Source organism: Neoarius graeffei, chromosome 5 (genome assembly GCF_027579695.1).
Source record: "Neoarius graeffei isolate fNeoGra1 chromosome 5, fNeoGra1.pri, whole genome shotgun sequence".
In the NCBI taxonomy this organism is placed as follows: Eukaryota; Metazoa; Chordata; class Actinopteri; order Siluriformes; family Ariidae; genus Neoarius; species Neoarius graeffei.
In genome coordinates, this window is record NC_083573.1 from 13442997 (window position 1) to 13515085 (window position 72089).

A 72089-nucleotide genomic window follows, 5' to 3' on the forward strand; every position below is an offset into this window, starting at 1 on the left:
AAACACCTCAATTTGGAAAATTACACCAAGAGCTTCTACTATTATAAATCAGTGAAAAGTCACAGAGGTGCTCTACTTTATTATTTATTTCCATCAGCAAATATCCATCCATCCATTATCCAAAACCTCTTATCCTGTGCAGGGTCACAGGCAAGCTGGAGCCTATCCCAACTGACTATGGGTGAGAGGCAGAGTACACCCTGGACAAGTCGCCAAATCATCGCAGGGCTGACACATCGAGACAAACAACCATTCACACCTACGGTCAATTTAGAGCCACCAATTAACCTAACCTGCATGTCTTTGGACTGTGGAGGAAACCGGAGCACCCAGAGAAAACCCACGCAGACACAGGGAGAACATGCAAACTCCACACAGAAAGGCCCCCATTGGCTGCTGGGCTCGAACCTAGAACCTTCTTGCTGTGAGGCGACAGTGCACATACCATGCCACCTCAACAAACATTAATTCTCTTTATTTCTTCGTTCAGTCTTGATAATCTTCGTAGTACTCCTACTTGCAATACAAAACCCCCTTGAAAAGGGATCAGTCGAAGATTCCAGAGTTCACTCATTTTGTTGTTTTAAGCAGTATAGATGCATTGCTTCATTCATGATGAATCATACTAATTTTGCTGTTTGCACTCCTCTTATGATTAGCATGGGCTTGAAGAGCACAAGGCCATCAGGATGTTCCAAATATCTCCAAGATCTTTGTGTGCCTTCTGAAAAGTAATCATGAGCTGCTGCCGGGAAGATGACTGCTAAAATTTAATGTCTGCTTTTGCTAACACAAAACAGCTGAGAGCCCTTTGACCTGATTTGTGAAACTGATGTGAAAACAGTGAATAATGCAGAAAGAAACAATGCATAAAGCACCCACATCTGTTGCAACTCAGCTGAATCATAGCCAACCAAAGAGCACAACAGAAGCTGGGGTTACAAGAGTTCATCACAGTTCCTATACATTTTTCAACATACATTGTTTTGGTTAACGATTTACTGTTGCATGTAGATGGATATATATTTTTTATGATAATTTGCACTTTCTTTCACTGTATACAGTATAGTGTATCACAAATAAACATACTGTACCATTGGGATCCTTATGGTACCAAAACCTAAGCAAATACAGTACAACTATTGTAAAACAAACAATCAACATTTGTCCCTGTGTTCCAGTTATGCTAAATCCCAAACCTTAATGTGTAAGAAATCAATTTCTTATCATACAGATTATAATAACCACACTGACATATCAATCTGGATTGAAAGGATAAAGGTTACAGGCATCTACTACTGCAATTCACCTTTGCAAGTTCAAATCTGTCATGACGACCTAATCTGTCAACTCCAATGTGTAGTTGTTGATTGCATAAACTGAAGCATCTATTGGGGTATAGCCCTCTGCTGTTTGACTGGTCAAAGAGTACTGAGTGCTCATACAGCATCTACAGTACCTGCCCTATCTCATGTAATTAACAGGATTAAACAAACCCTGTTGCCAGCTGGAGTTATATAAACAGTTTAAGTGTTTATTCGGATCATAAACTGAAATTTCATAAACTGAAACATAAATTGCCTCATGCTTTCCACAAAGTGTATAGGCTCAAAGTCACTGTCCCATAGATCTTTGAGCTTTGGGAATTTGACCCTTCAATCCCTTTGGCCTCTCTATAGGTGCCACTATATCAATTTTTGATTGCTATACTTAGATGACATTGCAGCCAACTACAGAAATCATCTACATGAGACTTCACTGAAAATGTGAGCCACCCTGTCACCCACAAGTATGGCAAACATTATTATGATTACCATGTGCAAAACACACTTTTGTTAAGGCCCAGTAAAAACAGTCATTTCCTGAGGCTTGCTAGAGCTATGAACTTTTCAGAACAGAGTTGTCAGCCTATGACTGGACTCCAAACACCATGAACTGAAACATGTCCTTGTCTCAGTGACAGGAGTCCAGACTTTGACTGGCTGGAGTGCCATAGGAACACAGGGACCATGTAGACCCCTGGAATAAGTTCAGAATACATCAATCAGCTACAATTTTGGCCAGTCCATCTAGCCATTAGTACTTCATGAGGCTGCCATGGTCTAATGCTTAAAGAAGCAGCTTTGTGACCAAATGGTTGCTGGTTTGATTCCCTGGACCAGCAGGAATGGCTAAAGTGCCCTGGAGCAAGGCACCTATCCCCCAACTGCTCCTCAGGATTGTATGCTGCTAAATGCCTGTAATGTAATGTACTTCTTACCAGTTCTGAGACATTGCCAAATATTGGTTCTTTCAGACAATGTTGTGACAGTCAGCTATATCAACCATCTGGATGACACCCCACTGAGGGAAACAATCATGACACAGTTGGATCACATGCCGTTGTGGCATTACCATGTGCTATTGTGGAAATTGCGATATTAGAAAAGAAGAGTCAATTTCTCACTTTGACAATGCAATGGCGTGTCGTTTATTGAAACACTCAAGGAAGAAAAAACAAGATGGCGCTCCCCATCAGATAAACAAACCGAGTCGGCATCCTTAAAGGGGCTGCGTCGCTAATACTCTAACAAGGCAACACATTAAACATGTCGTACGGAATGCACATCAGATCAGAGAAAAAAGTTAACTTAGCTGAGCAACGTTTATGGTCGACAAAAGCTGTAAACTGTCGCCCCTCCAGCAGTGAACGGAAGTGTCGGATGACCAGGTGGCGTGACAGCAGCTCCCGGTCAAAAGTGCTGTATTTACGTTCAGGCGGGCATAGATGGCAGCTAAAGAAAGCGAGTGACTGCCAGGCACCATCCACCCACTGCTCGTGCACTCCACCAACTGCATAGTCTGAAGCGTCCGTAGTGATGGCAATAGGTGCATCAGGCAATGGGTGCGCCAGCATCGTTGCTTTGGCCAAAGCAGCCTTTATAGCCATGAAAGCTTTTTCTCTCTCCGAGGACCAATCCACCAGGTGTTTCGGTGCTTTCCCCTTCAAGGCTTCATGCAGGGGGCACATGATTGCAGCAGCACCAGGAATAAAGCGGTGGTAAAAGTTCACCATTCCCAGGAACTCCTGCAGGGACCACACCGTGACGGGACGTAGGAAGTTTGAGATCGCGGCAACCTTAGACGGGAGTGGCACAGCCCCGTCCTTGGTGACGCGATGACCCAGGAAGTCAATCGTGGTCAAACCAAACTGGCACTTAGCTGGGTTGATGATAAGTCCGTGCTGACTGAGACGCTCAAAAAGGATCCGCAGGTGGGCCAGGTGCTTGGTTTTGGAAGTGCTGGCCAAAAGGATGTCGTCCAGGTAAATAAACAGAAAAGGCAGATCACGCAGTACGGAGTCCATGAGGCGCTGGAAGGTCTGGGCGGCGTTTTTAAGGTCGAAAAGCATCCTCAAGAACTTGAACAGTCCAAAAGGGGTGATCACTGCTGTTTTGGGCACATCAAGCGGATGGACAGGAACCTGGTGGTATCCACGGACGAGGTCCACCTTAGAAAAAATGACCTTGCCTGCCAGGCATGTTGAAAAATCCTGGATGTGAGGCACTGGATAGCGGTCTGGTGTTGTACCATCGTTAAGTCTGCGGTAATCACCACGGGGCGCCACCTGCCGGCGGGCTTGGGAACCATGTGGAGAGGCAAAGCCCATGGGCTGTTGGAGCAGAGGATGATGCCAAGGTATTCCATGCTGTCAAACTCAGCCCTGGCAATGGCCATCTTAGCTGGATCTAGCCGTCGCGCCCGGGCATAGACAGGTGGGCCAGTGGTGGTGATGTGGTGCTCCACCCCATGCTTGGCAGTAGATGATGAAAAGGTGGGCTGCGTGAGCGCTGGAAACTCTGCGAGCAGGCGATGAAACTCGTCAGCCTGTGAGAGCACACTAGACAGTCTGATGGAATCTACACCACTGAGAGTGCAGGTGTATGAAGAGAACGTGGTGGTGTCAATCAAGTGATGGTTTCTGACATCCACCAGCAGCCCGTAAGCGCATAGAAAATCCGCACCCAGGAGGGGGACAGCCACTTTGGCCGTGATAACGTCCCAGTTAAACCGCTGACTGCTGAAACACAGCTCCACATGATGTGTGCCGTAAGTGCGTATGGGGCTGCCATTAGCAGCCTCTGGGGGGGGCCAAATCCATTCGCCAGGATGTCCAGCGTCAGTGCAGGTAGAATGCTCTTCTGCGCGCCAGTGTCACACAGGAAACGTCTGTCATGGTGGAAAGACACAAGGGGCTCCCTTGTCTAAGGACAGGCTGATCTACTGGGTGTTGGACATCCTCAACATGGCTTAAAGACAGGCTTGATACCCAGCCTGTACCATGATGTGCCACTCTAAATGGGGACTCTATTAATCCTGGGTATCACTGTGCACATTCTCCAGGTGCTACCACATTAAAATTCCTTGTATGACAAAAGTATTTGTTGCAAATTCTGTGTCATATGTTGCTTCACAACTTACGCACACAAGATGATATCCAAGTACTTTTAATATGGAGTTCATAGAATGACCATGGGCAACACAGTGGTGTAGTGGTTAGCACTGTCACCTCACAGCAAGAAGGTTCTGGGTTCGAGCCCAGTGGCCAATGGGGGCCTTTCTGCATGGAGTTTGCATGTTCTCCCTGTGTCTGCTTGGGCTTCTTCTGGGTGCTCTGGTTTCCCCCACAGTCTAAAGACATGGAGGTTAGGCTAATTGGTGGCTCCAAATTGACTGTAGGTGTGAACATGAATAGTTGTTTGTCTCTATGTGTCAGCCCTGTGATGATTTGACAACTTGTCCAGGGTGTACCCTGCCTCTTGCCCATAGTCAGGTGGGATAGGCTCCAGCTTGCTCGCAACCCTGCACAGGATAAGTGGTTATGGATAATGGATGGATAGAATGACCATGGAAAATATGAATGCGTATGAAGGTATATTTGGTGGAGGAGTACAGATTTAAAATTCCATTTACACAAATTAATATTTATGTGATTGTGTGCAGCACTGTGGTTGACACTTGGTGTAAATAAAGAGCTATACAAACAATGGGGACCTGACCTGACTCATGAAACATACCAGTCAACAAAAGTTAAAAAAGAAAAAAAAAATCCTCAAGGCAAACTTGTATTACTTACAAGAATACAATTTGTCCCGATTTAATCTGAAACTAGTATCAAACTAGTGCACAGATAATATATCAAATAATCAGTTTGAAATATGTTCTTTTAGTCTCTCCACATTCACTGGACATGAGCAACCACGCACTCTGATAGGCTATCAGCTCATATACCATGAGTAGAGAAATACAAAATGGCGGAGCGTGTTGCTGAACCAACCGAGGATGAAATAAAAACTCGACTGGAAAACAAAACCCCCCAAAAATACAAAAATGCAACAAAATATGGAATAAAAGAATTTTATGGGAAGAAAGTTTTTTTTTTCAAGGATTATTATTATCACAATGCGGCACAGTGGTTAGCACTGTTGCCTCACAGCAAGAAGATTCTGGGTTTGAGCCAAGCAGCCAACGAGGACCTTTCTGTGTGGAGTTTGCATGTTCTCCCCGTGTCTGCATGGGTTTCCTCCGGGTGCTCCGGTTTCCCCCACAGTCCAAAGACATGCAGGTTAGGTTAACTGGTGGCTCTAAATTGACCATAGGTGTGAATGTGAGTGTGAATGGTTGTTTGTCTCTATGTGTCAGCCCTGCGATGACCTGGCGACTTGTCCAGGGTGTACCCTGCCTCTTGCCCATAGTCAGCTAGGATAGGCTCCAGCTTACTTGAGACCTTGTACAGGATAAGCAGCTACAGATAATGGATGGATGGATTTTTTTTTGCATTTTTCACAAATTACAACTGTCATTTGGCCGGTTTGTTTACATTCTAAGTGGAAATGATTTTGTCGGACGTTTTGTATAAAGTTTTTATTTATTGAATTTGCAAAAAAAATAAAAATGCTCTGTTTCTCAAAATCCAGTGAATGTGGATAGAATAAAACATTTATTCCACTCAATCTTGTCATACATAGCCGGCTATCAGCTCATTCACGACTCGATTTTGTGGAATAACTGTTAAATATTAAAATATTAAAAGGAACCAAATTTTTCTACATACTTTTATTGTCTAAAATTATTATAATAATTATTTATCAGAAAATAAATATAACTGAATTCCAGAAGTTAAATATGTCTCTAAATAATCTAAATTTAAATAAATTAGATGATGAATTACATTTGTTACGCTGGTATGAACTTTTTATGAATTATCTAGACTAACACATTTTTTGTGAAATTTCCATATAGATATGTGATAAGTATATACAGACCTAGTGCAATATGCACGTTTGTAACCTTGTACACCCCGAAGAAAAGCCACTGCATGTTTTTCTTTTAACAGAGATACCATGAGATGTGTTCAACTCCTCTGACTGGTCTTTGCACACTATAATGACTAATATCTTATAAAATTCCTATTTCTATTTTTTAACTGCAACTTTCTTCACATTTCAAGGAAACACGTACTTCTGTAATGGGAAGTTTCAAAGCAGGGAAAAGGGCAACATCCTTTAACCTCAGTTAGACATGACATCAACTCAGTCTTGAAATGTTTTTTGCTGACATTGATTAAAACATTGGACACAAATAATCATGCTTGTAGTTTCCTAGTTCTTTGGGCTTCCTATCTGGAGTGCATGTCAACAGAAGATAAATTATAGCAATGCGACTTGTTTAAACATGTTTTAATGCACACAGCTTTAGTTACCACTCTTCTTTACGATCTATAACCAGACATTTAATAGGTGTGCTTTTGAGCGACTCAGGGCTTATCGTGAGGGAGCAAAGATTTGCAGAAAATAGTTCATAACCAGGATTCTTGAAATGTAATTGTTCAAATCCATTTTTTGTGTATCAGTTTAAACAGTTTGATTTAAATACTATAATCCATGAAAGAAGCTAATCAGTTTGTCCCTCTGGGGGAAATATTTACATGGCGCAGGTATAAAATGTTATCAAATTAGACCTCAGCTTCCAAAGCAATGTTTTGTTCTTGGAGAAATAATAAGGCTGTCAAAGGGATAGGTTGCAGGTGGAGAAAGATACAAGCTAGGACAGGTAGCTTAGGCTGTAGGGTTTGTAGAACATTTAATCAATCTCCCAGATAGGCTATATATATTTTGTGCTCACCAATAGCATTTAAAGGTCACTGAAGAATACTTAATAAAGACTTGCATCAGAGTACTTCAGGGTGTTTTAACCAGGCCAATGCCCAGTTTCACTCATGAAACTAATAGCCTGATATTTGTTACACTGCTATCATGCATGTATATATACAGTGGAATGAATGAAAAAGAAAAACTTGGAACAGTATGTTGAAAATGAAATTAATACTGAAAACAATGATTTGTAAATAATATTTGAGCTGTATTGCATTCAAAACCATCCAACAGCGTGTTACAGTGGCATGCAGAAGTTTGGGCACCCTTACTGAAAATGTCTGTTACTGTGAATAGTTAAGTGAGCAGAAGATGAACTGATCACCAAAAGGCATAAAGGTAAAGATGACACATTTCTTTTCAGCATTTTCTGCAAGATTTGTGTATTATTTTTGTTTTGTACAATTGGAGAGTGAAAAAAGAAAAGGAACACCATATGAAAGTTTGGGCACCCCAATACATTTGAGCTCTCAGGTAACTTTTACCAAGGTTCCAGACCTTAAGTAGCTTATTGAGCTGTGGCTTGTTCAAATTCTTCATTAGGAAAGGTCAGATGATGCAGATTTCAAAGCTGTATAAATTCTCTGACTCCTCAAACTTGTCCCTAAAATCAACAGCCATGGGCTCCTCTAAGCAACTCCCTCGCATTCTGAATAATAAAATAATTGATGCTCACAAAGCAGGAGAAGGCTACAAGAACATAGCAAAGTGTTTTCAGGTAGCTGTTTCCTCAGATTGTAATGTTATTAAGAAATGGCAGTTAACAGAAACAGTGGAGATCAAGGTGAGGTCTGGAAGATGAAGAAAACTTTCTGAAAGAACTGCTATTTGGATTGCTAGAAAGGAAATATAATAAAAACCCCTGTTTGACTGCAAAAGACCTTCAGAAAGATTTAGCAGACCCTGGAGTGGTGGTGCACTGTTCTACTATGCAGCGACACCTGAACAAATATGACCTTCATGGGAGAGTAATCAGAAGAAAACCTTTCCGGCATCCTAGCCACAAAATTCAGTGTCTGAAGTTTGCAAATTAACATCTAAATAAGCCTGATGCATTTTGGAAACAAGTCCTGTGGACTGATGAAATCAAAATAGAACTTTTTGTCCACAATGTGCAAAGATATGTTTGGAGAAAAAAAGGTGCCAAATTCCAGGAAAAGAACACCTCTCCAACTCTGAAGCATGGGTGTGGATCGATCATGCTTTGGGGTTGTGTTGCAGTCAGTGGCACAGGGCACATTTCATTGGTCGAGGGAAGCATGGATTCGAATAAATACCAGCAAATTCTGGAAGCAAACATCACACCATCTGTAAAAAAGTTGAAGTTAAAAAGAGGATGGGTCCTACAATAAGACGATGATCCAAAACACACCTCAAAATCTACAATGGAATACCTCAAGAGGCCCAAGCTGAAGGTTTTGCCCTGGCCCTCACAGTCCCCTGACCTAAACATCACTGAAAATCTGTGGATAGATCTCAAAAGAGCAGTGCATGCAAGACAGCCCAAGAAACTTGTAGAACTGGAAGCCTTTTGCAAGGACGAATGTGTAAAAATGTGTGAAAAACCCAGGTAAGAACTGAAAGATTATTAACTGGCTACAAAAAGTGTTTACAAGCTGTGATACTTGCCAAAGGGGGTGTTACTAGGTACTAACCATGCAGGGTGCCCAAACTTTTGCTTCGGGCCCTTTTCCTTTTTTGTCATTTTGAAAATGTAAAAGAAGAAAATAAAAAAATTTTTTTTGCTTAAAATATACATGCTTCCACTGTGTGATGGTCCATCCCAGATGCCTCCGAGCCCAGAGAAGTTGACGACGCTTCAGGACACAGTTAACATAAGGCTTCCTTTTTGCTCAATAAAGTTTTAACTGCCATTTGTGGATGTAACTCCATATTGTGGTGCTTGACAAAGGTTTCCCAAAGTAATCCTGAGCCCATGTGGTTATATCAGCTGTAGATGAATGATTGATAGTTCTTGATTTAGTGCCGTCTCAGGGACCGTAGATCACAGGTGTTCAGCTTAGGCTTGCACCCTTGCCCTTTACACAATGAAATTCCTCCAGAGTCCTTGAATTGTTTCATGATATTGATAGGTTTTGATCAGTCTGTATGATCTAGGAATGTCGACCTCTGCCACCGAGGAGATTCTGCCTCACAGATTTGGAAGCAACAGTCACTGATGCAGACACAGCTGTTCAGAAATGCTTCTCAGTTTACTGAAAGACAAGCCTGAGTATATAATCACATTCAAGAGTGTGGTGGAGCTAAAGGATTGGAAGATGGGATTTACAAAGCCAGGTTATCTGTGTATGACAGAGTAACATCAATGGGTGATGAAGCATTACATCACTGGTCAGGATAACATTATGGAAATGGCGAGTAGATGTGCAAGCAAAGATAAGTTTCAAGGATTTAACTAGGACGAGCCAAAACAAGTGGCACGGTGGTGCAGTTGGTTAGCACTGTCGCCTCACAGCAAGAAGGTTCTGGATTTGAGCTCAGTGGCCGATGGGGGCCTTTCTGTATGTTCTCCCTGTGTTTGTGTGGGTTCCCTCCAGGTGCTCCGGTTTCTCTCATAGTCCAAAGACATACGGTTAGGTTGACTGGCTACTCTAAATTGCCCATAGGTGTGAGTGTGTGTGAATGAGAGGAGAAAACCTCTATAATAATCTAGTAGAAGGCAACGGGAAATCACTACTGTAATTCTTCCCCAGAGACTTTGATAGCTGATGCTGTCAGAGTGGCCACGTCACTGTAGTGATATGCCAGAGAGAGAGAGAGAGAGATAGCCAAAACAAAAAGCAATCAAACTAGCCTGTCCCACTTGCAAGCATGCCAAACATATATATATACAGTATATATATATATATATATATATATATATATATATATATATATATATATATATATATATATATAAAATGATCAGATATTATGCATCGTAGAGGGTGAAAGATCCAAATGTTTTGAGGAACATTGTTTTTAAACATTTCAATAATTTTCTCATGCATTTGTTGACAACTTGGAGATCCTCGGCCCATCAGCCTAGTCGTCTCCTCACTGACTAGGCCTTTCTTGGATACTGCTTTTGTACCAAATCATGATTACAGTCACCTGTTGACATCGCCTGTTTCAAATCACATCATTATTTCATTGTTTTACCTCATTACTAGCCCTAAATTGCCCTATCCCAACTTTTTTTAAATGTGTTGCAGGCCCGAAATGCAGGAATGGATGAATGGTAACAAATGAAATGAAGTTGACCAGACAAAACATGCAATATATTGTGTCTGCAAAGAAATACAAGTCAAAGTATATTAAATTATAGGTATTTAGCAGACGTTCTTATCCAGAGTGACGTACAACAGAGCAGTCTGGGGAGCAGTTGGGGGTTAGGCGCCTTGCTCAAGGGCATTTCAGCCATTACTGCTGGTCTAGGGAATTGAATCGGTAACCTTTTGGGCCTAGAGTTGCTTCTTTAACCATTAGGCCATGATGTCTATAAATACCGAATGCTATGGACCAAGAATACAATCCTAATCTTTATTTGCCAGCAAAGCATAATGACAGCAGAACAACTCACTACTCAAAGGTTAATTTATCAGCTGCGTTTACAGTCATGAACCCAGATTACAAATCCCTAATCAAATATGTTGTCAGATATATAGTATGTCAAATAGGTTGATTAGCAAAAAAAGTGAAATTTTTTTTAAGATAAGATATGCCTTTATTTATCCCAATGAGAGGAAATTCAAGTGTTGCAGCAGCTCAAGTAGGCTACAATTCAACATCATGCTCTAGTTTTAAAGTCCGACAGGAAATCTGAATAGAACACGCGCACTCGTAATTAAAACGTCCAAAAAAAAATCACTCAAATTCTAATTATAAGTACAGTATTTTCTTACAGACTGAAATCTCATGGATTCATTGAATCATGGTATGTGAGGGCCCATAATTTGTTTGAACAAAACAGAGGCAAAGAGAATGTATTCTGAAATATTTTCAGGCTTGCAGGCAGAACTTTGGAGCCTGTTCCAGGGAGCAGACAAAAGGTAAGGTGATGTTGGCATCTGATACTGTTAGTTTACCTTTCACTTGTAAACTAGGTTACACAACAGATCATTGTTTTGCCTGTGAAAGGAGCAGTTAGGTGATAAATACTGTATGCTAATGATTTAGAGAAATGCTAGCAATCAGGAACCATGGGCTCTTTTTTTTCTTCTCATCAACAGTTCAGAAGAATGAATGATCACACACTCTGAGTGATAAAAACAAAACAAAACATGGAGGTTACAAAAGGATTTTAAGCTCAGAGAAAAGAATGATGTGGGGATGAGTTATGAATGAGCACTTGTGAAATTTATGCAAAAATTGGACTTGCAACACCAATTGGTCTTGCAAAGCCAATCACTTATACAGGAAGGGACAGAGCAGGCTATACTTCCTTAGGAGGCTGCGGTCCTTTAACATCTGCAGGAAACTCCTGTGGATGTTCTATCAGTCTGTGGTCGCCAGTGTCCTGTTTTACACCGTAGTGTGCTGGGGGGCAGCACATCCAAGAAGGACACATCCAGGCTGGACAAACTGATCAGGTGGGCCGGCTCTGTGGTCGGCATGAAGCTAGACTCTCTGGTGACAGTGGCAGAGAAGAGGTCTATGGACAAACTATTGAACATCATGGATGATGCCAGTCACCCTCTGCACACCGTCATCAGCAACCAGAGGAGCCTGTTCAGTGACAGAATGCTCCTTCCCAAGTGCAGGACGAACAGACTCAAAAACTCCTTTGTCCCTCACGCCATCAGATTGTACAACTCCTCTCTGGGGGGGAGGAGGGGTAAGAGGAGGACAGAGGATGGGAAGGGAAGGAGCAGTAGCCTAGCCTAACAATAAGCAATACCGGATAATGTGCAATATAAAGTGCAATATCTTTCCTGCCTCCCCCCCCCCACACACACACACACACACTTACCCTCACCCCACTTCTCCCCCCTTTCCCCCCTTCCTCTCTTCCCCATACACTACCATTCAAAAGTTTGGGGTCACCCAGACAATTTTGTGTTTTCCATGAAAAGTCACACTTTTATTTACCACCATAAGTTGTAAAATGAATAGAAAATATAGTCAAGACATTTTTCTGGCCATTTTGAGCATTTAATCGACCCCACAAATGTGATGCTCCAGAAACTCAATCTGCTCAAAGGAAGGTCAGTTTTATAACTTCTCTAAAGAGCTAAACTGTTTTCAGCTGTGCTAACATGATTGTACAAGGGTTTTCTAATCATCCATTAGCCTTCTGAGGCAATGAGCAAACACATTGTACCATTAGAACACTGGAGTGATAGTTGCTGGAAATGGGCCTCTATATCTACACCTATGGAGATATTGCACCAAAAACCAGACATTTGCAGCTAGAATAGTCATTTACCACATTAGCAATGTATAGAGTGTATTTCTGATTAGTTTAAAGTGATCTTCGTTGAAAAGAACAGTGCTTTTCTTTCAAAAATAAGGACATTTCAAAGTGACCCCAAACTTTTGAACGGTAGTGTATTTGTATATGTAAATACTTAATTTGTTTTAATTTATCTAAAGTTTCCTCTATTTCTTTTCTCTGTTTATCTGTAATGATGCTGCTGGAATCTTAATTTCCCTGAGGGAACCCTCCCAAAGGGATCGATAAAGTTTTATCTAATCTAATCTAATCTAATCTAATCTAATCTAATCTAAAAAAGAGCACAAAAGAAAAGAAAAAGTTTAACATTAATCAATAATTGGTTGCAATATTTTTAAATGGTTGAACAGATATTGGCGGCACGGTGGTGTAGTGGTTAGCGCTGTCGGCTCACAGCAAGAAGGTCCTGGGTTCGAGCCCCGGGGCTGGCGAGGGCCTTTCTGTGTGGAGTTTGCATGTTCTCCCCGTGTCCGCGTGGGTTTCCTCCGGGTGCTCCGGTTTCCCCCACAGTCCAAAGACATGCAGGTTAAGTTAACTGGTGACTCTAAATTGACCGTAGGTGTGAATGTGAGTGTGAATGGTTGTCTGTGTCTATGTGTCAGCCCTGTGATGACCTGGCGACTTGTCCAGGGTGTACCCCGCCTTTCGCCCGTAGTCAGCTGGGATAGGCTCCAGCTTGCCTGCGACCCTGTAGAAGGATAAAGCGGCTAGAGATAATGTGATGTGATGTGAACAGATATTTAATCTGTTGCACTGAGCAATCCAACAACAACAACACCTCTCATGACGGTCTGAGAGGGAGAAAAAAAAGAAAAAGGAAGAAAATTGCGCAACATGTTTTCACCAGGGTGCGTGATGCTGATTGTAACCAGAGCCGAACAAAGGGAAGAGAAAGTCACGTGATCAGCGCTCTTCTGAGCGCAGCCCGCAGAGCGGCGTATAAAAAGCGTGCGCACCTTGACCGTTCACAACACGGAGCAAAGCGGACTTCTCAGGTGAGTGTGAAGAAGACATGGGCACCAGCGTTCAAACGAATAGCCTAGTCTTAATAATAGCACTTTTTTTCCCTTTGCATTTGTTTTGCATCAGCTCCTAGGCTCTTTTCTATGTTCTACACCATCACCAGGAATCACCTGCAGGGCTTGAGGTCACTTTTAGAGAAGAAATGAAATGGATGTGCATGTGAATGTAGACTAGACCAAACTGTTTAGCTCCTCATGTTCTCTTTGTTCTGGATTCTGCTTTGAAATTGTTTTGACTGTGATCAGTAAATGTATAAGTGTAGATATTATTATTATTATTATTATTATTATTATTATTATTACTGACAATTATTTAAAAAATGTATTGAGTGCCATTTTGAACATCTTTCCCATGACACCGAACTCACTCACTCACTCACTCACTCACTCACTCCACTGACTCATGACTCTCCTATCCCTAGGTGTTCTTGTCTATCAACATGAAGGCTGTTGCAGTGGTACTTGCTCTGGCACTTGTTGCTGGTAAGTAGAAAATCCTTTTTTTTTATCCTTGGCTTTTCTCTGCATGCAAGACACTGTATCATGCTGTAAATCTGATTATCAGTCTTGTCATCTTTGTCACTGATTTCCATGTATACATATTTCAGTGACATACATGTTGATAGGTTTCATCAAATGTCCAAGGAGTCTCATTCAATGCCTTTTGTTCCACAAGACTTCATTCATTATAGCTGTTGTGTTTAATCAGTCATGTTTTTCCGAATCCTCTTCATCTTTTAGGTTGCCATGCTCGCTCTTTGCCTGATGCTGACCAGCCTCTGGTTAGATGGGAAGAGACCGTGAATCAATTCTGGGAGTTCATCTCCGACCTTAACACTCAGAGCAGTGATGCGGTGGAAAACCTAAAGAACATCCAGCTCAACAAGGAACTTGAGTAAGTTAACACAAAGAACCATGACAATCCACATCTTATTATGGGAATTCAAGTTCCTTTTTGAACTTGAACACCTTCAAGTTCAAATGAGTTACTATTCCATTGTCTCTGATCTCCTGTATTATGGTCCGTGTCTTCCTCCCTAACTTTAGTACTCTGATAACTGAGACCGTGGCTGAGCTGAAAGTGTACAGGGAAAATGTTGAGGCCAAACTGAACCCCTATGCTACAAAAGAGACTTCAGAACAGCTGAAGCAGGAACTGGATCTGCTGACCAGCAAGCTGCAGAATGACATGCATGATGCCAAGGAGCGTGCCACCCAATACCTACAGGAGCTGAAGACCTTGATGGTGCAGAATTCAGATGATGTCAAGAACCGTATCCAGAGCTACACTCGTAAGCTCAAGAAACGCCTGGGGAAGGACATCGATGAGATCCGCAAGTGAGTGTGAATCAGGAGCTTGAAGTAGTTATTGTGGTAGCAGACAGAATTTCAATTTCATGATTTATAGTACCTACTACTTGGTGGATACCAATGCTTATTGGTTGGTGCCTTAAATCTCTAGCAAGCCATGGTACTTGGAACTTGATGGTACTTGGTTGGTGTCTTAAATCTCTAGCAAATCATGGTACTTGGATCTTGATCTTGAAGATACTACAAAACATAAATCCAGCTGCCTTCATCTAAATTGATAACTGCAAACCTTAACTCCTTGATTTTTGCCCCTTTTCCAGCACTGTGGCCACTTACCTGGGTGAGCTGGAGTCCCGTGCCAGGCAGAATGCTGAGGTTGTAAAGAGCCAATTCGAGCCCTCTGCAAAGCAGGTGCATGAGGGTGTTAGCCAGAAGTTGAGCACCATCAGTGAGCTGCTGCAGAGCCAAAGTCAGGGTGTGAGCCAGCAGCTGGAGGACCAGGCCAAAGTGTTGAAGCAGCAGCTGGAGGAGACCGCTGAAAACCTGCGTACTTCCCTTGACGGTCGCATCGAGGAGCTCACCAGCCTCCTGAATCCCTACACTGAGAAGATCCGTGAACAGCTCCAGGCTGTCCTGGATAAGATCAAAGAGGCCTCAGCTGCTCTCCCTGCCCCACTGTAAAGCCACACATTATAACACATTGTATCAAACACAAGGAAAGAAAGTGGGGGTAATATTGGTCTCATAATGTTTGTTACTGATGCTCTGACAGGGAAAGAACTGGACATGGCTTCTTACTGAAACATGGAATACTGTTTATTAATCACCATGTGGGCTTTCTCAGTATTAATCCAATAATAATACTTCTTAAAGTGCAATAGTGTAACTACCATGACTAGTTTCTCAAATCTATTAGATTGCATAAAGATGTGTGTTTTGGGATGACAGCGACAGCAGATTTACAAAGTTTCTTGATAGTAAAACCAAACCTCATGAAATATTGTCCACCATTTCAATCACAAAATCTGCAAATAAATGTCCAACTGCTTTTTTTGTACTTGTATGCAATAAAAAATGGGCAATGGATCAAACTTGTCTTGGGTGTTTTCTCCTTGTTCCAGTGCTCTGCCTGATTACTTTTGTGAACATTATGAATATCACATGGCAGCAAATGGTGAAAATCACTGGCCTATATGCAGGTCTGTATCATCCACTTCCAAGATAAACTGATTTTAATAGCTATAAATGTATAACTAGCTCCACTGTAGACAGTCCACTTGGCAGACATGTTAAACATTAAATAATTAAGAAAAAAAAAAGAATCAGAACCATGTCTCACTGAATACAAATGTCACGCAGAGTTTAATCAGATATATATATATTTTTTTTTTCTCCAAGAAAAAAAAAACAAGATACAGTACAAGCTGAAACATCTAATCTCATCATCTCTAGCTGCTTTATCCTGTTCTACAGGGTCGCAGGCAAGCTGGAGCCTATCCCAGCTGACTACGGGCAAAAGGCGGGGTACACCCTGGACAAGTCGCCAGGTCAAGCTTAAACATGTATGTCAATAAAACACAAAGGTTGGACTGTTCTGGGTCAGAAAAGTTTTCCTGTGTAATTATGTGTTCTTTTGTCTCCAATTGAGAGCAAGCAGCATAAAAGGTAGGGTAGGAGGATCTCCATCTCATATTTAAAGATTAGAATGATCAGCTTTTTTTTTTCTATCGCATTTTTTAAACACTCCCACAACCCTAAACCTGTCTTTGTCACGCCACCTTGCTGTCTTTCCAGTCTTGCATAATCAGACATGTATGGGCAGTAACCTAGTTGTTCTAACCCTCTGCACACATCTTCCCATCCTACGTAGTATCGGGGTAGGATTACGGGTCATGCTGTCTTTTATGCACCTTTGTCTGCATAAAAATATTAATCTCCCTGGCTTCCAGTTAATAATCAGTGATCAATGAGTCCAAAATATGTGACATGCATTGCTAATGTATTGTAATTACAGTCGCAAGAGTGTCAAAGTGTAGTAGGATATACCCTGTCCACACTAGGGATTTTGTACTGATACGATACTACTTTCGTACCGCTAGCAACTATACCGGTACTGTAGCGGTATAACTGTATTGGTACGAAACCCACAAATGTATGGGTTTCGTACTGGTACAGTATCGGTACTGTAGCGCTTTGCTGTAGAGTGGACAGATGAAGCGGTTCTGTATCGATACAAATATAACGCGCATGCGCAAAGTCACACACCTCAATCGATGTCTTCGCTGAATAAAATAGCGAAGAACGGAGATTAATTTGTTTCTTTCTCAACTGCTTCGCACGTTTTATACGATTCGACTGAATAAATGACCACCAGAAATACAGACTGTACATTGACAACAAAAAGCACACACACGTTGTTTCATCTGCCATATTCTCGGAAGGAAGTTACTCGGTAACCACGGAAACATTTCGTGCACGCGCATTTCAACTACCGTAAAAGAAAACCGCAAACATTTCTCGCTAGTGTGGACAGATGCACTAAACTGTACCGGTATACTTTGTATCAATACAGTTATACCACTATCGTACTGGTATAGACCCTTCCCACTGATGTCACCGGAAACCGGAAGTAAACAGACCCTGCGCCATATTGGAAGACCAACAAACTCGTGATCGGGGGAAATAACGGCAGCGCGCGGAATTTAAACCCACAAGGCACTTGATTCATCATAAACCTACAATGGTAAACTTTTGTGCTGTGTTAGGGTGTTCCAACAAAGCTGATAGGAAAGGTGAAAAGAAGTCGTTCTTCAGAATACCAGCTGTGATTGAGACACAAGGGGAGCAAACTAAGGAGCTTTCTGCCAGGAGACAGAGAATAAGTGCATTACTGAGTGTCTGTGAGCAAAGGAGAGCCTGAACGTTGCAACCTCCCTATTGGCTGTTTATTGGCTGTTTGTAAAAATGTATCAATTGTTGCCCTTCATTGCAAACTCGAGAGACGAGACCTGACGAGTTAGATCGTTGGTAGCAGAACAAAATGTCTGGACACAAATCGGGTTTTCAGAAAAGGAAAGAAAATAAACGCAGGGTCGAAAATACAAAAAAGGAGGCAGAAAATGCAAAATGAGTTTAAGGTAGGACAAATGGTTACTTTTCTGAGACAGCCCGCCGTGGCTGCAGGCTTTCAGTTCTCATCTCATCTCATCTCATCTCATCTCATCTCATCTCATCTCATCTCATCTCATTATCTCTAGCCGCTTTATCCTTCTACAGGGTTGCAGGCAAGCTGGAGCCTATCCCAGCTGACTACGGGAGAAAGGCGGGGTACACCCTGGACAAGTCGCCAGGTCATCACAGGGCTGACACAGGCTTTCAGTTGTGTCATTGAATGGTTACTTTTCTGAGGCAGCCCACCGTGGCTGCCTGCAGGCTTATTTATTATAGCCCATTTAGTTAAAATAGTTGATCTAAAATGTTTATAGTTATAGTTATGTGATGGTTGTCCTCAGTGTTCAAACTATGCCGATATTTTCGGGGGGTCCCTTTTTTTCCCTGGGGGGTGCTTGCGCTTGTCTCGGAGCGCGGATCTCCAAACACATGAGAAGCCTATCTTACGCACATATCACGCGGACTCCACACCTCCTCACACGCATCGCATCTGAAGTCATAACTCATCAGGGGAAATCATGTCCGCATTGGCATGTTCAAAAAACAACCTCGCGTCAACAATGATACCACACGCAAGAAAAAAAACAGTCAGGCTACTCAACAACCAACCTGGCAGCAGCAGTCATTGTCATATCGGTTTATTTTATCTTTGATGTAAACACAACACTTCGGATATGCAAATGCTTCCCGTTACACACGATTGCTATGTCAATAAACATCATTTTGCCAATATTTTAGAGACCCCCCAACATTTCCCAAATAATGTTTTCAAGGGATTTCATGTCTGTTTCAGGGGATCTCGGATCCCCCGAGTACCCCTGTAGTTCGAACACTGGTTGTCCTGATTTAGACTGGTGTTTTTGTTTTGTTTTTTTTTGGGGGGGGGGGGTGTTGCGCGATGTTGCACCCGGGTCCAGATTAGGGCAGAACCGGCCCTGGCTACATTTCAGGTGTAGTTTGTTTTATGCATGTATGTACTTGCATAGATGTGTACTTGGTCTTCCAATATGGCGACTACCGAAATCTCGCGGCGTGATGACGTCATGCGGGAAGGGTCTATATATGTGAACACAGCTATAGTAAGAGTGTCTTTTTGCACATTCATAGTAGATTTTCTGATCTTTATTTAGTCAATCTTTTCTTACACTCTGAATTGTTTTGGGGCGGCACGGTGGTGTAGTGGTTAGCACTGTCGCCTCACGGCAAGAAGGTTCTGGATTTGAGCACAGTGGCCGACGGGGGCCTTTCTATGTGGAGTTTGCATGTTCTCCTTGTGTCTGTGTGGATTTCCTCCGGGTGCTCCGGTTTCCCCCACAGTCCAAAGACATGCAGGTTAGGCTAATAACCCTAACCCCTCACTACATCATTGCTTGTTTACCGCAAAGCATTATGGGTGATTCCTAGGGTCAGCTCCACTATATTGTTTACTTTTGCCTTTGTTCTTCTGTCTAACCGGTTTTAACCATGCTTAAAGTGAATTGCTGTGTGCCTAACTGTGTCTCCACAACAAAGAGAATGCCTAATTTGAGCTTTTTTCAGCTGCCAGTCAAGAAGAAGAGAAGAAAGAAATGGATAAGTTTAATCCGCAATGAAAACCTTCAGGTTTAATCGAAATGGACAAGTGTTTATAGCTTACATTCCTCTGGTGGGAAAAAGACATCCTTAAACTGTGACCCAGTGATATTTCCATGGTCTGCAGAATGGCCTTCGGTTATAGAGGATTATAACAATCAACACTGTTTATCATCTGAAACTAGCGATATTTATTGAAGTAAATGCATTTATACTGAACATGACATGGCAGAATCAGCAGGTGTCCAAAGATTTTTTTGTAATGTTTCCTGATATCAAGTTTTATTTAACTAATCACTCATTTATAAATGTTTTGATAAGACATTCTGAGATTTGATGTTGTTGTTGTACAGTATGGTAGACTTGGTCAATCTCTAGGTTGTACGAATTCTTGTCACTTATGTCTTACCTTCTCACCAAGCTTGATTTGGATTCAGATTTTCCTGCTGTAAACCTTCAACATGTTATCTACCTCTTTAAATCACCAATTTTATTGTCTTCCATGACAGACCACGGCAAAATTGCTCCTCTCACATTGCTCCCACATAAAATTAATCTAACATCTGCTATATTGCACAACTACTGACACCGGCTATCCCCCGTAATGCACTGCGATAAACAAATGATGACATATTTATGCTTGGGGGCTATTGATGGCTCGAAATTGACTGTAGGTGTGAATTTAAGTGTGAATGGTTGTTTGTCTCTATGTGTCAGCCCTGTGATGATCTGGTGACTTGTCCAGGGTGTACCCTGCCTCTCGCCCATAGTCAGCTGGGATAGGCTCCAGCTTGCCCGCGACCCTGCACAGGATAAGCTGTTACAGATGATGGATGGATGAATTGTTTTGTACTTGGACACCTACAAACCCCTTGGTGAATTTTACTTTGCTAATTGATCCCAATTTTGATTCTGATCAGCCTTTCTTTATTCCATCCATGAAAATGACAAAGTTTGCTCGAAGCAAAACAGCTTAAAGAAAATTTCCATTCTCACCATCACGACAAAAGAGGACCCATTCCTGTTATCAAAATATCAAATTATGCTCCTATTCCTAAGTATTCCTTTGCTGCACAAACCTCAAAAACATCTACTTCTACATTTTCTTTTGGACTATTTATTTTCATGTGGAAGCTTACCACTGCCAGATGGCCATTAACAGGATACGTTAAAATTAGCCACAAGCCTTCAAAGAAACATTTTCTGCCATTGTTATTGCTGTCAGGGGACATGTTCAGAGCTGCTCACACATTCCAGTGGGCTGTGTGTACCTCTGCCGGGATAAAGGAACAAGCTGTCCTTTTATTTACGTGAATCAGACTTGCTTTTGTACACTATAATCCTTCAAATCACTCTCTCTCTCTCTCTCTCTCTCTCTCTCTCTCTCTCTCTCTCACACACACACACACACACACACACACATAGAATCTGCAGTGTGACTTTATACCAGTAGATGCCTCACTTTCCTTCACCGGATCTTTGAATTAATTTAATAAAAACAAAACAAAACAAACAAACAAAAAACAAGAAGTTATATGACAACAAACTCCTGACAGATAAAAAGATGGTTTCCGATGCTAGTTTTTAATTCCAAAAATACAAAGTTTGCTGGAAGAGGAAAGAATGCAAGCATATAATAGAGCACATTTATTAAAAGGATCAAGAGACAATAAACAGTTTCTCAGATGGGATTAAGAACAAGAGGAGATGCTGTACATGTACATGCTGTGAACTCTGTTCCTATAATCCTTTGTGCTAATTAATGCCAGCATCTCAAAAAAAAAAAATCCTTTTTAGTGAGGATCTGCAGGGGTTTGACAATTTCCTGGAGGGATAAACAGGAACCAGTTCTCTTCTGAAAAACCGTGTGTTCATCTAAACTCCTTTGCGTTCCAGCACACAGGAGTTGGCGAGGAATGAGGAATGAACTCCAGTAACCTGATCTGATGGACCTGATGAAATGCCGGAATGTCCCCACCATTTTCCCTCTCCAAGAAGATAAAGCAATTATCACTTCAAGCTGTATTTATTTTACATCCATTGCTATGCTATTTTAAAACAGGACTGAGATAGGTTTCCTGGCAGCGTAGGAATATTTTTGATATAAAGAGAAGAAGGAAGTCTTTTCAAGGGACTCTTCTTTCTTTACTTGTTTACCTCCAGAAGGTACGTTTGGTGCAAGTCCTGACCTGCAAGCTTCATGCCCCAAAGAACAAATGGCAAACCACAACATCCCCCTCTTCCCTCCCTCTCTTTCACACACCTCACAGAACAGACAGTGATCAATCACAGAAAAGCTGAAAAACACACCAAAACAGATATGCAAAGCAACCTGTTGTTACACATTCATGAATAAAACTCATTGAAAAGGTGTCAAACTCCAAACGAATGACCCAGCAATCACTCACTCTTGCCCCTGGATGGTTGCACTTTAAGAAGTCTTGAAAAGACCAGTACTAGCACTGTGCAGTTCATTCCCCCTGGCCTCACAATCTTGAGGTAACTGCAGTTCACTGCCTCTCTGCATGACTCCACCATCAGCAACATCCTCGTGTACCCAGAGCTTCACTTCCCTTTCTCTGAGTCTAGACTTCACGAAAGCCCTTTTCTAGCATTTAAAGTAGAATAAACAACCACCGTGATGAAATCACGGTAAAGAACGAAAGAGAGAATTCGCTAAACAGGAAAGCAGAATGGGGAAGTGGGGATGTGGTCAAGAGCTAATTGGCAACGCTCAGCATTTTGTGTTGGTTTTGGTCAGCTTTCTTGGGATGGCCAGTATTACCAATTACAGTGAAAAGTAAATAATAATTGGGCAGCACAGTGGTGTAGTGGTTAGCACTGTCGCCTCACAGCAAGAAGGTCCAGGTTCGAGCCCCGTGGCCGGCGAGGGCCTTTCTGTGCGGAGTTTGCATGTTCTCCCCGTGTCCGTGTGGGTTTCCTCCGGGTGCTCCGGTTTTCCCCACAGTCCAAAGACATGCAGGTTAGGTTAACTGGTGACTCTAAATTGACCGTAGGTGTGAATGTGAGTGTGAGTGGTTGTCTGTGTCTATGTGCCAGCCCTGTGATGACCTGGCGACTTGTCCAGGGTGTACCCCGTCTTTCACCCGTAGTCAGCTGGGATAGGCTCCAGCTTGCCTGCAACCCTGTAGAACAGGATAAAGCGGCTAGAGATAATGAGATGAGAATGAGAGAGAGATCATAATAAAGACTAGCTGTCGACATAGCATTACTCTCACTGGCCACTTTATTAGGAACACCCATCCATCCACCTGCTGTTTTATGCAGTTTTCTATTCAGCCGATCCCTTGACAGCAGCACAATGCATCAAATCATGCAGATACAAATCAATAGCTTTGGTTAACGTTAACAGTGTTCAAACATTAGAATGAAAAATTGTGATCTCAAAGCATGACTTTCACTGTGGCATGGGTGTTGGTTTGAAACAGATGGACTGGTTTGAGTATTTCAGAAACTGCTGATCTCCTGGGGTTTCACACACAACAGTCCCTACACAGAATGGTGCAAAAAAAAAAAAAGAACCGTTGAGTTCTATGGGTAGAAACGCTTTGCTGATAAGAGAGGTCAGAGGAAAATGGCCAGATTGGTTCAAGCTTGTTTGCCAGGAAGGATATAGTAACTCATAGCAACTCTTTACAACCATGGTGAGCAGAAAAGCATCTCAGCATGCAAGAGCAGACGACCACATTGGGTTCACTCCTGCCAACCAAGAACAGGAACCTTAGAATCAAGAGCAAGTTACTATTAGAGTGGCCGGTGAGTGTAGGGATTTAAGCATACATGGATGCCTTCTATGGGCAGATATGCCATCTAAAAGTTACTATGCAAGGCACAAGGATGTTTATAATTCAGCAATTTAGCTACTTAGCTGTTAATGTGAGCAGTGCAAGACCTTATACTCTGATACAGTTTTTGGATGACTCATGTCCTGCAACAACACCACTTTTAAAGGTAAACTGCCTTTCAGATTTTTCAGGTGTAGATCATAAAAAGAATTTTCCCTGACACCCAATTATTTTTGTTTTGTGGATTGAAAGCTACTTAATTCGAATCACAGACATCCAATTTTATAATAAAAAAAAAAAATAGAACAATTAATGAATTTAGGGCCACGTGGCCCTAAATTTTCCACTATTTTTTCCTGCTTCAACGTGACCCAATTCAAGATACTACGTCATGCATCATGTGGTGGGCTTTCCCCATTCAGGCAAGGCATTAAGAGATACAAATTTGAAACAGGAAAGGAAAATGGAGGACATGAGTGTGCGAATGAAATGTGAAAGAGCGACTATAGTAATGGAAAGAGAGAAGAAAAGATCTTATGTTGCGAAGGAAAGGAAACGCAGGACCAAACTAATAAATATCGGCAGTCAGCGAGCACTGCGGTGTGATCAGCTTTTCATTTAGTGACAGAAGGATGTAACTGTCAGTGCATGGTCAAAGGTAAACCTGTAGATGGCAGGAATGCGATACTGGATTCCAGCTGCCGTAAAACCCAAAGGAAGTATAAGAAGAACCACAAGAAGAAGACAATGCTGAAAGGTAAATCTGCAAGTGCGCACACGGACTTCCTTTGTTTGCTTGATTGAGTGAAGCCAGTGATTTCATGCACATTATTTGCTAGGGAATCCCCTCAAATTAAATAACTTCCCAGCCACAGAATAGCCTTTTTTTTAAGATATTACATAAGGGTGGCACGGTGGTGTAGTGGTTAGTGCTGTCGCCTCACAGCAAGAAGGTCCAGGTTCGAGCCCTGTGGCCGACGAGGGCCTTTCTGTGCGGAGTTTGCATGTTCTCCCCGTGTTCGCATGGGTTTCCTCCAGGTGCTCCGGTTTCCCCCACAGTCCAAAGACATGCAGGTTAGGTTAACTGGTGACTCTAAATTGACCGTAGATGTGAGTGTGAATGGTTGTCTGTGTCTATGGCCAAGTTTACATTAGACCGTATCTGTCTCGTTTTCTTCGCGCATGCACTGTCCGTTTACATGAAAAACGCCTGGAAACGCCGGGAAACGGGAATCCGCCAGGGTCCACGTATTCAATCCAGATCGTGTCTGGTCCGGTGCTGTGTAAACATTGCGAATACGCGGATACTCTGTGCTGAGCTCTAGCTGGCGTCGTCATTGGACAACGTCACTGTGACATCCACCTTCCTGATTCGCTGGCGTTGGTCATGTGACGCGACTGCTGAAAAACGGCGCGGACTTCCGCCTTGTATCACCTTTCATTAAAAAGTATAAAAGTATGAAAATACTGCAAATACTGATGCAAATACTGCCCATTGTGTAGTTATGATTGTCTTTAGGCTTGCCATCCTTCCACTTGCAAGTGGTAAGTGACGCGCATGCCCGACATGCACTGAGATCACACACACAGCGGCTCAGTCCCAAATCACTGCTTGTGCGCTCCACTCGCGCGCTCTGTGAGCTGCGCAAGGCCGGAGTGCGCACCCTCCAGAGGGCACTTGCTGTTCAGGGAGGAGTGATTTGGAGCGCAGGATGCCTGCGGAGCCGAGCGCATCCGTGTATTGGCGTTGCTGTGTGCACGCAAATCGTGTATTGGCGTTGCTGTGTGCACGCTAATCGTTTTAAAAACGTTAATCTGATGATCCGCTGATACGGTCTAATGTAAACCCCACCTATGTGTCAGCCCTGTGATGACCTGGTGACTTGTCTAGGGTGTACCCCGCCTTTCGCCCGTAGTCAGCTGGGATAGGCTCCAGCTTGCCTGCGACCCTGTAGAACAGGATAAAGCGGCTAGAGATAATGAGATGAGATATTACAGAAATAAACATATATCACAATAACCAAATTTCACTGGTTTTATGAAATCAAAAGGCCGTCTACTTTTAAGTATTTGGTTTCATAGATTGTGTGTCAGTTATCATAGATTGTGTGCGCTACAGATACTGGATTTGCTAGTTGGTATCCAGCTGTCTCTATTCAAAGATACAATGCATCAACTGAACAACATGGCCGTAATTTTAAATTGGACCGCCTGTCATTAAACAAAGTTATCAGTCACATAAATGCAGGCACATGGGGGAAACCATGGCCTCATGGTTAGAGAAGCAGCTTTGCAACCAAAAAGTCAGTGGTTTGATTCCCTGCACACAGCAGGAATGCCTGAGATGCCTTTAAAGGATATGGGACATGAAACATAAATGCACGCTATATCAGTTTCTTTCCATTAAAAATGTGAAATAATTGCATCAACAAATACAAAATTATCTATTAAATTCAGCAAAATCGTTATATTCGTGATGATTATATGGCATTTCTGCTCGAGCTCCGATATGCATATTTTACAACTGGAAGAGCCACTGTCACGTGATCATACGTCACAAAAACTTTCGGGTACAGCACAAGCGGGTAGATGAATATGGAGAAGTGTGAATCGTGATGATGACGAATGCGACAAAATAGTTTTTGTGTCTTGGATGACAAGAAAATTGTTTCGTTTTTAGAGTGTTTAACGTACATTGAACATCATGGTGTATTGCGACCTCCCAGTCAGTCAGACGCGCTGTTACTCCTGTTAGCAATGTAGCTAGGCTCAGCATGGCCAATGGTATTTTTGGGGCTGTAGTTAGATGCGACCAAACTCTTCCTGTTTACATAGGTTTATATGACCAGTGACATGAAACAAAGTTCAGTTACACAAATTGAAATGTGGCGATTTTCTATGCTATGGAAAGTCCGCACTATAATGACAGGCGTACTAACACCTTCTGCGTGCTTCGACAGCGCATTGATACCTTCACTCGGAGTTGTACCATTATTTTTTAGACAGGGCGGACGGACCAGGGCATTCGCCCGCCTGGCCGTGCCCGACGAGGAGCGCTCTCGGCCGGCTTGGGAGGCAGACGGCAGCCCCTCCTGGAAGTGTGGTTTTACCATGGGCCTCATGCGGTAAGGATTAGTATTATAATTTTGGGTGTATCAATTATTGATTATCATAATTCTGACTCGTTTCACCATTTTGAATGTTTTCATCTCGGACTCTGGAAGCATTGTATCTCAATCAATCTCGAAAAATATCAGCAAAAAAAAACTAGCTTGCAACGGACTTTAGCTAGATCTATGATGAACTTTCAATGTATGATACAAAAATAATACTTCTTTCAACAGATCATTAGCCTTTGGGCAGAATTGTTTTTAACTTACCAGGATGTGTTATCGAGCCGACCGCTTTCAGTTTCATGGGGATTGAATGAACTCTCACTCTCAGAATCATCTGATCCGTCAGAGTAAAGACAAGATCTATGTTCATGTGAATTTCCAGCTATCGGTTCGAATTGATAGGGTCTAACTTCACATCTCTGTGAAACATCGGGAATGTCACTGTCGATGGTGTCCATTTCGGTAACCTGTTTACATTAGATACCCAAGCGCTGGCTCCTTGAAAAGTTTTTGTGACGTCACGTGTCACGTGACCGCTTAGCTAATTAACGAATCATTGTTTTACGCTGATGTATAAAAAAGTTGAATAATGTGATGATTTTCACATTTTTGATGCCCTGCAGTGATTTAGATGGCATTTCTTATGTCCTTTATACATAATTATACCCAGAAAAAAATCCATGTCCCATGTCCTTTAAGCAAGGCACCTAACTGGGAGCTGCTCTGGGTATGTTGTACAGTGCTCAGGATAGGAGTGTCTAAATGCCTGTAATGTAACATGGTGTCTAGTTCTTTGCTACTGTTTTGAATGTTTACTGGTATAGTTCTTGGAACAACTTACTGTGCCTATGAATGTTGAATATGCAGAGCAGAGGGTAATAGGACAATGAAGTCGTATGCTCAGCATCACAGACACATTTGAGTTAAATGAAAAATATTAAAATTACAATCAGGAAAATGGCCAGATTGGTTTGAGCTTTTTTGCCAGGAAGGATATAGCAATTCATACAATCACTCATTACAACCTTGGTGAGAAGAAAAGCATCTCAGCATGCAACAGCAGAAGACCACATTAGGTTCCATTCCTGCCAACCAAGAACAGGAATCTTAGAATCAAGAACAAGTTCTTATTAAAGTGCCCCATGAGTGTATGCTTTTAAATATTAGGAGCTTATGTGTGCCTGCGATGACCTGGCGACTTGTCCAGGGTGTACCCTGCCTCTCGCCCATAGTCAGCTGGGATAGGCTCCAGCTTGCCTGAGACCCTGTAGAACAGGATAAGCGGCTACAGATAATGGATGGAGCTTGTGTGTGTGGGAGTTTGGACTAAAATTCATAATTTCAAATGAAGTTAAAGATTATGTTTGGAGGATCTATCTATCTATCTATCTATCTATCTATCTATCTATCTATCTATCTATCTATCTATCTATCTATCTATCTATCTATGAAAGAAAGTTCATTGTCATTTTTTCCCCTCTATCTCCAAAATGAATAATCTAATAATCTAACAGAGGCATTTAGGAGAATATTTCACTGTTATAAAAGTAAAAAAGATCAAATCAAAAATGTAAAAAAAAAAAAATCAATGTTTTATCTTCTGATGAAAAGAAGTGCACCCTGATGAAAACATTTGTTTAGAGTGGACTTTTGACCACCACATGCACAACACAGCACTAGATAAATAAACTGATATAATCACTGAGAAATATTGTAAGCACAGATACAGTCATGACTTCCTACAATTTAGCTGTGACTAAAAGACAACATCCTACAGAAATACAACATTGTTCTCTGTGTTTTATGGAACATTGTGAAATATTATACATACAGGCCACTTTTTCCATGGAATAAAAACACATATTCTATTCCCTTCTAGTGGGTTTATTGATAGTGTTCAATATTGTTATCATATCGCTTATCCTCTGTATATTACACCACTCTCCCCAATGGATAATAAGCATGCGATATCGTTATAATATTGCACGTTGTCAAGACAACACGACGTCACACGTCAGAGCTCATGTGAATATCCAATGACAAAATTTTTCTGCTGTGCATGCACACAATCGTTTCTTTCTTCACCAGGAAAGAGAGAAGACTAGGCTAATCCCGTGGTAGGTTTAAGCAGAAAATAAATAAACTGAAAACTGAAACTAAAGATGCACTGAACACCTGAAAGGCTCTCAAAACTTCATGATATATTCTTCACGCATATTTACAAGAGAAAAATATACCAATGGACATCGAAAAACTAGAAAAGAGAGCAATAGTGGAAATATTGTCAAAGTTTTACTTGGAGGTGAGGAAAAGTGATGGAGACTTTTACAAGAGGACTTCACTCAGCAAAGCCTTTTGTTTTGAACAACTGCAATGTAACAATGAACTACTACCAAAAGTAACTTTGAACTTGAACTGTCAATATGTATATAGCTTATATATAAGTTGGGTTGTTGTTCAGGCTTTTTGGACTTGTACCATTTTTACTGTTAGAACTTTGACTTTGTACATGTACATTGGATTGACAGAACTTTGATTTATATTCGATCAGATTCAGCATTCAATTTTGCTAAGTTACCCCCCTGTTCTTAACTTTTTGTAAAATCTATAATTGTTCCACTGAATGTGTATAATAATAATAATAATAATAGGCGGCACGGTGGTGTAGTGGTTAGCGCTGTTGCCTCACAGCAAGAAGGTCCTGGGTTCGAGCCCCGGGGCCGGCGAGGGCCTTTCTGTGTGGAGTTTGCATGTTCTCCCCGTGTCCGCGTGGGTTTCCTCCGGGTGCTCCGGTTTCCCCCACAGTCCAAAGACATGCAGGTTAGGTTAACTGGTGACTCTAAATTGACCGTAGGTGTGAGTGTGAATGGTTGTCTGTGTCTATGTGTCAGCCCTGTGATGACCTGGCGACTTGTCCAGGGTGTACCCCGCCTTTCGCCCGTAGTCAGCTGGGATAGGCTCCAGCTTGCCTGTGACCCTGTAGAAGGATAAAGCGGCTAGAGATAATGAGATGAGATAATAATAATAATATTGGCTGAATTTTTTCAGAGGTGGACTGTAACGAAGTACATTTACTTGAGTACTGTACTTAAGTACACTTTTTGAGTATCTGTACTTTACTTGAGTATTTTTTTTTTTGGAAACTTATGACTTTAACTTCACTACATTTGAAAGACAAATATCATACATTTCACTCCACTACATTTCTATCAAGGTCCTCGTTACTCATTACTATGAAACAGCTTAGAAAGTGGATGTTTTTTCTTTTCCTTTCTTGTGATTTTTTTTCGCAGGCGACACTGAGACAATCTATCAGTAATCACTAGGGTCACATCACGTTCATAGACTGTATAAGATTGATGATTTCTCTGCAGCATTATTTAAACACGATCAGTTGATGGCAGAATCGAAGGAGGCAGTTCTTCTGGGGAATGTACACACCCATGGCCATACCGAGAACCCATGTTTCAGTTTTCTGTATGGATTAAAGATTTGTTTTGTTTGAAATGTTTGCCTAAAATGAACCACGTCACAGCCTACAAAAACTCAGTGTCCAACCTGCAGAAGCATATTGAGGTATGTAAACGTTTTATTCCAAAAGAAAGCTTGCAATGAAGTTGTCTGCGTTTTTAGAGCTAGTGATTGCAATAGCTATGCAGTCTGGTTAGTCAAATGACTTTCTATGGATTTGCCCACCAAGTTGCCATAGCCTTGTCCATAGCTAATGTTAACAGATAGCTAGTTAACTTGAACACTGTTAGTTAGCATGTAAAAATGGAGTTACACTAACATGAATAATGTTAACTTATCTGAAGTCCTTTCAGAAATATGTTTTAGCATAATCTTGCCAAATAAACAGAATGTAAAAATCTTTCTTTTCTAGTAGCGTTAGCTACCCAATATGATTTCGAGTTTGAAAAGAGTTTGCTAGCCTGTCTGGTGGAGCTTCATTGACTAGCTAGCTTAACATTAAACCACCATGATTCCACAGCATGCGTTCATTTTGTAAATCCAGTAGGTTGCTTCAGAGGCATTCAGTACTGTAAGCGTTGTGACAATTATACAACAATGCATTGACAGAAAATGTACTTTTAATACTTAAATATTTTTAAAAGCAAGTACTTCAGTACTTTAACTTAAGTAAAAATTTGACTGTACAACTTTCACTTGTATCGGAATAACATTTGACCAGTGGGATCTGTACTTTGACTTAAGTAATGAAGTTGGGTACTTTGTCCACCTCTGAATTTTTTCATGGTATATCAGATATATTCCATTCAGCTACTCGTCTTTGACTCGTTCAATATCATACAAGCTGAATGGAATATATCTGATATACCATGCAAAGCCAGACAATATTATTTAAATATTTTCTATAGAATTAAAGCGCAGTTATAAATACACACTGAAATCCGCTCTTCATTCAAATGTCTACGACAGTGGTGCTTGAAAGTTTGTGAACCCTTTACAATTTTCTACATTTTTGCATAAATACGACCTAAAACATCATCAGATTTTCACAAAAATCCTAAAAGTAAATAAAGAGAACCCAGTTAAACAAATGAGACAAAAATATTGTACTTGGTCATTTATTTATTGAGGAAAATGATCCAATATTACATATCTATGAGTGCCAAAAGTATGTAAACATTTACTTTCAGTATCTGGTGTGATCCCCTTGTGCAGCAAAAACTGCAACTAAACATTTCCGGTAACTGTTGATCAGTCCTGCACACCAGCTTGGAGGAATTTTAGCCCATTCCTCCGTATAGAGCAGCTTCAACTCTGGGATGTTGGTGCGTTTCCTCACATGAACTGCTCGCTTCAGGTCCTTCCACAACATTTCGATTGGATTAAGGTCAGGACTTTGACTTGGCCATTCCAAAACATTAACTTTATTCTTCTTTAACCATTCTTTGGTAGAACAACTTGTGTGCTTAGGGTCATTGTCTTGCTGCATGACCCACCTTCTCTTGAGATTCAGTTCATGTACAGATGTCCTGATATTTTCCTTTAGAATTGGCTGGTATAATTCAGAATTCATTGTTCCATCAATCATGGCAAGCCATCCTGGACCAGATGCAGCAAAACAGGCCCAAACCATGATACTACCACCACCATGTTTCACAGATGGGATAAGGTTCTTATGCTGGAATAAGGTTCTTATGCTGGAATGCAGTGTTTTCCTTTATCCAAACATAACGCTTCTCATTTAAACCAAAAAGTTCTATTTTGGTCTCATCCGTCCACAAAACATTTTTCCAATAACCTTCTGGCTTGTCCATGTGATCTTTAGCAAACTGCAGATGAGCAGCAATGTTCTTTTTGGAGAGCAGTGACTTTCTCCTTGCAACCCTGCCATGCACACCATTGTTGTTCAGTGTTCTCCTGATGGTGGACTCATGAACATTAACATTAGCCAATGAGAGATTGGGGTCCTTTGTGACCTCGCCGACTATTACTCACCTTGCTCTTGGAGTGATCTTTGTTGGTCGACCACTGCTGGAGAGGGTAACAATGGTCTTGAATTTCCTCCATTTGTATACGATGATGATGATGATGATGATGATGATGATAGTTTATTTCAAACATGTAAACAAACAATGAAAAAATAAGCAGATAACAAGAAAAGCAAAACAGAATTTGCAACAAGAACATGTAAAAAGCCACTAAATTAGAAAATAAACCTTAAATAATATAGGTAATAATAATATATCAAAATCAAAACAAAAGAAAACAAGACAAAAATACAAACAAGGACGCACTAAGCAGTTTTGAGTTTACATATCTGAAAAGGAGTGGGCTGAAGTAAAAGCTTATTTAATCCCACCCCTCTACCTTAGTCAATATAAATTGATTATCGAGCTTCCTTATATATACACACAAACACACACATACATACATACATACACTGTATATTACTCACTACTTCAACTTTTCAGATATCAATTCTCTATGACTATATCATATAATTAATTAATTATATATGTATATCCATATGTCTACACACAAGTTTACTACAAATACCATGCTCACAATGGAGAACAAAATAAAAACGAAACAAATATACAAATACTCATCTCATCATCTCTAGCCACTTTATCCTGTTCTACAGGGTCGCAGGCAGGCTGGAGACTATCCCAGCTGACTACAGGCGAAAGGCGGGGTACACCCTGGACAAGTCGCCAGGTCATCACAGGGCTGACACATAGACACAGACAACCATTCACACTCACATTCACACCTACGGTCAATTTAGAGTCACCAGTTAACCTAACCTGCATGTCTTTGGACTGTGGGGGAAACCGGAGCACCCGGAGGAAACCCACGCGGACACGGGGAAAACATGCAAACTCCGCACAGAAAGGCCCTCGCCGGCCACGGGGCTTGAACCCGGACCTTCTTGCTGTGAGGCGACAGTGCTAACCACTACACCACCGTGCTGCCCCTAGACAAAGACTCAAAAAAGAAAAAAAAAGAAAATTTACACAATAAACAGCCAGTTATGATTAATCCCGTTCATCCTTATACCTTGTGAAAATCAAATTTTTATACCTCTTTTTAAACCACTTCATGTCTGGACATCCCTTGAGGTCCTCATTTAAACTGTTCCACCGCTTCACCCCACAAACAGAAATACAAAAACTTTTCTTGGTTGTGCGCACCCTATAATTTTTAAATTTAAATAAACCCCTTAAATTATAACTCCCATCTCTTTCAGTGAACGGTTTTTGAATATTATGTGGTAGTTGATTATTGTTTGCTTTGAATAATATTTGTGCTGTTTGATGGTCCACCAGATCTGCAAATTTCAGTATTTCTGACTGTAAGAATAATGTATTTGTATGATCCCGATAACCAGCCTTGTGTATAATCCTTACTGCTCTTTTTTGGAGAATGAATAATGAATGTATTGTATTTTTGTAATTATTGCCCCATACCTCTGCACAGTAACTTAAATAAGGTGAAACCAGGGAACAGTAAAGAATCCGGAGTGAATTGTGATCTAGAAACTGTTTGACTTTGTTTAATATTGCAATGCTTCTTGATACTGTGGATTGTATGTTTTTTATATGTGGTTTCATTCTGAGTTTTTCATCAATAGTTGTTCCAAGAAATTTGATTTCCTTAACTCTTTCTATAATAGCCCCATCTATCTCATCTCATCTCATTATCTCTAGCCGCTTTATCCTTCTACAGGGTCGCAGGCAAGCTGGAGCCTATCCCAGCTGACTACAAGCGAAAGGCGGGGTACACCCTGGACAAGTCGCCAGGTCATCACAGGGCTGACACATAGACACAGACAACCATTCACACTCACATTCACACCTACGGTCAATTTAGAGTCACCAGTTAACCTAACCTGCATGTCTTTGGACTGTGGGGGAAACTGAAGCACCCGGAGGAAACCCACGCGGACACGGGGAGAACATGCAAACTCCACACAGAAAGGCCCTCGCCGGCCCCGGGGCTCGAACCCAGGACCTTCTTGCTGTGAGGCGACAGCGCTAACCACTACACCACCGTGCCGCCCAGCCCCATCTATTTGAATATTTATTTGTGTGTTTGTTTTGTTGTTCCCAAATAATATTACTTTGGATTTGTTCAAGTTTAATGATAATTTGTTACTGTTGAACCATGTTATTAATTTACTTATTTCTGTTGTGATCTCCTGCAATAGTTTCATTAAATTATCACCAGAAAAGAGGATATTTGTATTGTCAGCAAACAAGACAAGCTTCATTACTTTAGATACACTACATATGTCGTTGATATATAGTATAAAAAACTTTGGTCCAAACACTGACCCCTGGGGAACACCACAAGTTATGTCCAAACATGAGGAAGAGCAATCTCCCAGCTTCATAAACTGTCTCCTGTTACTTAAATAGCTTTTAACCCAGTTTAAAACTATACCCCTGATGCAATATCATTCCAGTTTTTTTATTAATATGTCATGATTTATTGTATCAAATGCTTTCTTTAAATCAATGAATATTCCAACTGCATGTTTTTTCTTCTCTATGGAATTGGTGATTTCTTCAACTAATTCTATTAAAGCCAGTGATGTTGATCTATATGCTCTAAATCCATATTGACTGTCACTAAGTAGTTTATGTTTGTCAATAAATTTATCCAATCGGTTATTGAAAAGTTTTTCGAGAATTTTGGAGAATTACGGAAGTAGTGAGACAGGTCTGTAGTTTGTGAAGTGGTGTTTGCTCCCAGTTTTGTACAGAGGAATGACTTTTGCTGTTTTCATTCTGTTTGGAAATGTACCAGTTAGAAATGACAAATTACATATGTGAATGGTTTGGATATTCCATCAATAACATTTTTCAATATCATCATGTCGATGTCATCACAGTTGGTAGAATTTTTGTTCATACATTTCCCAACAATATCAACAATTTCTTTTTCTTCCACTGCTGTAAGGAACATTGAAAAAGAATTATTATCTATCAAATTGCCCAAATTTTCAACAGATGTTCCTGGATCCGGGATTTGTTCTGCTAAGATTTGTCCTATGTTTACAAAGTAATGGTTGAAACTATTAACTACCACATCCATATTATATTCATCTTTGTCATTATTAAGAAAGTACCTTGGATAATTTATATATCCTGACCCATTTTTTATAATACTGTTCAAAGTGCTCCAAATTACTTTGATATTATTTCTGTTATCGTTTAATAATTTCTTATAATATTCTTTGTTAGCAGCCCTTATAATATTAGTTAATTTATTTTTTATATTTTTTATATCTATCCTCTGCCTCTTTAGTTTTCTGCTTTATGAACTCTCTATACAATGTATTTTTCTTTTTACAGGCATTTTGTAAACCCCTTGTAATCCATGGACATACTGTATGTTTGATTTTTTATTATATAATGATATAAATATCCTCAAGAATTCCTCATATGCTTTATTTATGTCTTTTAGTCGGTATATTTCATCCCAGTTTTGTGCCAGCAAGTCATTTCTAAAAGTGTTAATTGAGTCCTCTGATCTAAGTCGTCTGAAAAGTTTTGTGTTTTCTGGTTTATTATTCCCAAATTTTGTTTCATAAACTGAGAAAAGATATATGCGAAAACTGATGTAGATATTCCTTGAAGAGATTGAAATTTGCATACATGTTTCTGCTATTGAAGTGGATAATTGAGAGTTTGCCATCTGCTTTAATGCTCCGATTGAACTGTTCATCAGTGTAATAACAGCAGTTGCTGTTAATGGCAGAGAATAAATTATTGTCTGGGTCTATGTCATATTCCAAATCCTGTGATTTGTAATCAGTGTACTCAAATGAGTTTAGTTCCAGTAAATCCTGTTCTGTAATCCTCAATCTGTCTGACTGTGGATTGGTGGAGGCCAAATGCTTTAGAGATGGTTTTGTAACCTTTTCCAGCCTGATGAGCATCAACAACGCTTTTTCTGAGGTCCTCAGAAATCTCCTTTGTTTGTGCCATGATGCACTTTCACAAACATGTGTTGTGAAGATCAGACTTTGATAGATCCCTGTTCTTTAAATAAAACAGTGTGCTCACTCACACCTGATTGTCATCCCATTGATTGAAAACACCTGACTCTAATTTCACCTTCAAATTAACTGCTAATCCTAGAGGTTCACATACTTTTGCCACTCACAGGTATGTAATATTGGATCATTTTCCTCAATAAATAAATGGCCAAGTATAATATTTTTGTCTCATTTGTTTAACTGGGTTCTCCTTATCAACTTTTCGGACTTGTGTGAAAATCTAATGATGTTTTAGGTTGTATTTATGCAGAAATATAGAACATTCTGAAGGGTTCACAAACTTTCAGACACCACTATATCTTTGGCTATCTTTGACTAAAGCATGAGGTTACTTAAAATGAGTCCAACATTTGAGCGAAATAAGGTATTGAAATAAACACATCTCAGTCAGTGAGATCAATAGGATAATACCAATCGGACCTGTCTCGTACATCAGCTGAATGAAAACCTACCCGTGCTACTACAGAAAGGCCTTCGTGTTTGTGATCAGTCTTCTGCTCCTTCATTGTGGCATGTAGACCTTGCATGGCGTAATACTGATAAACAGCTGATAAAGCTCGCTCTGTAGGTTTAGACGTGATAGATAATGCTTTTTCATCATAATTTAGAGTATCTATGAGTTATTATGTAATTAATTACCTGAAGTGCAGAGTGATGTAATAAATGAGACTTCTAAATGATTCCCATGATGAATGTCCGAATGTAAAAATGAACAGAGTGTTTTATTTCCATGAATATTGTGAATTTATTCTCACTGTATGGCACTTTAGGAAGGTTAATAGCACAGAACATTTTAGTGCTCGAGTTTAGTTTTTCATTTTTGTTTTAGTTTTTCCTAAGGCACAGTTTTTGGGCTATTTTAGCTTTGATAACAAGTGGACTTCACACCATTCCGTGCACTAACACCTTTCCATGCCAACAGCATGGGTATGAGATATGGGTCTCAAAGGTTCATGATAATGCATGTCCCAATTACTTATTTTGATTACTCGTAAGAAAACATGCACATGCTAGATTAGATTAGATTAGATAAAACTTTATGGATCCCTTTGGTTGGGTTCCCTCAGGGAAATTAAGATTCCAGCAACATCATTATAGAGAAAATAAATACAGAAAACTTCTAGATAAATTAAAATAAATTATTTACATATACAAATATATAAGAATAAGATATGGCAAAGAGAGGAAGGGGGGAAGGAGGGGGGGAAAGGTGAGTAGAAGGGGGGGGGGGGGGGGGGCGGTAGGAGAGATATTGCACTTTATATTGCACATTGTCCGGTATTGCTTACCATTAGGCTAGGCTACTGCTCCTTCCCGTCCTCTGTCCTCCTGTTACCCCTCCCCTTATGTAACTTCACAAAACTACACAAAAACAGTCTTGACCCCATGCTGGAGAGAAGTCTGCTACATGAAAAAGCAGAGTTGATAGGGCTAAAAGAGAAATCTGTAAACGCTACAAAAGGCCTTGATAGGTCAGAGTTGATGGCTGGCAATGACGTCAGCCTGGCTGAGGGGGTTATATAGAGCCTCGGCGTCTGCCTGCTTAATAGGCTGCTTCTCTCTAAACTACTGGAAGAGGACAACACAGGTACAATTATATTCAGGTTTTTAATAATAGTTTTGCTCAGCGGTCTTGGCTGTAGGTCAAATATCAGTGCCATAGTGTATCAATAATGCTCTTATTTTATTCTCATCATAGTTAATCACTCAAAACAGTGTTGTTTTGGAAAAGAAATAGTGCTTGATTGTGTTTTGGCGACCTCTAGGAGGCAGGTTTATACTGGCCTAGATTGATCTCAAATGTTTTACCAGAACAAAATTCAGTTTCAGGTCATCATAGTACTGATCGTGACTAGTTTCCTGTTATTACACACTCTTAAGTTTGCTGTGCATGGTTTATTTGAACTGTAGGTGATTATTATTACTTGATTAGCGGCATGACTGGGAGCATAATGAGTAATATGAGTCTTGAATGTCAATTTTTTTTAAGTTGTCTCGTAGTGTAAGCAAAATTAATATGTTTGTCTCGTATTTCACTTTTACATCATATTGTAGTATAATATATCTTTAATATTTTTGCAGAAAACGAGAACAACAAAACGCCAATATGAAACTATACCTGGCTGTTGCCATTTTGATGCTTGTGCTGATCGCACACTCTGGTAAGAACTAAAAAAGTGTATCAATAACATCAACATTTTGGTCTTTATTCCTTCTGGCTCGATTTCTGGGTGTCTTTTGTTCAATTGTTTTTCAAAAAATTTTATTCTCCTTACACAGAGGCTGTTGAGGAGCCCACAATTGAGCAGCACTTTGCCAATTTTCATGCAAAACTCAAAGATTTGGGAGAGGGCTTGAGCGAAAAGGCCTCATCTGTCTTCGAACATTTTCAGAACAGTGACCTCGCCACCAAGACGACGTAAGATCAATTAACTCACATGAACATGTGATTCTATATTGACCATCTGCCAAAAAGCCTTGTTCAACACTGACTTGCCCACTCTTAATGGTAACATCTGATATATTGGCATTTGTCTGCCTTCAGGAGTTGGTTTGCTGAGCACTTTGAGAAGTTGAAGCAGGGTATTCATGAGACCTTCAACACCCCTGAATAAACCTTGTGATCCCTGCCAACGGGATGTCTGAGTATCCATGCCTCATTGTGCTTGACAGACACAACCTGTTACAACCTCTACAACATGATGATCTGCTCACTGATGATCTGTGCAATATCTTGTCATTTAAAAAAAAATCCCAATGCTTTCAACTTCTGAAAATGTTCCAATAAATCATGGAAACTTTGCAAGCAATTAAAAAGGAATGAATCCTGCTTCTGTCTCATGTTTGCACTTTGTGACTATTTTCCATCCATCCATCTATTATCTGTAGCCACTTATCCTGTACAGGGTCACAGGTAAGCTGGAGCCTATCCCAGCTGACTATGGGCGAGAGGCAGGGTACACCCTGGACAAGTCGCCAGATCATTGCAGGGCTGACACAAAGAAACAAACAACCATTCACACTCACATTCACACCTACGGTCAATTTAGAGCCACCAATTAACCTAACCTGCATGTCTTGGACTGTGAGGGAAACCAGAGCACCCAGAGGAAATCCACGCAGACATGGGGAGAACATGCAAACTCCACACAGAAAGGCCCTCGTCGGCCACTGGGCTCAAACCCAGAACCTTCTTGCTGTGAGGCGACAGTGCTAACCACTACACCACCGTGCCGCCTTGTGACTATTTTCATTTGGTTTTATTTAGTATTTAGAGGGTTATGTATCATAAGACATATACGCTAGTGTAATAACATTTTATATCGTTTATGATTTCAACATGACATGGAAAATACAAGTAAAGAAAATGGTTAAAACTGAGAAGTACACATTTCAATGAGCCAGATGACCTGAACACACACATAAACAAGATTCTGATCAATGGACTCTTCGTAGGCGTTTAGTACAAACCTGTGCTAGCATATTCAAATATTTTTCCATCCCCTTTAATGGTATGGGGTCAGAAAATGACGCTCATCAGACCACTTGACTTTATCAGGTTAAAGTCACTATTTGATCTCTGTTAATAATCATAAGTCTTGTCCAGTTAAATCAACACTCCAACTCAAAGTTAGTTGGGGGACAGAGATCTAATTGCACAATGTGTTGAATTTCTTTTATTCCAGTAAGCTAATGTAAATAGCAGATGTTATCTTTCTTTCTGTTATAAAGGTCAAGGTCCTAATAGCCACTTCTACTCATTAATGTCAGTAATGGCATTGAAAGCAATAGCTCTAACCAAACTACAACCATGGCTTCTCAGAACTACAACGCCCAAGAAGCACAGTGTCCCGTCACCAGCTTATTGTAGCCAGCTGTCTCTCATTTCATGTCTTATCAGCCATGCTACTTAAACCCCTCTCTCACACACTCTCACTGCGAAGTATCGTTCTGAGTTTATCCAGTCATACCAAGCCTTATCTGTTCTGCCTGCTTTTCTGTTTCTTTGACCCTAGCTTTTGCTATTTCCCACCACGTCTCTAGTCTGCTCTATGCTCTGTTTACTGATCGACCGACCCTTGCCTGCCTTTGACTACTCTTCTAGCTTTGCGATTTGGCTACATCTTCAGTTTGCTTCCCCGCTCTCCCCTGCACATACATCCATAAGTGCCTGTACCCTGACATTTGGTTAATATGTATCTGGATCAAGTCTCCTGATATTTTTGTCAGTCAATACCACCATTTTGGTTTTCTTGCAGCTAAAAAAATCAATATAAAGCTCATAACAGGAATATATGGTGTAGGCCCAGGCCTGGTGAACCTTTTGAATGCCCTGGGAAAGGTTTTAACATTTGCATTTTTCCTGACTGGCTCCATAAAAAGGGAAAAGACAGAATATTGTCTTAAAATGTCCCATGGACATTCGCAATGTCGAAATTCAATATTACAGCAACAACAATAACAACAAAAGAACGGCAAACAACAAAAACAGTTTTGTTTTTTTAAACCAAACTTTTTAATAATTAAAAAAATATTCACCCATAATTTCATGTTATGATCAAAAGTCACATGACACTCTTCCCATAGTACTGTTTTAGATCCATGACTAAATGAGGCCCCTTTACAAGAGTAAACATACTTTCCTAGCATGTTCCTTAATATGTTGTTGATAAGGCATTGAAATACACTGGGCACTGAAGCAAGGCCATATGGCATTACCCGGTACTCAAAATGACTGGTGGTCGTGCTAAGGCAGTCTTCCATTCGTTGCCCTTCCTAATTCTAATTAAGTTATAGGCACTGCGTAGGTCAAGCTTGGAGAATATCTTGGCTGAACGAAGTTGTTCTAGGGCAGACGGGACAAGAGGAAGAGGATAGGGGTATATGACTGTGACCTAGTTGAGACCTCTGTAATCAGTGCATGGTCAGGGCCCACCACCTCGTTTCTCCACAAAGAAGAAGCCTGCTGAGACAGGGGACTTAGATGGACAAATATAACCCTGGTTGAGGGCTTCTTGGATGTATTTCTCCATGGTGGCGTGCTCCTTCTGTGAAAGAGGGTAGATTTGGCCCCGTGGGGGTGACATACCTGGTAGAAAGTCTATGGCACAGTCGTACGGTCGGGGGGCGGTAGCCCACAAGCTTTCCCCTTGCTGAAGATTTCCTGTAGATCCAGGTAACACTTGGGGACATGTTCCATGGTATCTGGTTGAGGGCTCTCCACCAACATAGATGCAATACAAAGACAGGGACGTGAAAGACAGTTTTGAAAGTATGTCGGAGACCATTGAAGAATTTCCTTATTCTGCCATGAGATCAGTGGGTCATGAAGTTGCAGCCAAGGAAACCCAAGAATGATGTCATGACGTACCATCATTGTGACATAGAGGGAGATGCGTTCAGAATGAAGTACTCCCACCTGAATGCGAATGGGAGCGGTTCGGGTGGTAACAAAACCATCACCAATGGGTCCTCCATCAACAGCCCTGATGCTGAGGGGACTCTGCAGAGGGATTGTGGGCAAAGTTGTACTTTTTGATGATTGTGCTGTTAATAAAGTTTCCCTCCACCCTGAGTCAACAAAGGCTGATAGAACGTGTGGCAGACTGCAACTTAAGCAACACTGGTACTTTAGACGAATGAGCATTAAATTTTCTTTCAGGATTCATCACATGGTTTGTGGCTTCCACGGGCAAATAGTGCACTGTCTAATCTGATGCTCAGGACTCCTGCAGTAAAAGCAGAGACCCTCTTTTCTCCTTTTTTCTCATATGAACATTTCAGACGTGTGTTAGAAACCTCCATTGGTGCAGCTTCATCAGACAGCTGGACAGGTACGGAGGTCTCCTTAAGAGAGGGTCGACTAGTCAGTAGGTGATCCAACTGGATTGCTAGGTCAATGAGGGAGTATAATGTTAACTGTTCCTCCTTACATGCCAAGTGAAGGACTAACAGACTTAAAAACTCCTTTGTCCCTCACGCCATCAGACTGTACAACTCCTCTCTGGGGGAGAGGAGGGGTAACAGGAGGACAGCGGAAGGGAAGGAGCAGTAGCCTAGCCTGACAAAAAAGCAATACGGGCCAATGTGCAATATAAATGTGTAATACCTCTCCTGCTGGACTTTTTTCATATCTTTTTAATATATTTGTATATGTAAATAATTTATTTATCTAGAAGTTTTCTAAATACTTAATTTATCTAGAAGTTCTCTCTGTTTTCTATTCCATTCTCTGTTTATCCTGTAATGATGCTACTGGAATTTTAATTTCCCTGAGGGAACCCTCCCAAAGGGATAAATAAAGTTCTAATCTAATCTAATCTAATCTAATCTAATCTAATCTAATCTAATCTAATCTAATCTAATCTAATCTAATCTAATTTCACTAAGTACCTTGGGACAAAGACCTTGGTGAAACACAGCCTTTAGTGCTGGTTCATTCCATCCACTTGCCGCTGCCACAGTTCTAAAGTCCAAGGCATATTTGGCGACACTCCGTGAACCCTGCTTCATGCTGAGAAGACTTTCTCTGACATCGATTCCCTCAGGCCTATGATCAAAGACTTGTTTGAAAAGTTTGAGGATATGCTCGTAAGAAATCGGGTGATCTCCTCCACTGATCCACACGGCGCTCGCCCACTGTAGCACCTTGCCAGTGAGAAATGAAAGGAACTTGGCAATTTTTTGTTTGTCCGAGAGATTAGGCATGGTAGAGAAATACATGGAGCACTGAAATAGAAAACCCTTCCAGGCACAAGCATCACTGGCGAATCTCTCCGGGACAGGGAGCTGGACCACGGAGCTAGGAGATGTCTCATGGTGTGGAAGGAGGGCCTGCGACATAACAGCTGCAAGCTGTGCCATCCATGTGTTGAGGTCTGCAAGCATCTGTTGATGTTCTCCCAACAAACATCCCTGAGCATTCAGTGCGGTTTGCTTCGCCTCCTCGTCTACATCCATTGTAGGCGAAGTATCCTGTCAGGATGCAGGCACTTACAGATGTAATTACAGGGGAGAGTGGAGAGCAAACAGTCTCAAAGCCAAATCGTGAGACTAGAATCATGGTCGAGGACAGGCGAGGGTCGGTCGATTGGCGAACAGGACAACATAGAATAGACAGGAAGTGTAAACAAGTAAGGATAGTGAGAATCAGAACAACAGTAGGCAGGCAGAGAGATAAAGGCTCGGTATGCACTGGAGAACACAGAATGATACTTCACACTGAGTGTTTGTGAGAGAAGTATAAGTGGGCGGCACGGTGGTGTAGTGGTTAGCATGGTCGCCTCACAGCAAGAAGGTTCCGGGTTCGAACCCAGTGGCTGGCGAGGGCCTTTCTGTGTGGAGTTTGCATGTTCTCCCCGTGTTTACGTGGGTTTCCTCTGGATGCTCCGGTTTCCCCCACAATCCAAAGACATGCAGTTAGGTTGACGTGGGGCGGCCTTGGGCTGAGGTGCCCTTGAGCAAGCTACATGACCCCTGACTGCTCCCCGGGCGCTCTGGTGTGGCTGCCCACTGCTCTGAGTGTGTGTGTGTGTTCACTGCTTCAGATGGGTTAAATGCAGAGGATGAATTTCACTGTGGTTGAAGTGTGCATGTGACTAATAAAGGTTTCTTCTTCTTAGCATGGTTGCTGATTGATGATGAACTTCAGCTGAGTACAATACTCCGGTGATAGGGGGCGCTGTGGCTCATGGGCATTGTAGTCTTGGGCGGCCATGTTTGTAGTTTGTTCAGCGCTGTTGTTCTCAGTGCTCTCACTGACACGAAGCACCTTGTTTAGAAATAAACCAGCTTTTATTCATGCACAAGTCCTCAATACATACTTGGACCTTGACAGTGCCCTCCATGAGTCTCCATGAGAAAAATCCACCCTTTAATTGAAATAAATTTATACAGAGAAAAACAAATCCCTCATCAAGAAATAATTATTTTTAATGTACCACTATTATTGGCACCCCTGAAAATGATCGTGAACTCAATATACCTGAAGCATGTTTCCAATTTAAATTGCAATTTTTTAGTTCATTGGAGTGTGTTGGAACTTTCAAGCTGTAATCCATGACTTTCTCATTAACTGAGGAACAAATATCAAGTGACACAGAGGCCAAATTCCCTTTATCATCCATCAACATGGGAAAGATAAAAGAACACACAAACCAAATGAGGGAGAAGTGTGTTGACCTTCATAAGTCAGGGAATGGTTATAAGAAATAGGTACTCACCTGAAAATGCCCATTTCTACTCTTTGGGCAATAATAATAATTAAAAAAAAAGAAAGTGGACACCAGCTGGAACTGTTACAAACTTACCTGAAAGAGGACCCAAGTTTATTTCCAACCCCCCCCCCCCCCCCCCCCCGTACAGTGAGGAGGAGGGTAAGAGAGGCAAAAAGAAAAAAGAAAAAAATCCCAAGGATCACCTGTTGGTGAATTACAAGAGAAAGTAAAATCTCAGGGTTTCCAAGTCTCAAAAACCACCATCAGCTGCCACCTCCATGCCAACAGATTATTTGGAAGGTTTGCCAGAAAAAAAAAGCCTTTTCTGTCAGTTAACCAAAACATAAACCCCCAAAGTTTGCGAAATGCTATGACAACTTTGACTGGAACCATGTTCTGTGGTCTGATGTAATAAAAATGTAGCTTTTTGGCAATAAACACTCAAGGTGGGTTTGGTGTAAAAAGTAGGATGGCTATAAAGAAAAAAAAACCCAATCCCTACTGTAAAATATGGTGGAAGTTCTGTGATGTTTGCTCCTGTGGAGGACAGCCCCATATGGACAGTTGAAAGTCACACTTGGAAGACACTTTGGACACTTACAGTAATGCTTTTGTGGCTGAGGACTACAGTTGACTTGCTAACTTTAGGACTGCAGTTGTCATGAACAGTTTTACACTCAAGTTGAACAGTTTATAACATCAACAAAACAGACTTCATGTTAAAAATGTTATAATCATGTTATCTGTTATCACCCAAATGAGGATGGGTTCCCTTTTGAGTCTGGTTCCACTTGAGGTTTCTTCCTCAGGTTGTCTGAGGGAGTTTTTCCTTGCCACCATCGCCACAGGCTTGCTCACTGGGGATAGACGAGGGATAAAATTAGGTCATGTCATTCAAATTCTGTAAAGCTGCTTTGTGACTCTCAGTGCGTTTACATGCACATAGAGAGAATCGAATTTCTGCCGTTGCTTGACTGAAATCGAAGTTCAAAATGCCATGTATACACCTTAATTCGGCTGAAATTGAACCGAACTTGATTTCTCGGAATCGAGCTACACGACCTAGATTATGCGATTTCTGCCAAGCTACTTAGTGCATGTATACCCTATTGAGCTACGTATTTGAGCTACTTACTTCAGCACTGTCCCTTCCGTAAGTGATGAGTGACGAGACCACAAGCGGGAAACACAACAGCCTCGGTCGGCATGACAACGGCATGAATCTTTTCTTTTTGTGGCATTGTTTGCACTGTTAAAATTTAGCTCACTTACTGTATCACCAAATACATCTGTACAGCTGTTGCATAGCTGTGAATTGTGTACATAAACAAGTCACTGTATTTGTCTGTGTGTGTGTGTGTGTGTGTGTGTGTGTGTGTGTGTGTGTGTGTGTATAGATGTCCAACATCTGAAGAATGTCAATAAAAACAAAACAATCGAACTTTTTGTGTGTTTATTAAGACATAAGTTAAATTGTAAGCAAAAAATAGACTTTAGAAAAATATTTTTTGTAAGCAAAAAAAAATTTTTTTGTAAGCAAAAAATGGACTTTGAAAAAATATACAATTGTGCAAAATAAGTTGTCTTACAAAACAGTGGTCTGCGCAGGACAGTTTGTAGCCATACAGTCTGTTAGAGCAAGCCTAACAGCTTGAGCACGGAACTTGTGAACACAGAACTGCCAGTGTTGCCAGATTGGGCGGGTTTAAGTGCATTTTGGTGGATTTGAACATGTTTTGGGCTGGAAAACGTCAGCAGTATCTGGCAACACTGCTGATAACTTTGTTTATAGAGGGATCCCGCATGACGTCACCGCGCCACGAGATTTCGGTAGTCGCCATATTGGAAGACCAAGTACACATCTATGCAAGTACATACATACATAAAACAAACTACACCTGAAATGTAGCCAGGGCCGGTTCTGCCCTAATCTGGACCCGGGTGCAACATCGCACAACCCCCCCCCCCCCCAAAAAAAAAAAACCACACCAGTCTAAATCAGGACAACCAGTGTTCGAACTACGGGGGTACTCGGGGGATCCGAGATCCCCCGAAACAGACATGAGATCCCTTGAAAACATGATTTGGGAAATGTTGGGGGGGTCTCTAAAATATTGGCAAAATGATGTTTATTGACATAGCAATCGTGTGTAATGGGAAGCATTTGCATATCCGAAGTGTTGTGTTTACATCAAAGATAAAATAAACCGATATGACAACGACTGCTGCTGCCAGGTTGGTTGTTGAGTAGCCTGACTGTTTTTTTTCTTGCGTGTGGTATCATTGTTGACGCGAGGTTGTTTTTTGAACATGCCAATACGGACACGATTTCCCCTGATGAGTTATGACTTCAGATGCGATGCGTGTGTGGAGGTGTGGAGTCCGCGTGATATGTGCGTAAGATAGGCTTCTCATGTGTTTGGAGATCCGCGCTCCAAGACAAGCGCAAGCACCCCCCAGGGAAAAAAAGGGACCCCCTGAAAATATCGGCATAGTTCGAACACTGAGGACAACCATCACATAACTATAAACATTTTAGATCAACTATTTTAACTAAATGGGCTATAATAAATAAGCCTGCAGGCAGCCACGGCGGGCTGCCTCAGAAAAGTAACCATTCAATGACACAACTGAAAGCCTGCAGCCACGGCGGGCTGCCTCAGAAAAGTAACCATTTGTCCTACCTTAAAACTCATTTTGCATTTTCTGCCTCCTTTTTTGTATTTTCGACCCTGCGTTTATTTTCTTTCCTTTTCTGAAAACCCGATTTGTGTCCAGACATTTTGTTCTGCTACCAACGAACTAACTCGTCAGGTCTCGTCTCTCGAGTCTGCGATGAAGGGCAACAATTGATACATTTTTACAAACAGCCAATAAACAGCCAATAGGGAGGTTGCAACATTCAGGCTCTCCTTTGCTCACAGACACTCAGTAATGCACTTATTCTCTGTCTCCTGGCAGAAAGCTCCTTAGTTTGCTCCCCTTGTGTCTCAATCACAGCTGGTATTCTGAAGAACGACTTCTTTTCACCTTTCCCATCAGCTTTGTTGGAACACCCTAACACAGCACAAAAGTTTACCATTGTAGGTTTATGATGAATCAAGTGCCTCATGGGTTTAAATTCCGCGCGCTGCCGTTATTTCCCCCTGATCACGAGTTTGTTGGTCTTCCAATATGGCGCAGGGTCTGTTTACTTCCGGTTTCCGGTGACGTCAGTGGGAAGGGTCTATACTCTTGAATAGCTCTTCTTCATGACGACAACCGGAAGTGTACCAACACAATGGGGCGTGTAGCGCCACCTGTGGCTCGGGTGCACAATGTACCTCACACAATAGCTCGATTAACTTGTGTGCATGTAGGATTGGATTTCTCTGGCACCCCTGCTGGGACCCTTAGCTCGATTACTGACAGTAGTTCGATTTGGATGTGCATGTAAACGCACTGAATGTCTATTGTTAAAAGCGCTATAAAAATAAACTTGACTTGACGATATTTTGGGGCTGTTTTTCCTCCAAAGGCCCTGGAAACCTTGTTAGGGTACATGGCATCATGGACTCCATGAAATACCAGGACGTTTAAATCAGAATCTGGCTGCCTCTGCCAGGAAACTAAAATTGGGTCATCATTGGATCTTCCAGCAGGACAGTCAGTGCGTTTACATGCATATAGAGAAAATCGAATTTCTGCCGTAGCTCGACTGAAATCGAAGTTCTAAATGCCATGGAAACACCTTAGCTCGGCTGAAATCGAACCGAACTGGATTTCTCATAATCGAGCTACGCGACCTAGATTATGCGATTGTAGCCGAGCTACTTAGTGCATGTAAACTCTGTCGAGCTACGTAGTCGAGCTACTTACTTCAGCACTGCCCCTTCCGGGAGTGACGAGTGACGAGACCACAAGCGGGAAACACAACAGCCTCGGTCGGCATGACACTTCACCTTAGCTGCCACTGTATTAGGAACACTTGTGTCTGGGCATTTACGCACCCATTACCAATTAGTTGGTAAGTTATTAGCATGTTAACAGGCTAATAGTTAATATGTTCACCATTACAGATCAACTTCAACTTAGTGGCCATTTTATTAGGAACACTTCTGTTCGTACATACAAACACTCTTCTTGTGAACACAGAACTGATAACTTTGTTTATACTCTTGAATAGCTCTTCTTCATGACGACAACTGGAAGTGTACCAACACGATGGGGCGTGTAGCGCCACCTGTGGCTCGGGTGCACAATGTACCTCACACAATAGCTCGATTTTCTTGTGTGCACGTAGGATTGGATTTCTCTGGCACCCCTGCTGGGACCCTTAGCTTGATTACCGACAGTAGCTCGATTTGGATGTGCATGTAAACGCACTGAGTGATCTGAAGCATATGTCCAAATCAACACAAAAATGGTTAACTGACCACAGAATCAAGCTTCTGCCATGGCCGTCTCAGTCCCCTGACCTGAATCCAGTGAAAACCTGTGTGCTGAGCTGAAGAGGAGAGAGCACAAGAGAGGGCGGAGGACCCTGGATGATTTGGAGAGATTGTGTAGAGAGGAATGGACTCAGTTGCCCTGCTGTGTATCTCCAACCTTATAAAATGCTATAGGAGAGACTCAGTGCTGTTTTACTGGGGAGTCAGTTATAATGGCACGTGTTTTTGTGGAAAACAGTTATTTCTTGATGAGGGATTTGTTTTTCTCTGGATTTTTCCAACCCTTTTTTACTAATCTTTGGGGGGGGGGAATCATGGAGGGCACTGTGTATTGCTTGTGTACAATAATTTCAAACCTATTCTACTCCAGTTATAGGACATTATCATAATCATTATTCATATTATTAATATATTTTGAAGTATATTTGAAATTGGAATGAAAATGATACAGCATTCAGTCAAGATTTTGTTTTCCTATCATTTTTGCCATAATGGAATTTAAATTTTACTTAAATTTATTTCAGTACTCCCTTCCATATGAAAGGATTTTTGAAGGACCTCCTTATTGACCACAGCACAGATTTCAGTTCAAGGACAACATGGAAAACATGTACCATCCACTGGCGGCTCGTTAATAGGGGCGATTTGGGCGACGCACTCCCAAACAGGGAGGGAGATTTTTTTTTATCTACTCCTACTACCACGGCAACAGTAATGTCATTGTCCAATCAGGCTAAGGTCGCGCCTGGTGTAGCCACGCCCTTTTGGGGCGATTTCTGTCAGGTTCAGATTTGCCCCAAAATCTCCCATTGACCGTAATGGTACATATGTTTTTTTCGAAAATCATGCTCTCAATGCATTTTCTATTAGGTTTTATGTGCTCGCACAAGCAGCGTGCTTATATCATATGCCTGTTGCGCCGCGCAAGTGTTGCCAGATTGGGCGGTTTTAAGTGCATTTTGGCGGGTTTTGAACATAATTTTGGGCTGGAAAACGCAACTTCCGTGGGAAATGTGTGAACATTCTATGAAGAAGATGGCGAGTGTTGAGTGCAACAATACGATAGCGTCTCTGAAAGAAGTTCCCTTTAGTCGTCGTACCAATGAGGAGAAAACGGCAATCAAACAGCTAGGACCTCCTAGACCGAATTTAAACATCAAGCAAGTGTCTACGAAGGGGGAGAAGACCTACTCAAGAGGTTTTAACAAGAACTGGTACCACCGGAAAACTTGGCTAGCTGGCTGTGATGTAGTCAATGCTCTTTTTTTGCTACCCTTGCGTTCTCTTCCACCCTGGAAGTAGCACAGCAGACGGTACAGTGATATCTGATATTTGAATTTACTAGGCAAAAGTTTGTGTGTGTGTGTATGTGTGTGTGTGTTACCAATGGCAGTTGTTTTACCAATGGCAGTTTAACATTGCCATGCTTGGAATATTTCAGTAGCCTCAAGTTCTCTCTGACTTGGTGTAAATTAAGCATATTTTCAGTTTTTATATATTGTACAGTATATGTGTTCATTGGAGCCAGCAGCACCTTACCTTTTTTCCAACTTGTTAAGCCAAGTTACACTGACTACAAAACCTTGTGTAACCTTGTGTGTATATAGCTAAATAACTAAAGCCTTTTGTGTTCATTGACATGCTTGTAATACTTTAAATTTCCTTTTAAGGCATGGCTTTCTGGAGGAATTCTTGGGAAAAAAAACCTGCAGAATTTATTTAGAATTATTATTTGTTGTTAAAATGGTGCAATTCCACATAAAAAAACCACATAATTAAGCTGCACATGTTTGTTTGATGGTTATGCTTTTCTTCATCTTTTTCAAAACTTAAATAAACACTTGTTTTGGATTTATATCCTGCCACTTTAACTGCATTCTTTAGAATGAAGAAATTAGAATATGTTTATAATTAAGAATTTGTGTCTACTTATTATAGAATACTGGAAAAATATGAGAAAATAAATGAGTAATGTAATATTAATTGATTGTGATGCCAAATGTTCTGCTTTGAAGGATTCATATCTTCCTTAGTTTTAGCCTGGCAAGCCAGACTAAATGTGAATATTTGCCACTCGTAGCCAAAATTTTTTTGGCCGCTAGGCGGGTGGGTGGCGGCACGGTGGTGTAGTGGTTAGCGCTGTTGCCTCACAGCAAGAAGGTCCGGGTTCGAGCCCCGTGGCCGGCGAGGGCCTTTCTGTGTGGAGTTTGCATGTTCTCCCCGTGTCCACGTGGGTTTCCTCCGGGTGCTCTGGTTTCCCCCACAGTCCAAAGACATGCAGGTTAGGTTAACTGGTGACTCTAAATTGACCGTAGGTGTGAATGTGAGTGTGAATGGTTGTCTATGTGTCAGCCCTGTGATGACCTGGTGACTTGTCCAGGGTGTACCCCACCTTTCGCCCGTAGTCAGCTGGGATAGGCTCCAGCTTGCCTGCGACCCTGTAGAAGGATAAAGCGGCTAGAGATAATGAGATGAGGTGGGTGGGTCTAGTTTACTAGGCTACCTTAGTTTGCCACCTTTAACTTGTTCAGTGTTGCCACCTAGTGGAGAGAAGAGATATTGTCGAAATTGATATCTGAATTTACCAGGCAAAAACAAGTTCGGCCAATTGATTTGCTACCTAGGTCAATTTACTTCAGTCCTGTGGACATTTATAGTCCGTGTAGACATAACGGGGGAAAATTGCCCCCCCTGAAAAAAAATTCAGGAGCCGCCACTGGTACCATCATATTAATTTTTTTTAACCCAGTTCAGTTTTTTTTTTTAACTCTTGAACTTTCTACTCCTCAGGTGTAGATGTAAAACTCTGGGCTTCATTTACTGGTTTTAATGAAACAAAAATAGCTTTTACATTACTATTAACTTTATTTATATTTGGTTTTCAGTTATTGATTTTGAGACAAAATGATTTTTTTTTCCTTTCAAGTGACCAGTAAAATAGTCTTGCAACTCTGATAATTAAATAATAACCATAACAGCATCGATATCTCCAGCACCCTCATGTGTTTAAACGAAACAAGAGTACACACACACACACACACACATGATCACTTGAACCAAATGTTATTTAATGAGGAAAAAGTATAAAAAACACTGCTGTGGTCATTACTATTCTTTTGCAATAGGACCAATTTGTATGGCAAAAACAGTGATAGTAGTTCCCTAAATTTAATCGGAATACAAAAATATCTATTCATCATGCCAAAAGAGTTAAAAAGAAAAGTATTGAGTGAGAAAAAGAAGGGTTCAGTTTTGGTTTTACTGGCAGAGGGATACAATGTGCGTCAGGTTACTTCCATCCTCAAAATTTCAAAGATGGCAGTTCATAAGAACAAGATCAAGCAGCAGACATTGGGGACAACATAGTTACAGACTGGCAGAGGGCGAAAATGACTGTTCACTGACCGGGATGATCGTCAACTTCTTCAAATATCACTCAACAACTGTAGGATGACATCAAGTGATCTACAAAAACAATGGCAAATGGCAGCTGGGTTTAAGTGCATGGCAAGGATGCTTCAAAACAGGCTCCTCTGGGTGGGGTTGAAGTCATACAAAGCTAGAAAAAAGCCCTTCAATAATGAGAAGCAAAGAAGATCCAAGCTGAGGTTTGCTAAAGACCACAAAGATTGGACCATAGAGGACTGGAGTAAAGTCATCTTCTCTGATGAGTCCAATTTTCAGCTTTTCCCATCACTTGGTTGTCTAATGGTTAGATGGAGACCTGGAGAGGCCTACAAGCCACAGTATTTTGCACCCATTGTGAAATTTGGTGCAGGATCAGTGATGATCTAGGATGCTTCAGCAAGGCTAGAATGGGGCAGATTTTTGTTTGTGAAGGACACATGAATCAAGCCATGTACAAGGTAATTGTGGCAGCGGGGGCGTGGTCAAGCGTCAGTCTGTGACCGGAGGGTGGAGTCAGGGAAGGTAAGTGCACCTGTGTTTGTGTGTCTTACCCAGTGACTGCGCCCTATAAGAGGAGAGGGAGAGCGGAGGAAGGGAGCTTCTCCCCAACCTGAGTACTTGTGTGCGTGCATATATAGCTTAAAGCTGAAAAGCTAATAAAAGAGTTTGTGGAACTTAATTCTGACCTGCCGTCTTTCTGTGCTCCACCCACATGAACTGCTACAGTAGTGCTGAAACCCAGGATCGAGCACAGGAAAAAGAACAGCCCCATGGAGTCCTCCCCCTTCGTGGACCTGGTCCACGCCCTCGCCACGGCCCAGCAGAGCCAGCACCAGGCGTTAGTCACCCTCCGAAAGGAGCAGGAGCACCAGTTCGAGGCCCTGGTGCTGGCGCAGCAAGAAGACCGACAGGCATTCCGGCACCTCCTCGCATTGGCGGGGTCCACCACCTCCACGGGCCCTTCTCCCCTCACCCTCACTAAGATGGGCCCACATGACAACCCCCGAGGCCTTCCTCATGCCCTTTGAGCAGGCAGCAGAGACCTCAGGCTGGCCGGTGGAACAGCGCGTGGTGCGCCTCCTCCCCCTGCTAATGGGCGAGGCGCAGGTGGCCGCGCTACAGCTCCCCACCGACCACGCGGTCTACGCGGACCTTCACCAGGCCATCCTCCAGCGGGTGGGGTGCACCCCTGAACAACAGCGTCAGCACTTCCGCGCTCTGCGTCTGGAGGAAGTCGGCCGGCTGTTCGCATTTGGCCAGCAGCTCCGGGATGCCTGCTGGTGGTAGTTGAGGGCCGACAACCGCGACGCTGAGGGGATCATCGATCAGGTGGTGCTGGAGCAGTTCATCGCCCGCCTACCAGAGGGAACCGCGGAGTGGGTCCAGTGCCACCGCCCGGCGTCGCTGGATCAGGCCATCAAGTTGGCGGAGGACCATTTGGTGGCTGTTCCGATGGCAGGACAGCGGACATCCTCTTCTTCCCTCTTCTCTCTCTCCCCCTCTCTCCTTCTGTGTCTCATCCTCGCCCCGTTCCCCCACTGTGGAGGCGGGGGCCGGCCCCACCCCAGCCGGCCCGTCGCACCCGCGGTGCCCTTCCGTTTTTCCCTTCTGTGTCTGTCTCCCCCCCCCAGGTGAGTGAGCCCCAGAGCGCCAGTGCAGAGAGGAAGCCCAGGCCGGTTTACTGGTGCTGCGGGGAGCCAGGCCACCTCCAACAGCAGTGCTCGGCGATGGAAGTGGGCACGGTGGTTCAGATCCCCGACGTGCCAGGAGCCGCCCTCGATTGGGCCGGAGCATATCGCATACCGGTGAGTATCCAAGGGGATACATATCAGGCTTTGGTGGACTCTGGATGTAATCAGACCTCAATTCACCAAAGCCTGGTGCAAGACGAGGCATTGGGGGGAGCACAGGGGGTGAAGGTGTTGTGTGTGCACAGGGATGTTCACAGCTACCCTTTAGTGTCGTCCACATTCTTTTCCAAGGGGAAAAATTTAGAGTAAAGGCGGCGGTTAATCCTCACCTCACCCACTCTATAATTTTGGGGACTGACTGGCCGGGATTTGGGGAGTTAATGAGCCATCTAGTGAAGAGTGGGTCCTGCCGTAATTCAGCAGGGGGAGGTCCCGGTGTCGCTTTGGCGGGAGCAGCTGTCACAGAGCCGTCTACGTCATCTCCGTGTCAGAGTGAGGAGCAGCAGGCTCCTCCTCCCTCTCTTGGGGAATCCCTTGGGGATTTCCCGTTAGAGCAATTGTGAGATGAGTCTCTGCGGCATGCGTTTGACCAAGTGAGAGTAATCGATGATCAAACGCTCCAGCTGAATGCCACCCTATCCTTCACCTATTTTTCTGTTATGAAGTGTAGGTTGTACCGAGTGATGCAGGACACTCAGACGAAAGAGCAAGTCATGCAGCTTTTGATTCCAAAGAGCCACCAGGAATTGGTATTCCAGGCGGCTCACTTTAATCCCATGGCTGGACACTTAGGGCAGGATAAGACACTAGCCCGAATAATGGCCCAGTTCTATTGGCCAGGGATTCGCGGCGATGTCCGTAGGTGGTGTACGGCGTGCCGCGAATGCCAGTTAGTAAATCCGGCGGCCATTCCAAAAGCGCCTTTGCGCCCTCTCCCATTAATCGAGACCCCGTTCGAAAGAATTGGGATGGATCTCATCGGGCCATTAGATCGGTCAACACGAGGGTATCGCTTTATTTTAGTTCTGGTGGACTGTGCAATGTGATACCCAGAAGCAGTGCCTCTTCGCAATATCTCAGCACACAGTATTGCGGAAGCACTCTTCCGTGTCATCTCCCGAGTTGGAATCCTGAAAGAGATTCTGACTGACCAAGACACCTCGTTTATGTCACGTACACTGAACGAACTGTATGGGTTATTAGGAATTAAGCCGATCCGCACCAGCGTTTATCACCCACAAACGGACGGTTTAGTTGAACTGTTCAATCGCACCCTCAAAAATATAATTAAAAAATTTGTAAGTGAGGATGCACATAAATGGCTCGAACCCTTGTTATTTGCAGTGCGAGAGGTCCCACAAGCCTCCACGGGGTTCTCCCCGTTCGAATTGTTATATTGGTATAAGCCGCGCAGCATTCTAGACGTGCTGCGAGAAAATTGGGAGGAGGGGCCTTCACCAAGTAAAAATGAAATTCAGTACGTTATTGACCTGCACGCAAAACTCCACACACTCACACACCTAACCCAGGAGAATTTTTGGCAGGCGCAAGAACGGCAAACCCGTCTGTACGACAGGGGTACGCGCCTTAGGGAGTTTGCACCAGGAGATAAAGTACTCGTACTGTTGCCCACATCGAGCTCCAAATTGATCACCAAGTGGCAAGGACCCTTTGAGGTCACACGGCGAGTCGGGGACGTCGACTACAAGGTGAGGTGAACGGACAGGGGTGGGGCGCTACAGATTTACCACCTCAATCTGCTCAAACTCTGGAACGAGGAGGTCCCTGTGGCGTTGGTGTCGGTGGTTCCGGAGAAGGCGGAGCTGGGGCCGGAGGTTCAAAAGGGAGCATTGGCATCGCGTACCTCTCTGGTCCCCTGTAGAGACCACCTCTCCCCGACCCAATTCGCGGAGGTTGCCCAGTTGCAGACCGAGTTTTCGGACGTGTTCTCGCCCCTGCCCGGCCGCACCGACCTCATAGAGCACCACATTGAGATGCCCCGGGAGGTGGTAGTGCCAGCCGCCCTTACAGGCTACAAGAACACAAGAAAAAAGTGGTTCGGGAAGAACTCGAGGCCATGCTTGAAATGGGCATCGTTGAGGAGTCCCACAGTGACTGGAGCAGCCCGGTGGTCTTGGTACCCAAGGCCGACGGGTCGGTCCGGTTCTGTGTAGACTATAGAAAAGTCAATGCGGTGTCTAAATTTGATGCATACCCAATGCCTCATATTGATGAGTTGCTCGATCGACTAGGCACGGCTCACTTTTACTCGACACTGGATTTGACAAAGGGTTATTGGCAGATCCCCTTGACTCCATTATCCCGAGAAAAAACGGCCTTTTCCACACCATTTGGCTTACACCAGTTTGTCACACTTCCTTTTGGGCTGTTTGGGGCACCCGCTACGTTCCAGCGGCTGATGGATAGGGTCCTCCGCCCCCACGCCACCTATGCGGCCGTGTACCTCAATGATATCATTATCTATAGTAATGACTGGCCGCGCACACCTGCAACACCTGAGGGCTGTCTTTAGGTTGCTGAGGCGAGATAGTCTCACAGCCAACCCGAAGAAGTGTGCGATTGGGCGGGTGGAAGTACGGTATCTGGGCTTCCACTTGGGCAACGGGCAGGTGCATCCCCAAATTAACAAGACAGCAGCAATTGCGGCCTGCCCGAGGCCCAAGACCAAAACGGGGGTGAGATAGTTCCTGGGGCTGGCTGGCTACTATCGTAGGTTTATACCTAATTATTTGGACGTCACCAGCCCACTGACTGATCTCACTAAAAAGGGGGCACCAGATCCAGTCAAGTGGATGGAGCAATGCCAGCGGGCTTTCTCTGAGGTGAAGGCTGCACTGTGCGGGGGGCCACTGTTACACTCCCCTGACTTTTCTCTCCCCTTTATGTTACAGACAGATGCGTCAGACAGGGGGCTGGGGGCTGTTTTGTCCCAGGAGGGGGAGGACCATCCAGTGCTGTACATCAGCAGAAAGCTGTCGATACATGAGGGGTCCTACAGCCCCATCGAAAAAGAGTGCCTCGCGATCAAGTGGGCGGTCCTCGCCCTCCGCTACTACCTGCTGGGATGCCCTTTCACTCTCTGTTCGGACCACGCGCCCCTCCAGTGGCTCCACCGCATGAAGGATGCCAACGTGCGGATCACCCATTGGTATTTGGCACTCCAACCCTCGTCGTTATCGTCTGTCCATTGCTAGTGATGATGACTGCTTCATTAGGATGCACAGAAATGCAGATGGGCCATGAAGCCCACACCAGGACGGCAGAGTCGTCCACAGTGGTGACATAAATGGCCTATCTCCTCTCCTAACTATGCACCTTGCACAGTAAGGTAAGACAAGCAATGTCATGCCCCCATCATGTTGTCTCTCTGGACCTCCAGACCTGATGCCAAGTGGTGCACAAACAGTGCCTGATGGGTATGGAAGTTGCTCCGCAGTGACAACTGACTTGCCAAGTGATACCATCCATTGGCCATTTGAGTGGCTCTTCCGCATGCCATCTGGTGGTGTGCTATTGACCCTGTTGGGTTCATCTGTCACGTTGCACCGAAAAGCACCCTGGTGCCAGTGCCTTACTGGTGGTGTACTATTTAACCCATAACTGGAACCCAGGCAGGTGCTACCACTCTGGGTCAGATCGGACCTGGGAGCAATGGTGATTAAGGGGTAACCCCACTTTCTCCAATACTCAAGTCCTCCCGGACCTGAGACTCACCACTGCTTGCAGTTTAAAGTCATACCCAGAAGTGAGTGACTACAGGATGCTCTGCAATGGACTGGAGTCCTATCTATGTTGTATTCCCAGAGTCATACCTAGCATTTCTGGGATAGGCTTTGGATCCACTGGGATCCTGACCAAGATAACACAGTTTCTCAAGATGAATGAATGGATTCAAATAGAATTATGGCTGATTGCTTCGGGATCATAATTCACCTTACACCGCAAATTCCATCACAGCAGTTTTAGCCAAGTCCTGTACAGCACAATGCGGAGAAGAATGCAAACCATCATCAATGATACAAAAAAAAAAAAATGCATTCATACATCAGTAACCACAAAAGACTTTATCTTCAGCAGAGGTGATTCTAGAGTCTGTTGTGGCCCCAAGCAAAAATTTCCAGGGGGCCCTTCTAACCAGTGTTCATCACCAATATGTTATAAATAATCTGACACCGACGAAAAATGTATGAAACCAAAGTTTTTTAAATTCCAAATGTGAAAATACAATGGTAAAGATCAATAAAAAACAAAATAAATAACTAAATAACAACAAGGTTGTTACAGTACATTGTAAATAATTTGGCATCATATAAATATGAAATAAAAATATAAATAAAATAAATAACTTCAAAATAGCCTATATAAACTTAGTATAAAATATATATTAGACTGTAAATAACCCACATCAGTGCAGACTAAATTGTGCTGAAATTAACAAGTTTTCACATCAGTAGAAAGCATCATGTACAGTACAACAATAAGCAATGGAACAATAAAATGGTTTAAATAACTTGAAAAAACCCATATAAACTTTGTACAAAATATAAGTACACAATTCTCTTCAGCACCTTGTACTGTAAACACTGCATCTAGAAATGCTGCTTACAGGCCTTGGATAGAGCAAATGCAGAAACTATTTTCTCCAGATCCAAAGCTCTTCGTACACTGCGCTCTATAGACATGAGAGCCAGCCCTGAAAGTCTCTCCTGTGACATGGTGGATCTGAGATAGGTCTTGATGAGTTTTAAGGAGGAGAAACTTCTCTCTCCAGAGGCAACAGTGACCGGAACAGCAGTCATTTACTGTTAATGTTATGCTTATATCATTATCTGCTCCACTTACCACTGTCTTTCTTTCTTTTTTCTTCATTCTCTTTTTTTTCTTCCTCTTCTCACTACCAGATGGATAACTCCTCTTCATTTTCCCTCAGCTTCTTTTCCATTGCAGTCCGTTAACATCACACAGGTTAATGTGAGGTGGGATAGACGTGGAGCCCCGTTCGGGAGGTTCCCTACTGAGATGATGTCATTGCAAATCACCCATTGTTGTTTATTTGATTTAACCTTTATTTTTAACAGGGAGGTCAGTTGAGAGCAAGCTGTCTTTTTCAATTCTCTCTGTCATTGTTTTTTCAAACATAATTTTTTTTCAAATATATATATTTTTGAGACATTTCGGTACATAAAACAGCCCTCAGGCCCCGACTCTCGGGGGGCCCCTGGGCCAGGGGGCCCCAAGCAGTTGCCTGCCTTGCCTGTTCACAAGCTGCGCGCCTGATCTTCAGCACCAGACAGTCAACAGTTGGACAATCCAGAAGTGGGCTGAACTGACTATGCTGCAACTCTCAACACTATCATGGTAAACAAGAATTTTTCAACAATAATTAATCCAGTTCTCTGAACGTTCATTCAAAACAGCATGATTACACCACCTGATGTCTTCTAACTGGAGGACACCTGAAAAAGTGTATTTAAAAAAAAGTATTTCATCATAAAAAACACTGATATATATTCTGCCAGATGTGCTTAGTGAGCAGTCCATCCAGATATTAGTTGGAGACCCAAGAGACAGTCTTCTATCTCAACTTGTTATGGTAATTACTTGTATTTAATTGTTATTTTTATTCACTAACATTTTGTCATGTAACATAATGTTAACATAAATTTGTTCAACTGTGTGGTTCTGTTCTGTCACAGATGTCCAAGTTTGTGCTCCTTGCTGTGGTCATGGTACTACAAGGTTTGTGGTTTGTTTACTTCATGCATATTTGTTTATTTGCTGGTTGTAAAAATAAAAATCAGACGAAAATGCATTTAAAAAAGATGGCAGGGTTAATGTTCAAGTGTATTTGAATTAAGGAATTCACAGACAACCATGTGACAAAGTTTAGTCATGGAAATCTAATAGAGTGAAAGTAAATCATTAGTAAATGAGACAAGTCATGTGTAATTCTCCACTCCTTTGTGAGTTTCATTGTTGAAATCATTTTCTGTGATGTATTATTACAGTGTGCATGACCATGGCGGACAGTTCAACCAATGCAAGTGAATCCCGAGGGGTTCTTCAGAGGGCCAAAGAAGCGTACAAGTACGAACTGAGCACTTTCAGAACTATATATCAGCAAATTATATAATACCATGAAGCATTATATAATTTGGGCGGAACGCTGATGTAGTGATTAGCACGGTCACCTCACAGCAAGAAGGTTCCTGGTTCTAGCCCAGCGGCTGACGAGGGCCTTTCTGTGTTTGCATATTCTCCCCGTGTCAGCGTGGGTTTCCTCTGGGCGTGCCGGTTTCCCAGTGGCGGCTCCTGAATTTTTTTTCAGGGGGGGCAATTTTCCCCCGTTATGTCTACACGGACCATAAATGTCCACAGGACTGAAGTAAATTGACCTAGGTAGCAAATCAATTGGCCGAACTTGTTTTTGCCTGGTAAATTCAGATATCAATTTTGACAATATCTCTTCTCTCCACTAGGTGGCAACACTGAACAAGTTAAAGGTGGCAAACTAAGATAGCCTAGTAAACTAGACCCACCCGCCTAGCAGCCAAAAATATTTTTGCCTACGAGTGGCAAATATTCACATTTAGTCTGGCTTGCCAGGCTAAAACTAAGGAAGATTCATTGTGAAGCCTTCAAAGCAAAACATTTGGCATCACAATCAATTAATATTACATTACTCATTTATTTTCTCATATTTTTCCAGTATTCTATAATAAGTAGACACAAATTCTTAATTATAAACATATTCTAATTTCTTCATTCTAAAGAATGCAGTTAAAGTGGTAGGATATAAATCCAAAACAAGTGTTTATTTAAGTTTTGAAAAAGATGAAGAAAAGCATAACCATCAAACAAACATGTGCAGCTTAATTATGTGTTTTTTTTTAATATGGAATTGCACCATTTTAACAACAAATAATAATTCTAAATAAATTCTGCAGTTTTTTTTCCCAAGAATTCCTCCAGAAAGCCATGCCTTAAAAGGAAATTTAAAGTATTACAAGCATGTCAATGAACACAAAAGGCTTTAGTTATTTAGCTATATACACACAAGGTTACACAAGGTTTTGTAGTCAGTGCAACTTGGCTTAACAAGTTGGAAAAAAGGTAAGGTGCTGCTGGCTCCAATGAACACATATACTGTACAATATATAAAAACTGAAAATATGCTTAATTTACACCAAGTCAGAGAGAACTTGAGGCTACTGAAATATTCCAAGCATGGCAATGTTAAACCGCCATTGGCAAAACAAAAACATGGCAATGTTAAACTGCCATTGGTAAAACAACTGCCATTGGTAACACTCACACACACACACATACACACACACACAAACTTTTGCCTAGTAAATTCAAATATCAGATATCACTGTACCGTCTGCTGTGCTACTTCCAGGGTGGAAGAGAATGCAAGGGTAGCAAAAAAAGAGCATTACTACATCACAGCCAGCTAGCCAAGTTTTCCGGTGGTACCAGTTCTTGTTAAAACCTCTTGAGTAGGTCTTCTCCCCCTACGTAGACACTTGCTTGATGTTTAAATTTGGTCTAGGAGGTCCTAGCTGTTTGATTGCCATTTTCTCCTCATTGGTACGACGACTAAAGGGAACTTCTTTCAGAGACACTATTGCATTGTTGCACTCAACACTCGCCATCTTCTTCATAGAATGTTCACACATTTCCCACGCAAGTTGCGTTTTCCAGCCCAAAATTATGTTCAAAACCCGCCAAAATGCACTTAAAACCGCCCAATCTGGCAACACTTGCGCGGCGCAACAGGCATATGACGTAAGCACGCTGCTTGTGCGAGCACATAAAACCTAATAGAAAATGCATTGGGAGCATGATTTTCGAAAAAAACGTACGTACCATTACTGTCAATGGGAGATTTTGGGGCAAATCTGAACCTGACAGAAATCGCCCCAAAAGGGCGTGGCTACACCAGGCGCGACCTTAGCCTGATTGGACAATGACATTACTGTTGCCGTGGTAGTAGGAGTAGATAAAAAAAAAATCTCCATCCCTGTTTGGGAGTGCGTCGCCCAAATCGCCCCTATTAACGAGCCGCCAGTGCGGTTTCCCCCACAGTCCAAAGACATGCAGCTAGATTAACGTGGGGTGGCCTTGGGCTGAGGTGCCCTTGAACGAGGTACCTAACCCCGACTGCTCCCCGGGCGCTCAAGTGTGGCTGCCCACTGCTCTGGGTGTGTGCGCGCATGTGTTCACTGCTTCAGATGGATTAAATGCAGAGCATGAATTTCACTGTGCTTGAAGTGTGCATGTGCCAAATAAAGGTTTCTTCTTCTTCTTCTTCTTCTTCTTCTTCTTCTTCTTCTATTGATGAAATAAACAGAAATAAAAATCATACCAAAATAGTATTCCATTTAGATTGGATGCAGATCTGCTTGTGTGTGTGTGTGTGTTTGCAGGGAACTGAAGACTACGGTTGTGAATGTTGGCAGTACAGCAGCTGAAGTCATTCATATGTACTATGAGGACCAGGTGAAGCCTGTCACCAATCCGTACATTGAGTGGGCTAAAGAGAAAACAAGATCTTTTTGGGACAAAATCAAAGATAAAGTGTCTAGAATTGGGCCTGTTTAAGTGACAAAATATCTGCAAGACAACAAGAATCAATAATACCTCATGGAGACATGTAATCAATGGTTCTGTGTTAAATAGCCATGAACAAACTGCAAGCACATAAGTAAATGAGTCATGTGACTATCTTGAAGTGACATCTTTTATTCCAATATACATAATTATGATACATTCAGGACACTTTTTTGGTGGAATAAAAACATTTATTCTATTTCCTTCTTGCAGGTTTCATTCATTTGGTTTGATAGCATGCAATATTGTTAACATATCGTTTATCCTACGTGTATTATGTCACTCTACCCAATGGAGAATGAGCATTGAATATGGTTTATGATATTACATGGTTGTCAAAACAACATCACATCACATGCCGGAGATGTAAAACGTCCGCGCTAGTGAGTGACTGTGATGATTTGTAAACAAACATTGCCGCCAGGTTTGCTTTGTTAAATACAGAAGATTTTGAGAGAATTCTGAAAGAGAAAGACACGCTGAACATTCAAAAGGAATGTGTATGTATAATAATAATAATATTGGCTGGCTTTTTTTGTGGTATATCAGATATAGTCCATTCGCTGAAAGAAAGAAAGAAAGAAAGAAAGAAAGAAAGAAAGAAAGAAAGAAAGAAAGAAAGAAAGAAAGAAAGCACAACTTTATTCATCACACACTTGTGAAATTTCCTCTCTGCATTTAACCCATCTGAAGCAGTGAACACACACACATGCACACACATGTGAGCAATGAGCACACACACATACCCAGAGCAGTGGGCAGCCATGCTAACAGTGCCTGGGGAGCAGTTGGGAGTTAGGTGCCTCGCTCAAGGGCACCTCAGCCCAAGGCCATCCCATATTAACCTAACCTACATGTCTTTAAACTGTGTGGGAAACCAGAGCACCCAGAGGAAACCCACGCAGACACGGGGAGAAAATGCAAACTCCACACAGAAAGGCCCTCACCGGCCGCTGGGTTCAAACCCAGAACTTTCTTGCTGTGAGGTGACATATCTGACATACCACTTATCGCCAGCCATGTCATCCATTATCCATAACCGCTTATCCTGTGCAGGGTCGCGAGCAAGCTGGGCCTATCCCAGCTGACTATGGGCAAGAGGCTGGGTACAGCCTGGACAAGTCACCAGATCATCGCAGGGCTGGGACATAGAGACAAACAACCATTCACACTCAAATTCACACCTATGGTCAATTTAGAGCCACCAATTAACCTAACCTGCATGTCTTTGGACTGTGGGGGAAACTCACACAGACATGGGGAGAACATGAAAACTCCACACAGAAAGGTTCCCATCTGCCACTGGGCTTGAACCCAGAACCCTCTTGCCGTGAGGTGACAGTGCTAACCACTACACCACTGTGCCACCCCACCACCAGTCAATAATACAGTGGTGCTTGAAAGTTTGTGAACCCTTTAGAAATTTCCATATTTCTGCATTAATATGACCTAAAACAACATCAGATTTTCACACAAGTCCTAAAAGTAGATAAAGAGAACCCAGTTCAACAAATGAGACAAAAAATATTATGCTCGGTCATTTATTTATTGAGGAAAATGATCCAATATTACATATCTGTGAGTGGCAAAAGTATATGACCCTCTAGGATTAGCAGTTAATTTGAAGGTGAAATTAGAGTCAGGTGTTTTCAATCAATGGGATGACAATCAGGTGTGAGTGGGCACCCTGTTTAATTTAAAGACCAGGGATCTATCAAAGTCTGAGCTTCACAACACATGTTTGTGGAAGTGTATCATGGCACAAACAAAGGAGATTTCTGAGGACCTCAGAAAAAGCGTTGTTGATGTTCATCAGGTTGGAAAAGGTTACAAAACCATCTCTAAAGAGTCTGGTCTCCACCAATCCACAGTCAGACAGATTGTGTACAAATGGAGGAAATTCAAGACCACTGGTACCCTCCCCAGGAGTGGTCGACCAACAAAGATCACTCCAAGAGCAAGGCGTGTAATAGTTGGCGAGGTCACAAAGGACACCAGGGTAACTTCTAAACAATTGAAGGCCTCTCTCACATTGGCTAATGTTAATGTTCATGAGTCCACCATCAGGAGAACACTGAACAACAATGGTGTGCATGGCAGGGTTGCAAGGAGAAAGCCATTGCTCTCCAAAAAGAACATTGCTGCTTGTCTGCAGTTTTCTAAAGCTCACATGGACAAGCCAGAAGACTATTGGAAAAATGTTTTGTGGACCGATGAGACCAAAATAGAACTTTTTGGTTGAAATGAGAAGCACTGTGTTTGGAGAAAGGAAAACGCTGCATTCCAGCATAAGAACCTTCTCCCATCTGTGAAACATGCTGGTGGTAGTATCATGGTTTGGGCCTGTTTTGCTGCATCTGGGCCAGGACAGCTTGCTGTCATTGATGGAACAATGAATTCTGAATTATACCAGCGAATTCTAAAGGAAAATGTCAGGACATCTGTCCATGAACTGAATCTCAAGAGAAGGTGGGTCATGCAGCAAGACGACGACCCTAAGCACACAAGTCATTCTACCAAAGAATGGTAAAAGAAGCATAAAGTTAATGTTTTGGAATGACCAAATCAAAGTCCTGACCTTAATCCAATTGAAATGTTGTGGAAGGACCTGAAGCGAGCAGTTCATGTGAGGAAACCCACCAACATCCCAGAGTTGAAGCTGTTCTGTATGGAGGAATGGGCTAAAACTCCTCCAAGCCAGTGTGCAGGACTGATCAATAGTTACCGGAAACATTTAGCTGCAGTTATTGCTGCACAAGGGGGTCACACCAGATACTGAAAACAAAGGTTCACATACTTCAGCCACTCACAGATATGTAATATTGGATCATTTTCCTCAATAAATAAATGACCAAGTACAATATTTTTGTTTCATTTGTTTAACTGGGTTCTCTTTATCTACTTTTAGGACTTGTGTGAAAATCTGATGATGTTTTAAACATGTGTTCTATTCCCTTCTATCAGGTTTCATTCATTTGGTTTGATAGCATGCAAGATTGTTATCATATTGCTTATCCTATGTGTATTATGTCACTCTACCCAGTGGAGATATTGAATGGTTGTCAAGACAACATCATGTCAACTGATGCAAATATCCAGTGAGAAAGTTATCTGCTGTGCATGCACAGAAGCATTTCTGTGTTTGCCGGGAAAAAGAAAGACACGTTGAACACCCGAAAGGCTGCCAAAACTTCATTAGATATTCTTCAAGCATATTTACAAGAGAAAAACATACCAACGGACATGGAAAAACTGGTAAAGAGAGTGTGTATTTGTGGCAGCGGGGGCGTGGCCAAGCAGCAGTCTGTGAATGGAGGGCGGGGTCTGGGAAGGTAAGTGGCTAAGTCATTCCACCTGCTGTCAATTAATGTGTGTGTGTCTCTGTTTGTTTTTTACAGGGACGAAGCATAAAAGGAGAGAGAGAGCAGAGAAAGGGAGCTCTCTCCCCAACCACAATGCATGTGTGTGATAGAGTGAGTAATGAATGAATGAATGAATGAATGAAAGGAAGCAAGCAAGCTGAAAAGCCCGAATAAAAGACATTGTACAAATATCAACTCTCGCCTGCCATGCTTCTGTGCTCCACCCACATCAGGAAGTGTTACAGTGGTGCCGAAATCTGAGAACACAGAAGGGAACCACTCCATGGAGTCCCCGCCATTCAAAGAGCTCATCCTTGCCCTCGCTACCGCCCAGCAGAACCAGCATCAAGCACTGATCGCCCTCCAAAAGGAGCAGGAGCAACGCTTGGAAGCCTTGATGCTGGCCCAGCAGGAAGATCGCCAGGCGTTCCGGCACCGGCTTGCGTCAGCAGGGGCGTCGACCACCGCTGCCGCCACCCTCACAAAGAGGGGACCGCAGGACGATCCGGAAGCGTTCCTTGCTCTTTTCGAGCAAGCAGCCGAGGTGTGGGGGCGGCCGCAGGAGCAGCGTGCGGCGCGCCTTCTCCCGCTCCTAACTGGCGAGGTGCAGTGCAGCAGCTCCCTGCTGACAGCCAGCTGGTCTACGCTGACCTGACAAAAGCCATCCTGCAGCGGCTTGGCCGCTCCCCGGAGCAACATTGACAGCGCTTCCAGATGCTGGCAGTGGAGGAAGTCGGCCGGCTGTTTGTATTTGGCCAGCAACTCCGGGACGCCTGCTGGCGGTGGCTGAGGGCGGAAAATCGCGACGCCGACAAGATCATCGATCTGGTGGCACTGGAGCAGTTTGTCTTTTGACTTCTGGAAGGAACAGCGGAATGGGTCCAGTGTCATCACCCGGCATCGCTGGAGCGAGCCATCGAGCTGGTGGAGGACCATCTGGAGGCGGCTCTGACGGCAGGCAGACGAGGCGTCTCCCCTCGCTTCTCTTCTCTCTCTCTCTTTTATCCCCCTGTCCCTCTCATCCCTCCCCACCCCATTCCCCTGCCACGGAGGCAGCGGCTGGCTCCTCCCCGGCTGGCCCATCGCACCCGTGGTGTCCTCCCCTCTCCTGTGTCTGTGTTGTCTCCCCCTCAGGTGAGTGACACCCATAACACCAGTGCAGAGGGAAAGCCTGGGCCGGTGTGCTGGCGCGGTGGGGAATCGGAGCATCTCCAAGGTCAGAGCTCCGCAAGGGAGGTGGGTGCTGTAATCCGGATCCCTGACATGCCAGAAACTGCCCCCGATCGGGCCGGAACGTATTGCATACCGGTGAGTATCCAAGGGGCTACATATCAAGCTTTGGTGGATTCCGGTTGTAATCAGACCTCAGTTCACCAATGCCTGGTGCAAGGTGAGGCATTGGGTGGAGCACAAGTGGTGAAAGTGTTGTGTGTGCATGGGGATGTTCACCATTACCCTCTAGTGTCTGTCCAAATTCTATTCCAGGGCCAAATGCATAGAATAAAGGCGGCAGTTCGTCCCCATCTCACCCACTCGTTGATTTTGGGTACTGATTGGCCGGGATTTAAAAACCTAATGGAATATTTAACACGCAGTGGGTCCTGCACTAGTAGGTCATGGGAAGATCCCGGTGTGGTGTTGACTGGAGAAGCTGTCGCAGAGCTGTCTATGTCAACACCGCATCAGAGTGAGGAGCAGCCCGCTCCTCCTCCCTCTCTCAGGGATTCCCTTGGGGATTTCCCGTTAGAGCAGTCGCGAGACGAGACTCTGCGGCATGCCTTTGACCAAGTGAGAGTAATCGATGGTCAAACTCTTCAGCCAAGCGCAGCACCGACGTTCCCCTATTTTTCCATTATTAAAGATAGAGTGTACCGAGTGACACAGGACACTCAAACCAAGGAACAAATAACCCAGTTGTTAATCCCAAAGAGCCGTAGGGAACTTGTGTTCCATGCGGCTCACTTTAATCCCATGGCTGGACACTTGGGGCAAGATAAAACACTAGCCCGAATAATGGCCTGATTCTATTGGCCAGGGATTCACAGGGATGTCCGTTGGTGGTGTGCGGCATGCCATGAATGCCAATTAGTAAATCCCATGGCCACCCCAAAAGCACCTTTGCGCCCTCTTCCTCTAATCGAGACCCTGTTTGAGCAAATTGGGATGGATCTCGATGCGTGAAAGCAGGTACAGCACAATCGAGAAGGAGTGTCTCGCCATCAAGTGGGTGGTCCTCGCCCTCCGATACTACCTGCTGGGGCACCCTTTCACTCTCTGTTCAGACCACGCGCCCCTCCAGTGGCTCCACCGCATGAAGGATGCCAATGCGCGGATCACCTGTTGGTATCTCGCCCTCCAGCCATTTAAGTTTGAGGTGATCCACAGGCCGGTGGCGCAGATGGTGGTGGCGGACTTCCTGTCCCATCGGGGGGGGAGTCAGCTTCAGGCCGGATGGCTCCCCGGCCTGAGTCGGGCAGTGGGGGTATGTGGAAGCGGGGGCGTGGCCAAGCAGCAATCTGTGAATGGAGGGCGGGGTCGGGGAAGGTAAGTGGCTAAGTCATTCCACCTGCTGTCAATTAATGTGTGTGTGTGTCTCTGTTTGTTTGTTACAGGGACGGAGCATAAAAGGAGAGAGAGAGCAGAGAAAAGGAGCTCTCTCCCCAACCACAATGCATGTGAGTGAGTGAGTGAGTGAGTGAGTGAGTGAGTGAGTGAGTGAGTAATGAATGAATGAATGAAAGGAAGCAAGCAAGCTGAAAAGCCAGAATAAAAGATATTGTACAAATATCAACTCTTGCCTGCTGTGCTACTGTGCTCCACTCACATCAGGAAGTGTTACAGTATTATTAATAATAATAATAATAATAATAATAATAATAATAATAATAATGTTATTGGCTGTTCTTTTTTCATGGTATATCAGATATATTCCATTCAGCTGTTCGTCTTCGACTGGTTCAGTGTCATGTGAGCCGAATGGAATATATCGGATATACCGCTCAATGCCAACCAATATTATTTAAATATACATCTGGACATTTGTGCTGTCATGTCACAGCAAATAAAAACATCATATAAACTCAATGTCATATTTCTTACTTGCTATCTTTTTTCTCCTACTTCTGGAGATCACTGATATTGAATAGGTTGTGACCTAGTCATTACATAACCTCCTGACACTATCTATATTGGTGCATGTGTGTATATCTGCATGTAGTGTGTATACAGTAAAAGGTAACACCACTACTTTCTTAATAACATTAGTATACTTTACTTATTTCATGATTACCTCATGTTTTAACATATCATTTTAGTAATGTACTTGTTTTACATTAAAGGGATCCAATACTTAACACACCTGAGTAAACCACACAATTTACACCCAAGTAAACTGACAGACCAGTTTGAACATTGTAAGTTGAATGGAAAAAGGCTGATTTGGTGTTGTAATTTTTCATCAGTCCTCTGGAAATAGATCAACATTTTTTTCATTTATGTTTGTGGAACAAACTACTTAGACATAGATGCTCCCGCATCTTGCGATGCATGAGGCAGTCACGCTTGTCCAGTACTTTCGATCCACAGCCTGTATTATTGCATCTTTCCATCCTCTACCAACTAGTTCTCAGTCTCCGTCAATTGTTTGGCACCAGTTCATTTTTGGATGTCCCCTTCAATGTCCCTGGGGATTCCATCGTAGAACTTGGTTGGCAAGTCTTTTTGGTGGGAGTCTAACAACATGTCCCAGCCAGCTCAGTCATTGTTTCCAGATTATTGTGGACACTGGCTGTTGGTTGGTCTGAGATCTGACTTCCTCGTCTGTGATAAAGTCGCTCCATCTGATGCCCAGGATTTTTCAGATACACTTGCTGTCAAAGGCATCCAGTTTCTTTTCTTGATTGATCTTCATGTGCCAAGTCTCACAGCCATACAAGATGGTAGCTAACACATTGCTGTTGTAGAATCACAACTTAGTTTTGAGTGAGAGTTTCTTACTTCTCCAGCTCTTGCCAAGCTGATTGAATGTGGCTGAGGCTTTTTCCCACTCTACAGTCCAGTTCTTTATCCATGTTTCCCTCACTGTTAATGGAGCTCCCAAGGTATGTGAAGTTGTCCACCGCCTCCGCTTCATTCTGGTTAATGTATACACTCATTGGTGGTGAGTGTGTCCCAGTCAGCAGGTTCTTAGTCTTTTTGGCACTGATCTTGAGGCCAATGCTAGCTGCTGAGGTGCTCATCTCACTCACAAGGGACTGTAAGTCACATGTGGTTTCTGCTAGTGCAGCAATGCCATCTGTGAAGTCCAGGTCAGACAGTTTTTGTCCTTCCAGCCACTGTATCCCCTGATCCTTTGTTGCTGTCTTGAGCACCCAGTCAATGGCCAGAGTAAAGAGGATTGGCGACAGCACACATCCCTGGTGGAGCCCAGTTACAACCTCAAACCACCCACTGTATCCATTGAACAAACTACCCCAAAAGTAGTGGAAAGTTACTGTCACAGAGCCAGGACCACCAGTTATAATGTTAAAAAGCTAAAAACTCTTCAGGTCAAATGAAATTTGTTTTTGTTAAAATAAAAAAAAGTACTTAAAAGTTTTTGAAGGCAATTGGTTTCCTGAATTGTATTAGGTAAGCAGGACTCTCTTGTTAAGTCACATTAACTTGGGTTATACAAGTTGGCAACACTGTTTATGTGTACATGCTATTTAAAACAAACTTAAATAAAAGGCATGAAGTAAATTAAACTTGAAAGTAAGACTGCCTTGCAGAGGTAAACTGCAGTATCTGCAGAATCAATGAATTTTGATAAATGGCAGTTTGCCTTGGTTTGACATGGTAAATTTGCAGTAATTCAAAGCTTGCGCAATAGAGCCACAGAACTTTCACATATAATAGAACAAATACTGCACCAAAACTTTACATACAAAACTCAATTTCACAAAATATGCAGATACTGCAGTTTGTCTTTGCATGGCAGAATAATTATATTTACTTAACTTAAAGTAGGAACAACTCAACTCAACTGAGTGAACACAAATATGCTTTAAGTAGGCGTATCAGACACATGCAGATGCTCATCTAAATTTCCAAATCTGTCAGTACTTAAGTCTTGAATATTTTCTATTGTGAATACCATCAATAAAAAAGCTTATAATCTCTGCTTTCCAAAGAAATTTATCTTATTAAGATCTGTTCACCCCTCCTAGAACTGCCACCTTATTGTGGTGGAGGGGTTTGTGTGCTTGAATGATCCTAGGAGCTACATTGTCGGGGGCATTATGCCCTGTCAGGGTTTCCCAAGGCAGACAGGTCCTAGGTGACAGGCCAGACTAAGAGCAGTTCACCAAAACCCCTATGGAGAATCTATCGAGGACCGTGACTTCGCCCGGTATGGCGCAGCCGGGGCCCCACCCTGGAGCCAGGCCCGGGGTTGGGGCTCGTATGCGAGAGCTTGGTGACCGGGCCTTTGCCCATGGGGCCCGGCCGGGCTCAGCCCGAAGAGGTGACGTGGGCCCAACCTCCTGTGGGTTCACCACCCACAGAGGTAGCAGTAGGGGACTGGTGCAGTGTGGATTGGGTGGCAGTCGAAGGCAGGGGCCTCGACGACCTGATCCCCAGACACAGCGGCTAGCTGTTGGGACATGGAATGTCACTTTGCTGGGGGGGAAGACCCTGAGCTTTTGTGGGAGGTTGAGAGGTACCAGCTAGAGATAGTTGGGCTCACCTCCACACACAGCTTGAACCCAGCTCCTCAAGAGGGGCTGGACTCTCCACTTCTCTGGAGTTGCCCATGGTGAGCGGCGGCGGGCTGGTGTGGGCTTGCTTATAGCTCCCCAGCTCAGCCACCATGTGTTGGAGTTTACCCCAGTGAATGAGAGGGTCGCCTCTCTGTGCCTTCGGATTGGGGAGAGGGCTCTTGCTGTTGTTTGTGCCTACGGGCTGAATAGCAGTATAGAGTATCCGGCTTTCTTGGAGTCCCTGGGAGAGGTACTGAGGGGTACTCAGACTGGGGACTCCATTGTGCTACTGGGGGACTTCAATGCTCACGTGGGCGATGACAGTGACACCTGGAGGGGCGTGGTTGGGAGGAACGGCCTCCCCGATCTGAACCCGAGTGGTGTTTTGTTATTGGACTGCTGTGCTAGTCATGGTTTGTCCAT

General features: G+C 42.8%; 2 protein-coding genes across 3 annotated transcripts; both read left to right on the top strand.

Annotated features, from left to right (window-relative positions):
• Positions 1-13596: 13596 nt before the first annotated feature.
• On the top strand, positions 13597-16072 carry apoeb (apolipoprotein Eb). Its single transcript, XM_060921232.1, has 5 exons — positions 13597-13643; positions 14093-14153; positions 14412-14565; positions 14718-15008; positions 15302-16072. Exons 2-5 carry the CDS (start codon positions 14111-14113, stop codon positions 15660-15662), a joined length of 849 nt encoding a protein of 282 aa, XP_060777215.1. The 5' UTR covers positions 13597-13643; positions 14093-14110; the 3' UTR covers positions 15663-16072.
• A 1975-nt stretch (positions 16073-18047) lies between these two features.
• On the top strand, positions 18048-39014 carry apoc1 (apolipoprotein C-I). 2 transcript variants are annotated; one of them, XM_060921236.1, is made up of 4 exons: positions 18048-18118; positions 38267-38346; positions 38465-38603; positions 38730-39014. In XM_060921236.1, the coding sequence occupies exons 1-4, from the start codon at positions 18108-18110 to the stop codon at positions 38797-38799; spliced, it is 300 nt and encodes a 99-aa protein (XP_060777219.1). In that variant the 5' UTR covers positions 18048-18107; the 3' UTR covers positions 38800-39014. The 2 variants fall into 2 exon arrangements, with proteins under 2 accessions (XP_060777219.1, XP_060777220.1); XM_060921237.1 differs by lacking the exon at positions 18048-18118 and adding an exon at positions 37612-37772.
• The last annotated feature ends 33075 nt before the right edge of the window (positions 39015-72089 follow it).

Excerpts from the sequence above, each read along its gene's own strand:
- apoeb (XM_060921232.1), top strand. The coding sequence starts at position 14,111 with ATGAAGGCTGTTGCAGTGGTACTTGCTCTGGCACTTGTTGCTG. Across the intron at positions 14,154-14,411 it reads TGCTCTGGCACTTGTTGCTG|GTTGCCATGCTCGCTCTTTG; the intron begins GTAAGTAGAAAA and ends TTCATCTTTTAG. Across the intron at positions 15,009-15,301 it reads GACATCGATGAGATCCGCAA|CACTGTGGCCACTTACCTGG; the intron begins GTGAGTGTGAAT and ends CCCCTTTTCCAG.
- apoc1 (XM_060921236.1), top strand. Across the intron at positions 38,347-38,464 it reads TGTGCTGATCGCACACTCTG|AGGCTGTTGAGGAGCCCACA; the intron begins GTAAGAACTAAA and ends CTCCTTACACAG. Across the intron at positions 38,604-38,729 it reads GACCTCGCCACCAAGACGAC|GAGTTGGTTTGCTGAGCACT; the intron begins GTAAGATCAATT and ends GTCTGCCTTCAG.